General features: G+C 29.9%; 2 protein-coding genes, 1 long non-coding RNA gene and 1 pseudogene across 4 annotated transcripts; 1 reads left to right on the forward strand and 3 right to left on the reverse strand.

The window, feature by feature from the left end:
* The first annotated feature begins 1,975 nt into the window (after window positions 1-1,975).
* LOC119613248 lies at window positions 1,976-4,954 on the forward strand (annotated as a pseudogene).
* Window positions 4,955-5,019: 65 nt separating this feature from the next.
* LOC119613251 lies at window positions 5,020-5,926 on the reverse strand. The gene is made up of 3 exons (XM_037969224.1): window positions 5,816-5,926; window positions 5,435-5,543; window positions 5,020-5,237 (listed from the first exon to the last, which is right to left on the reverse strand). Exons 1-3 carry the CDS (start codon window positions 5,831-5,833, stop codon window positions 5,020-5,022), a joined length of 345 nt encoding a protein of 114 aa, XP_037825152.1. The 5' UTR covers window positions 5,834-5,926.
* A 75-nt stretch (window positions 5,927-6,001) lies between these two features.
* Window positions 6,002-12,525, reverse strand: LOC119613250. The gene is made up of 3 exons (XR_005232220.1): window positions 12,218-12,525; window positions 11,837-11,945; window positions 6,002-6,127 (listed from the first exon to the last, which is right to left on the reverse strand). It is a non-coding gene; the product is annotated as an uncharacterized LOC119613250 (long non-coding RNA).
* Window positions 12,526-65,736: 53,211 nt separating this feature from the next.
* LOC119613249 lies at window positions 65,737-66,973 on the reverse strand. Of its 2 annotated transcripts, XM_037969223.1 has the most exons (4): window positions 66,514-66,973; window positions 66,213-66,448; window positions 65,969-66,128; window positions 65,737-65,913 (listed from the first exon to the last, which is right to left on the reverse strand). In XM_037969223.1, the coding sequence occupies exons 2-4, from the start codon at window positions 66,432-66,434 to the stop codon at window positions 65,759-65,761; spliced, it is 537 nt and encodes a 178-aa protein (XP_037825151.1). In that variant the 5' UTR covers window positions 66,435-66,448; window positions 66,514-66,973; the 3' UTR covers window positions 65,737-65,758. The 2 variants fall into 2 exon arrangements, with proteins under 2 accessions (XP_037825151.1, XP_037825150.1); XM_037969222.1 differs by having other exon boundaries at window positions 66,213-66,973.
* Window positions 66,974-72,089: the final 5,116 nt, after the last annotated feature.

Genomic DNA, 72,089 nt, shown 5'->3' on the forward strand with positions numbered 1-72,089 from the left:
TTTATTGTGCCGTAAAGTTTTTTAATTTCTTCAACGTTTTTTCACATGATTTTTGTGTTTTATCTATTATTTTGAGTCTCTCCTCGTACCTTTTTTCAATAGCTTGCAATAGTTGTTTTATTTCATTTTCATTTTGTTTTAGTGATTCTCAAATTCTCTTTTATATTCTTTTAGATTTTGTTTGTTTATCCTTACTCCGTCTTGTATCTCTCCTAAAACAAGATCAACATTCCTTATGTATTGCATGCAATCCTCGCAAATGAACCTTATAAAATTATTTGCCTCTAGCATTCCCATTGAGTATTGATCCACTCCTGAACATTTTTTTGTACAGTGATATATTTTATCACATACACCACTGCATCTAATGCCTGCTTCACCTCTAATGGCTAACTTGCATGTATTGCAATCAGTCATTGCTGGGCTGTTTTTAAATTAGTTCTTTATCCAAAATTTGATTTATTTTCAATAAACTTGATTATTCACTGTTGGGTATATAAAATAATGTATTTTAATAGTCTTTTTTCTATTTTTTACCCCTTATTATATATATTTTTCTTATTTCAATCAGAGTTCTTCGTTTTTGCTTCTTATCGTTTTTCGCTTCGCTTCTCGTATACCCTTTACATACATATATAGATATAGATGTTCATGTCGAATTTCATCGCTATGGATGCATCTTTTAGACAGTTATCAGCGTTAAAATAATTTTCTGAAGTGAACCTTATATGGGGGGTAGGGTCAGTTATGGACCGATCTTTATAAAATTTTACAAAGATATTAAGGTTCCTATAAACTATGTTTATGTCGAATTTCATCGCTATAGCTGCTTCTTTTAGTCAGTTATGAGCGTTAGTCATTTTCTGAAGGGGACCTTATATAGGGGCTAGGCGAAATCGTGGACCGATATTGCCCATTTTCAATACCAAACGAACTGCATCAATATAAAATGTCTATGCAAAATTTCAGCCCGCTAGCTACTTCCATTTGGACTCTATCGTGTTTCAACAGACGGACGGACGTGGCTAGATCGCATTAGAATTTAATAAGGATCCAGAAGATATATACTTTTGTGGGTGTTAGTTTGACAACATTTTATTGAAATATTATAGTTTTATATAAGGATAATTATATAAAAAAATGTCCTTGAGTCAAGGATATCTTAAAAACGGTATCTTTCATTTTCATTATTCCTTTACTAAAATTTGTTTATAATGTCAACAACAACATATAAAAAAATCAGAGTTGGACCATAGTAAATCTAATTTTAGTTAACTTATACATTTTACTTTCGTACAAATTTTAAAGTTTTAGTTTTATTTTTTTATAAATCAAATAAAATTTGAACATTTCTAGTAGAGTGTGTACTAACAACTATTAAAATAGAAAGGAAATTAAAGCCCACAAAGTATAAATATTAATAAATTTAAATATCTAAGACCTTAAGTAATTGATATTTATATATGACTTATTTCATTGGATTACATACAATAATAATAATAATAATAATAATAATAATAATAATAATAATAATAATAATAATAATAATAATAATAATAATAATAATATAATAATAATCATAATAATAATAATAATAATAATAATAATAATAATAATAATAATAATAATAATAATAATAATAACAAAAAAATAACAAAAAAAGTTCTACGGAAAAACCACCAATGTAATACAAATTATGGTAACAATATCCAACAAAATAACTACACATCTCAAATAATAACGTACACTACAATGTATCTAACTACTAACAAACTACCAACACAAATCAAACTAATAACAACCAAAACATAGAACAAAACACAATTCTAAATAGAAACTATACTTTTAAACAACAATAAAGCAACCTCAACAAATATTACAAAAGATCTATACGTCCTAAGCGTCAAAAACTTATACTTCTCTACAATTGCGAAAGAATTCTTTAATAACACCACATACTTGAAGTCAATAAACCATGTCCACAATACCAGATGCCGTTCCCAGGGAAGATTCAAGGTAGACCGATTTACAAACGAATACGGAAAAAGCACACTGAATGTCATACTGCCAACAATACTAAATAAAATCCCTACAACTATAATTAATGAAACGAATTCAAAAAAACGAAATAAACTTATAAAAATTCATTTAATTAATTTGCAAACATAATATAAAATTAAAATTATTTATAATGAATTTTAAAAACATAAAAACTGTAATATATTTATGTAAATATCTTGCATATTATGAAAAGAAAAATTGTACACATCTAATGTAAGAAATTGAACTCAAACCAAGCCATACCTGCAGACAAGCGAAAGCTTCGCGGGTTTTAATCCTAAGAAACTTATGTAAAATTTTTAATAAATAAATGAATAAAAAATAACAATAATAATAATAATAATAATAATAATAATAATATAATAATAATAATAATAATAATAATAATAATAATAATAATATAATAATAATAATAATAATAATAATAATAATAGATAATAATAATAATAATAATAATAATAATAATAATAATAATAATAATAATAATATAATAATAATAATAATAATAATAATAATAATAATAATAATAATAATAACAATAATAATAATAAGCTGTGGACATACATATTTGAATAATGCTGTACATAATTAGAGGAATAACAGAAATAAAGCAAAACTATATATATTAAGTATACAAAATTATGAATTAACCCTTTTTGACCATATAAAGTTTGGATTAAAAATCGACCAAAAAAGGATTACATAATTATCAGTTTAAAAACAAAATTTTACTTATGAAAATGTTCACCTCAATCCACCTCCATAGTCAAAAAGGGTTAAAGTAAAATTTTGTATACTTAAAATATACATATTTTTGTTTCATTTTTTTGTTATTCCTCTAATTATATAGAGCATTATTCAAATAGATAGTGTTTTTTCGAATTTTTGAACTTTGGTGTTAAATTGCTCCCAAGTTCGTTTAAGTGTTAATTTAGCTTATTTTCGCTGTATTTTAAATACCGGACTTTAGAAGATAAAGTCCAGTAGTTATTGGTCAAAATGACCGACAAATAAAAAATATTTCGGTATGGAACACTGGGAATTCCCAAATATTGCAAAATTTTGCCTTTGAACTCCACAGCTTATCGGTTAAGAATGTCCAATTTTAATAAAACTATCTGGACTGTAAAACTCTGAAAATACTTTATTTAAAATCTTCAACACTAACGGCCCTTTTTACCAAGTTCAGTTATAATTTAACTATTACTTTAACTGTCAGCTAGCATATTTTCTTTTTCACCAAATTCAGTTATAATTTAACTTACAAATTTAACTGAAAAGTTTGAGATAAATTTAACTGAAGAAAAAGTTTCAGTTATAGACTTAACTGACAGAAAATTTAAAATATTTATTTGTAAAAATGGCAGCAAATTATAATCAATATTTGCATTTTTTCAATATATTCAATATTCCCGTGAATAGATCACGGAAGCGGAAATATTTGGAAAGAATTGATCATTATGCCTTATTAGAAAAAGAATTTTATAAAAGATATAAAGTATCCAAAGAAACTGCTAAATATATAACTTCTTTAGTAGGCACAAGCATCCAAGCCAATTCTTCGAGGTATGTAAGTTTATAAACTAAATTTAACTTTTTTCATTTAACCGCGTTTTGAAAATCTTTGTCACGTATGTACATTAGAAGTTTCCGTTATCCGATTGGACTTAAATTTAACACCAGTTAGTTTTAGAAGCTAATGAACAAAATAAGACCTGTCCAAACAAAATCGATATGTTTTGGACTTCTTTTAATGTACGTACATAGATATGTTCCCTCAATTTATAGATGTACATATGTAGTAAATGAGTAAATGATATGTTTATATTTGTACTGTATTGCAATAATTTTATTCAATAAAAAGGAATCATGCATTGCCTCCAAAAGATATGGTTCTTTTAACGTTAAGATTCTATGCCTGTGGAAATTTTCTAATAACAGTGGCTGACTATTGTGGTGTAAGTGTGGCGACTGCTTGTCGAGTTGTTAAAAAGGTTTTAACTGCGATTGCTAAATTATCTGATAAATTTATCTATATGCCATTAAATAAGGAAGATATAATGCAAACAGCTTCAAATTTTTGCAAACAGCTAGCAAAATTTCCCAAAGTTATAGGCGCTATTGATGGGATTCATAGTAAGATTCAATCACCGGGAAGAAATGATGCAGACATTTTTAGAAATTGAAAAGGATATTTTTCATTGAATGTTCAGGTATGAATAAGATATTCTTCAAGACCAATATTTTTATCCTAGTATTCAAGACTATTTGCTATAATCACTTTCTCGGTCGATTTCAAGTGAAACTTGCGCGCGAGTTAGCTATACTTTGTATAATGCTATTTATATTATACTATAGTTCTTAATTATAATATTGTTGTTTCTAGGCTATTTGCAATGCTAAGTTGGAAATTACAGATATAGTGGCCCGCTGGCCGGGTTCTGCTCATGATTCTAATATATATAATAATAGTAGAATTAAAGCAAAATTTGAAAGTAATGAGTTTAATGAGTATATTCTTCTTGGAGACAGTGGCTATGGATGTAAATTCTACTTAGTAACACCACTCACTGACCCAAAAACAGAGGGGGAAATATTGTACAATGACTTCCAAATAAGAACCAGAAATACTGTTGAACGAACATTTGGGGTTTGGAAGAGATTTCCAGTGTTGTCTTTGGGAATGCGGTTACATGTGGAAACTGCTATGAATGTAATAGTTGCATGTGCTGTTTCGCATAATATATGCCGTTTTCGCCACGATAAACTAGAAGACATAGTAGAAGATACATCACCTGAAGAAACTGAATCGTTAGATATAGCAGTTTCCCCAGCGAATGCAAATAATAGCACAAGAAATTCTTTCATATACAATTATTTTTCTAAACTTTAAAAAGTACGAAAAATACATATGTATATGTATTTAAAAATATATTGCAAAAATTTTTCATTAAATTTTTATTTTTTATTCATTAAATTTTGCAATTGGACTTGCTTTATTTCATTTTCAATTTTTAGAATTTCAGTTTTAAGTCCCAATTCCTGTTTCTGTAATAGATGACGCTCTTCTGCCCATTTTTTTAATTTTCGAAAAAATTTTATTTGTTTCTTTTGTAACTCCTCACTATTGTCGATGTTACCTCTTTTCTGCATGTTCAGCAGAGTTCCAAGTAGACCTAAAATATATATATATATATATATATATATATATATATAAATCTATATATATATATATATATATATATATATATATATATATATATATATATATATATATATATATATATATATATATATATATATATAAAAACAAGTACAAAAATATAGACTGTTATGACCAGTAATGTGTATATTTAAAATGTATACTTTTTACTTGTCTTTTCAAGTTTGCTCTCCTTAAGCCCTTCTTCGCAATCATCTTCTACTAATGAAACGAAATCAATTTCTACTTGATCTATAATTTGATTTGATGTTGGCAATTTCTGGAAAAAATAAGAAACAATGTTTAAGCCAAAGATCATTAAATATGTCTTTATAAAAATATTAAAAAATTGTTGGGGTATATGTATATTGCTTCTTGTTCATGTTCTGCCTGTCTTTTCCGTTTGCAATAGTGGTTGTGCTAAACATATTAGCATTTTATTTCTTATAAATTACAACCACCTCTATTGCGCATTTTGATTCGATTTGACAGACGATGGAGTCCGGAATGGAAGAGCTAGAGGATAAGGGCAAACACATTCCTAATACTTACCTTTATCTGAATCGACATTATTACTTAATCCCGTTGCAGATGAGCCTCCTCCAGTCATATAGGTTTTTCTTTTTTCTGCTGCTAAGGCAATTTTGGTTTCTTTTTTTATATTTTCGTACTTATCTTTTAAATTTTTTTCGGTCCTGTGTGTTTGGCACTGTTTTCCAAATTCTTCTGCTATTACATCCCACATTTGATTTTTTTTTCTTTGACCCATGTAATGGCGTTAGTTTCTTTGGATTCCACAACTGAAGAATGCTTTTCAACCAAAGAAACTAACAAATCTTTTCTTGTGGAATAAAATTTAATGATCTATAAATGAAATATATGAGTTTAATCGATATAAATTACCGGTTTCTATTCGGCTTCAGAGAAAAAAAAATTATATATATATATATATATATATATATATATATATATATATATATATATATATATATATATATATATATATTTAATTAACAAAATAAATTTTTCGTTTTCACCATTCTTTTTAACTAAAAAAATATTTATAAAGTGATTAAATAAACTTCAAATCAAACTGAAATAAATATATATACTAGCTAAAACCCGGCGTGCTTTGCTACTCCTGTCGATATAAAATAAAAAATTTTCAAAATATATTCATATACATTTTTTGTTTATGAAAATTTTATTAATATTTGTTTGTCACTATCCAAAACCATAAAGTAATAAGACAAAGAAAGTTTGATATTTAAAGTATTTTATTAATTAATGATATTTATGTACATATATTATTTCTTAATAATTATTTCTTATTCCTATTCATTAGCATAAATTTACAAAATATTATAATTGACTTAATATTTACAATTAAAAATTTTTTCTTAATAATTATTTCCTATTCTAAAGCCTTGGGATATACAATATTTTTCGTTTTCCCCTTACAAATCTGAAGGTTTCTCTACTCGCGAGCATGCAACATAAAGCTGACCATGTGAAAGCATGGATTTTCGAGATTTATTCCACAAACTTGCAGGGATTGACCCTGAAATTTGTTTATTGTCATCGCGAATGCCAAACGTGTAGGAAATTGCAACCGTTTAAATTCGAATGGCATTTCCGATGTTGTCATTGAGATCCGAGGTAGTAAGACATCCATTCCTTTATATTGGCCAGTTGTAATCGTTGCTTCGATTAATTTGTTCATTAATTTTTTAACTGTTAATCGAGTACCATTACAAAGACGTGGTGGATCAATATTTCGCAATAAAATAATTGGAACGCCAATTTTCAACTTCAATTCGTGGGGATACATTGACGACATCATCATTATTTGTAACAGTATCGATGGATTTATATGTTTTTAAATTACCATCGATTCTATTCAAAATAATATTATTGATACAATTAACGTCAATGTTTTTGGGTGCCAGTAAAGCACGCTCACATAACCACTGCCTATTTTTGAAATTACGTTGAAGATTTGGAAAAACACAATATATTAACTCTTTCTTTGATTGTGTGATCCTACAAAAGTTAGAGGGAAACTTTACACAATTTGTGGTTGGCTCAATTGTCATTTTTCCATTTCCTAAATCCAGCAATTGTTTTGTTGTTAATTTTAACGTGTGAACATGTTGCCAGAGATATGATGATTTTAGGCAAGCATTGAGTTCATCAGCCGGTGTTGAACCAGGTATCACAGGAAGTGTCTGGCGAAAATCACCCGCTAAAAGAATTAATGCACCTCCAAATAAATTAGAATTACTTCTCATGTCCTTTAAAGTGCGATCAAGCGCTTCTAAGGATTTTTTGTGGGCCATGGTGCATTTATTCCACACTATTATTTTATATGTTTGCAGGATTTTACCCATTGAAGAATTTTTCTTAACATTACATGTATAATCTTCAGAAAATTGTGTTTTCAACGGTAATTTGAGTGCATAATCTAAAAGTGTTGCTGCAATATCTGATGACGCAATGGCTAAGGCAATATTCTTTTGCGATCGAACTTTAGCTAAAATTAATGAGATGAGAAAGGTTTCTCCGGTTCCTCCTGGCGCATCAATGAAATAAAATCCTCCTTGTAAGAAATAATTATTAAGAAATAATATATGTACATAAATATAATTAATTAATAAAATACTTTAAATATCGAACTTTCTTTGTCTTATTACTTTGTGTTTTGGATAGTGAAAAACAAATATTAATAAAATTTTTATAAACAAAAAATGCATATCAATATATTTGAAAATTTTTTATTTTATATCGACAGGAGTAGCAAAGCACGCCGGGTTTTAGCTAGTTTCAACATAAGAAGTAGCCTATAGTTCCTTCCAGAAATACAGGAAGAAACTGTGAAAATTTCAGGAAAATTGGTCCAGCCGTTTAGCAGTCTATAAAGCACAAACAAACAAACAAACAAACAAACAAACAAACAAACATACATACATACATACATACATACATACATACATACATACATACATACATACATACATACATACATACATACATACATACATACATACATACATACATACATACATACATACATACATACATACATACATACATACATACATACATACATACATACATACATACATACATACATACATACATACATACATACATACATACATACATACATACATACATACATACATACATACATACATACATACATACATACATACATACATACATACATACATACATACATACATACATACATACATACATACATACATAACATACATACATACATACATACATACATACATACATACATACATACATACATACATACCTACATACATACATACATATATACAAACACACTTTCATTTTTATATATATATATATATAGATTCTAGCTCTAATAGTTTCTCAGATATAATAATTTTCCTATTAAATTTATATGGGGGCTCCAAACTCCCCATGACGAAAGTCCGCTCTTTTTTCTAAAATATGTTCAGATGAATATTTAGGTTCTTAGTGCAAAATTTGAAGAATTTAGTTCTATTAGTTTCCCAGATAAACCAATTTTTGTATTTATTAATATGGGAGGTACTGCTCCCCTCATGGGTAGTCCGCCAATTTATTTCCCAAAATGTTTACATGGATATTAAAGTTACTCGTGCAAATTTTTCATATTCTAACTGTAATAGTTTCCAAGATAAACGAATTCTTGTTAATTTATATGGGAGGTGCCACGCCCCCTAATGCTAATCCGCCCACATTTTGTCTTAAATAATTATATTGATACTAAAGTTGCTCCCACAACATTTGAAGACTCTAACTATTATATTATCTCAGATATACTAATTTAATATTTTCTTAATATGGGCGTGGCACGTCGCCCACATGAAATTTCAACATAAAATGTAGCCTATAGTTCCTTCCAGACATACAGGAAGAAACTGTGAAAATTTCAGGAAAATCGGTTCAGCCGTTTAGCAGTCTATAAAGCACAAACAAAAGTTAGATTTTTTCAACAGCCGCACAGTGGGGCAGAATCGAAATTTTTTGGAAATAAATCTGACATTTCTAAACGGCTGATCCGATCGGTATAAAATTTGGCGTGAGCGTAGCCAAGGAGTATTCGAGTTTAAGTTTTGAAGATGAACCCCGCAGATGCCCCAGGGACGGCGCTGTGGCGGCTCAAAGTAGGGTACCTACGACATGTAAAATTTTTAAACTCGTGCCATTTTTTGTTTTTCATCCAAATATATTTTCTGAAAGCGCTCGACGAGATCTTGAAAAAACATGCTTGGACATACTACTTATCTCTTATAATATCCGAGTTATAGGCATTTAAAAATTTAGTGATACAAAATTTACCATACCTTGGTCCGCATTTTTTGGAATACCGGGCGTAATTTTGGAAATGGACTCAATTTTGTTAGTTAGACAACAAAATTTCCAATAATATACAAAAAATTTCAGATCAATATCATTTACAGCTCCAAAAATATACGTTTTTTAATTTAAAAATTCAAAAAATTTTAGATTTTTGCCGTTTTTTTTGCCAAAAATGTGTCTTAACTCTTTTAATCTTTTGGGATTTTCATTCCTATTTTTGGGAATTGCGGGATGCCCTTTGACCTTTTCAATTTTTTTGCATTTTCTTATTTGAAATGACAAATTTAACAAGCGTTGAAAATTTAATTGAATTTTGTTCATAAATAAAGATTTTGTCATATATTACATATTTGTTTAATTTCTAAAACTATGATTTATATCAAAATTTTAATAGGGTCGCAGATAGCTACAACAATTTAGTACATATTTATCCCTTAATATCTTTTTTTAGTTAGATATGGAAATTCTCGATTCTTTACAAAAATTTTCAAGCCAATATCTCAATTACATTCAAAAATATGTTCATTTAAACCTGTATCCTTTAATTTCATATTTTTCATATTTTAGTATTTCGATTCTGCCCCACTGTGCGGCTGTTGAAAAAAATCAAACTTCTTTGACCATAGCCGAGAGCAAGTTTGCGTTATCTTATAAGGACAAAAACTAATATTCGAGTAACTATATATATATATATATATATATATATATATATATATATATATATATATATATATATATATATATATATATATATATCTATATATATATATCTATATATATAAAAATGAAAGTGTGTTTGTATGTATGTATGTATGTTTGTTTGTTTGTTTGTGCTTTATAGACTGCTAAACGGCTGAACCGATTTTCCTGAAATTTTCACAGTTTCTTCCTGTATGTCTGGAAGGAACTATAGGCTACTTTTTATGTTGAAATTTCATGTGGGCGACGTGCCACGCCCATATTAAGAAAATATTAAATTAGTATATCTGAGATAATATAATAGTTAGAGTCTTAAAATTTTGTCGGAGCAACTTTAGTATCAATATAATTATTTAAGACAAAAAGTGGGCGGATTAGCATTAGGGGGCGTGGCACCTCCCCATATAAATTAAATACAAGAATTCGTTATCTTGGAAACTATTACAGTTAGAATATTAAAAATTTGCACGAGTAACTTTAATATCCATATAAACATTTTGGGAAATATATTGGCGGACTACCCATGAGGGGAGCAGTACCTCCCATATTAATAAAATACAAAAATTGGTTTATCTGGGAAACTAATAGAACTAAATTCTTCAAATTTTGCACTAAGGAACTTAAATATTCATGCTATATATATAGAAAATGAAAAGTGTGTTTGTTTGTAGTATTATGTATGTATGTATGTATGGGTATGTATGTATGTATGTATGTATGTATGTATGTATGTATGTATTATGTATGTCTGTAGTATGTATGTATGTCTGTATGTATGTATGTAGTATGTCTGTCTGTCTGTCTGTCTGTATGTATGTATGTCTGTCTGTCCTGTCTGTTCTGTCTTATGTATGTCTGTCTGTCTGTCTGTCTGTCTGTCTGTGTCTGTCTCTGTCTGTCTTCTGTCTGTCTGTATGTCTGTCCTGTCTGTCTGTCTGTCTGTCTGTCTGTCTGTCTGTCTGTTCTGTCTGTCTGTCTGTCTGTCTGTCTGTCTGTCTGTATGTCTGTCTGTCTGTCTGTCTGTCTGTCTGTCTGTCTGTCTGTTGTCTGTCTGTCTGTCTGTCTGTCTGTCTGTCTGTCTGTCTGTTGTCTGTCTGTCTGTCTGTCTGTCTGTCTGTCTGTCTGTCTGTCTGTCTCTCTGATTGTCTGTTTGTTTGTTTGTGCTTTCTCGCCTGCTACACGGCTGGCCCATTTTCCTGCCCTTTTTCTTCCTGTCTTTCTGGACGGAACCTATAGGCTACTTTTTATGTTGAAACTAGCTAAAACCCCGGCGTGCTTTGCTACTCCTGTCGATATAAAATAAAAAGTTTTCAAAACCTAAAATATATATATATATATATATATATATATATAAATCTATATATATATATATATATATATATATATATATATATATATATATATATATATATATATATATATAAAAACAAGTACAAAAAATATAGACTGTTATGACCAGTAATGTGTATATTTAAAATGTATACTTTTTACTTGTCTTTTCAAGTTTGCTCTCCTTAAGCCCTTCTTCGCAATCATCTTCTACTAATGAAACGAAATCAATTTCTACTTGATCTATAATTTGATTTGATGTTGGCAATTTCTGGAAAAATAAGAAACAATGTTTAAGCCAAAGATCATTAAAATATGGCTTTATAAAAATATTAAAAAATTGTTGGGGTATATGTATATTGCTTCTTGTTCATGTTCTGCCTGTCTTTTCCGTTTGCAATAGTGGTTGTGCTAAACATATTAGCATTTTATTTCTTATAAATTACAACCACCTCTATTGCGCATTTTGATTCGATTTGACAGACGATGGAGTCCGGAATGGAAGAGCTAGAGGATAAGGGCAAACACATTCCTAATACTTACCTTTATCTGAATCGACATTATTACTTAATCCCGTTGCAGATGAGCCTCCTCCAGTCATATAGGTTTTTCTTTTTTCTGCTGCTAAGGCAATTTTGGTTTCTTTTTTTTATATTTTCGTACTTATCTTTTAAATTTTTTTTCGGTCCTGTGTGTTTGGCACTGTTTTCCAAATTCTTCTGCTATTACATCCCACATTTGATTTTTTTTCTTTGACCCATGTAATGGCGTTAGTTTCTTTGGATTCCACAACTGAAGAATGCTTTTCAACCAAAGAAACTAACAAATCTTTTTCTTGTGGAATAAAATTTAATGATCTATAAATGAAATATATGAGTTTAATCGATATAAATTACCGGTTTCTATTCGGCTTCAGAGAAAAAAAAATTTATATATAGTAACAAAAAATATTTTGTTACTATATATATATATATATATATATATATATATATATATATATATATATATATATATATATATATATATATATATTTTAATTAACAAAATAAATTTTTCGTTTTCACCATTCTTTTTAACTAAAAAAATATTTATAAAGTGATTAAATAAACTTCAAATCAAACTGAAATAAATATATATACTAGCTAAAACCCGGCGTGCTTTGCTACTCCTGTCGATATAAAATAAAAAATTTTCAAAATATATTCATATAAATTTTTTTGTTTATGAAAATTTTATTAATATTTGTTTGTCACTATACAAAACCATAAAGTAATAAGACAAAGAAAGTTTGATATTTAAAGTATTTTATTAATTAATGATATTTATGTACATATATTATTTCTTAATAATTATTTCTTATTCCTATTCATTAGCATAAATTTACAAAATATTATAATTGACTTAATATTTACAATTAAAAATTTTTTCTTAATAATTATTTCCTATTCTAAAGCCTTGGGATATACAATATTTTTCGTTTTCCCCTTACAAATCTGAAGGTTTCTCTACTCGCGAGCATGCAACATAAAGCTGACCATGTGAAAAGCATGGATTTTCGAGATTTATTCCACAAACTTGCAGGGATTGACCCTGAAATTTGTTTATTGTCATCGCGAATGCCAAACGTGTAGGAAATTGCAACCGTTTAAATTCGAATGGCATTTCCGATGTTGTCATTGAGATCCGAGGTAGTAAGACATCCATTCCTTTATATTGGCCAGTTGTAATCGTTGCTTCGATTAATTTGTTCATTAATTTTTTAACTGTTAATCGAGTACCATTACAAAGACGTGGTGGATCAATATTTCGCAATAAAATAATTGGAACGCCAATTTTCAACTTCAATTCGTGGGGATACATTGATGACATCATCATTATTTGTAACAGTATCGATGGATTTATATGTTTTTAAATTACCATCGATTCTATTCAAAATAATATTATTGATACAATTAACGTCAATGTTTTTGGGTGCCAGTAAAGCACGCTCACATAACCACTGCCTATTTTTGAAATTACGTTGAAGATTTGGAAAAACACAATATATTAACTCTTTCTTTGATTGTGTGATCCTACAAAAGTTAGAGGGAAACTTTACACAATTTGTGGTTGGCTCAATTGTCATTTTTCCATTTCCTACATCCAGCAATTGTTTTGTTGTTAATTTTAACGTGTGAACATGTTGCCAGAGATATGATGATTTTAGGCAAGCATTGAGTTCATCAGCCGGTGTTGAACCAGGTATCACAGGAAGTGTCTGGCGAAAATCACCCGCTAAAAGAATTAATGCACCTCCAAATAAATTAGAATTACTTCTCATGTCCTTTAAAGTGCGATCAAGCGCTTCTAAGGATTTTTTGTGGGCCATGGTGCATTTATTCCACACTATTATTTTATATGTTTGCAGGATTTTACCCATTGAAGAATTTTTCTTAACATTACATGTATAATCTTCAGAAAATTGTGTTTTCAACGGTAATTTGAGTGCATAATCTAAAAGTGTTGCTGCAATATCTGATGACGCAATGGCTAAGGCAATATTCTTTTGCGATCGAACTTTAGCTAAAATTAATGAGATGAGAAAGGTTTCTCCGGTTCCTCCTGGCGCATCAATGAAATAAAATCCTCCTTGTAAGAAATAATTATTAAGAAATAATATATGTACATAAATATAATTAATTAATAAAATACTTTAAATATCGAACTTTCTTTGTCTTATTACTTTGTGTTTTTGGATAGTGAAAAACAAATATTAATAAAATTTTTATAAACAAAAAATGCATATCAATATATTTTGAAAATTTTTTATTTTATATCGACAGGAGTAGCAAAGCACGCCGGGTTTTAGCTAGTTTCAACATAAGAAGTAGCCTATAGTTCCTTCCAGAAATACAGGAAGAAACTGTGAAAATTTCAGGAAAATTGGTCCAGCCGTTTAGCAGTCTATAAAGCACAAACAAACAAACAAACAAACAAACAAACAAACATACATACATACATACATACATACATACATACATACATACATACATACATACATACATACATACATACATACATACATACATACATACATACATACATACATACATACATACATACATACATACATACATACATACATACATACATACATACATACATACATACATACATACATACATACATACATACCTACATACATACATACATATATACAAACACACTTTCATTTTTATATATATATATATATATATAGATTCTAGCTCTAATAGTTTCTCAGATATAATAATTTTCCTATTAAATTTATATGGGGGCTCCAAACTCCCCATGACGAAAGTCCGCTCTTTTTTCTAAAATATGTTCAGATGAATATTTAAGTTCTTAGTGCAAAATTTGAAGAATTTAGTTCTATTAGTTTCCCAGATAAACCAATTTTTGTATTTTATTAATATGGGAGGTACTGCTCCCCTCATGGGTAGTCCGCCAATTTATTTCCCAAAATGTTTACATGGATATTAAAGTTACTCGTGCAAATTTTTCATATTCTAACTGTAATAGTTTCCAAGATAAACGAATTCTTGTTAATTTATATGGGAGGTGCCACGCCCCCTAATGCTAATCCGCCCAAATTTTGTCTTAAATAATTATATTGATACTAAAGTTGCTCCCACAACATTTGAAGACTCTAACTATTATATTATCTCAGATATACTAATTTAATATTTTCTTAATATGGGCGTGGCACGTCGCCCACATGAAATTTCAACATAAAATGTAGCCTATAGTTCCTTCCAGACATACAGGAAGAAACTGTGAAAATTTCAGGAAAATCGGTTCAGCCGTTTAGCAGTCTATAAAGCACAAACAAAAGTTAGATTTTTTCAACAGCCGCACAGTGGGGCAGAATCGAAATTTTTTGGAAATAAATCTGACATTTCTAAACGGCTGATCCGATCGGTATAAAATTTGGCGTGAGCGTAGCCAAGGAGTATTCGAGTTTAAGTTTTGAAGATGAACCCCGCAGATGCCCCAGGGACGGCGCTGTGGCGGCTCAAAGTAGGGTACCTACGACATGTAAAATTTTTAAACTCGTGCCATTTTTTGTTTTTCATCCAAATATATTTTCTGAAAGCGCTCGACGAGATCTTGAAAAAACATGCTTGGACATACTACTTATCTCTTATAATATCCGAGTTATAGGCATTTAAAAATTTAGTGATACAAAATTTACCATACCTTGGTCCGCATTTTTTGGAATACCGGGCGTAATTTTGGAAATGGACTCAATTTTGTTAGTTAGACAACAAAATTTCCAATAATATACAAAAAATTTCAGATCAATATCATTTACAGCTCCAAAAATATACGTTTTTTAATTTAAAAATTCAAAAAATTTTAGATTTTTGCCGTTTTTTTTTGCCAAAAATGTGTCTTAACTCTTTTAATCTTAATCCCATTTTTGGGATTTTCATTCCTATTTTTGGGAATTGCGGGATGCCCTTTGACCTTTTCAATTTTTTTGCATTTTCTTATTTGAAATGACAAATTTAACAAGCGTTGAAAATTTAATTGAATTTTGTTCATAAATAAAGATTTTGTCATATATTACATATTTGTTTAATTTCTAAAACTATGATTTATATCAAAATTTTAATAGGGTCGCAGATAGCTACAACAATTTAGTACATATTTATCCCTTAATATCTTTTTTTAGTTAGATATGGAAATTCTCGATTCTTTACAAAAATTTTCAAGCCAATATCTCAATTACATTCAAAAATATGTTCATTTAAACCTGTATCCTTTAATTTCATATTTTTCATATTTTAGTATTTCGATTCTGCCCCACTGTGCGGCTGTTGAAAAAAATCAAACTTCTTTGACCATAGCCGAGAGCAAGTTTGCGTTATCTTAGAAGGACAAAAACTAATATTCGAGTAACTATATATATATTATATATATATATATATATATATATATATATATATATATATCTATCTCTATCTCTATATCTCTATATATATATCTATCTCTCTCTCTCTCTATCTATATCTCTCTCTCTCTCGCTCTATCTATTCTCTCTATCTCTCTCTCTCTCTCTTCTCTCTCTCTCTCTCTCTCTCTCTCTCTCTATCTCTCTCCTCTATCTCTCTCTCTCTCTCTCTCTCTCTGCTACCAGTGTGTTTCTGTATGTCTGTTTGTTTCTCTCTCTATCTCTCTCTCTCTCTCTCTCTCTCTCTCTCTCTCTCTCTCTCCCCCTGGTGTGTTGTCTGTCTGTCTGTTTGTTTGTTTGTTTGTGCTTTACTCGCTGCTCCCGGCTGAACCGCTTTTCCTGAAATTTCCACAGTTTCTTCCTGTATGTCTGGAAGGAACTATAGGCTACTTTTTATGTTGAAATTTCATGTGGGCGACGTGCCACGCCCATATTAAGAAATATTAAATTAGTATATCTGAGATAATATAATAGTTAGAGTCTTAAAATTTTGTCGGAGCAACTTTAGTATCAATATAATTATTTAAGACAAAAAGTGGGCGGATTAGCATTAGGGGCGTGGCACCTCCCATATAAATTAAATACAAGAATTCGTTTATCTTGGAAACTATTACAGTTAGAATATTAAAAATTTGCACGAGTAACTTTAATATCCATATAAACATTTTGGGAAATATATTGGCGGACTACCCATGAGGGGAGCAGTACCTCCCATTTTAATAAAATACAAAAATTGGTTTATCTGGGAAACTAATAGAACTAAATTCTTCAAATTTTGCACTAAGAACTTAAATATTCATCTATATATATAAAATGAAAGTGTGTTTGTTTGTATGTATGTATGTATGTATGTATGTATGTATGTATGTATGTATGTATGTCTGTATGTATGTATGTATGTATGTATGTATGTATGTATGTATGTATGTATGTATATGTATGTATGTATGTCTGTATGTATGTATGTATGTCTGTATGTATGTATGTATTTCTGTATGTATGTATGTATGTATGTGTCTGTATGTATGTATGTATGTCTGTATGTATGTATGTATGTATGTATGTATGTATGTCTGTATGTCTGTATGTATGTATGTATGTATGTATGTCTGTATGTATGTATGTATGTATGTATGTATGTATGTATGTATGTATGTATGTATGTATGTATGTATATATGTATGTATGTATGTATGTTTGTTTGTTTGTGCTTTATAGACTGCTAAACGGCTGGACCGATTTTCCTGAAATTTTCTTCCTGTATTTCTGGAAGGAACTATAGGCTACTTTTTATGTTGAAACTAGCTAAAACCCGGCGTGCTTTGCTACTCCTGTCGATATAAAATAAAAATTTTCAAAATATTTGATATGCATTTTTTGTTTATAAAAATTTTATTAATATTTGTTTGTCACTATCCAAAACATAAAGTAATAAGACAAAGAAAGTTTGATATTTAAAGTATTTTATTAATTAATAATATTTATGTACATATATTATTCCTTAATAATTATTTCTTACAAGGAGAATTTTATTTCATTGATGCGCCAGGAGGAACCGGAGAAACCTTTCTCATCTCATTAATTTTAGCTAAAGTTCGATCGCAAAAGAATATTTATTGCCTTAGCCATTGCGTCATCAGGTATTGCAGCAACACTTTTAGATTATGCACTCAAATTACCGTTGAAAACACAATTTTCTGAAGATTATACATGTAATGTTAAGAAAAATTCTTCAATGGGTAAAATCCTGTAAACATATAAAATAATAGTGTGGAATAAATGCACCATGGCCCACAAAAAATCCTTAGAAGCGCTTGATCGCACTTTAAAGGACATGAGAAGTAATTCTAATTTATTTTAGCGGGTGATTTTCGCCAGACACTTCCTGTGATACCTGGTTCAACACCGGCTGATGAACTCAATGCTTGCCTAAAATCATCATATCTCTGGCAACATGTTCACACGTTAAAATTAACAACAAAACAATTGCTGGATTTAGGAAATGGAAAAATGACAATTGAGCCAACCACAAATTGTGTAAAGTTTCCCTCTAACTTTTGTAGGATCACACAATCAAAGAGTTAATATATTGTGTTTTTCCAAATCTTCAACGTAATTTCAAAAATAGACAGTGGTTATGTGAGCGTGCTTTACTGGCACCCAAAAACATTGACGTTAATTGTATCAATAATATTATTTTGAATAGAATCGATGGTAATTTAAAAACATATAAATCCATCGATACTGTTACAAATAATGATGATGTCGTCAATGTATCCCCACGAATTGAAGTTGAAAATTGGCGTTCCAATTATTTTATTGCGAAATATTGATCCACCATGTCTTTGTAATGGTACTCGATTAACAGTTAAAAAATTAATGAACAACTTAATCGAAGCAACGATTACAACTGGGCAATATAAAGGAACGGATGTCTTACTACCTCGGATCTCAATGACAACATCGGAAATGCCATTCGACTTTAAACGGTTGCAATTTCCTACACGTTTGGCATTCGCGATGACAATAAACAAATTTCAGGGTCAATCCCTGCAAGTGTGTGGAATAAATCTCGAAAATCCATGCTTCTCACATGGTCAACTTTATGTTGCATGCTCGCGAGTTGAGAAACCTTCAGATTTGTATATCTACGCGCCTGAGGGGAAAACGAAAAATATTGTATATCCCAAGGCTTTAGAATAGGAAATAATTATTAAGAAAAATTTTAATTGTAAATATTAAGTCAATTATATTTTCGTAATTTTGTAATATTTTGTAAATTTATGCTAATGAATAGGAATAAGAAATAATATATGTACATAAATATCATTAATTAATAAAATATTTTTAATATCAAACTTTCTTTGTCTTATTACTTTATGGTTTTGGATAGTGACAAACAAATATTAATAAAATTTTTATAAACAAAAATTGTATATGAATATATTTTGAAAATTTTTTATTTTATATCGACAGGAGTAGCAAAGCACGCCGGGTTTTAGCTAGTATATATATATATATATATTGTATCACTAAATTTTTAAATGCCTATAACTCGGATATTATAAGAGATAAGTAGTAGTTTTCAAGATCTCGTCGAGCGCTTTAAAAATATAAAAATCTTTGTATTTGGGTGAAAAACAACAAAATGACACGAGTTTAAAATTTTACATGTCGTAGGCAGAGATACAAGCCGATGCGAAATGATCGGCGGCGGCGGCGCAACCATTTTGGGTCGGCTGCGGCTAAATTGTCGGCTCAATTTAACTTTTTCTTTAGAAATTGACCTTATAAGGTGTATTATATTGAAAAATCTTTGTATAATAATGTTACATAGAAACTTGTCTCTATATAAGTTTTTTTCTGCAGAAAATGGACATTTATAGTAGTTTTCACTATTTTAATATTAGCACAATATTGTGTGGCAACTTTTTTCAATTTACCATAAGAATTTAAAATAGTGGCAACTCCTTTCAAATTGGTGAAATTAGGTCCTGAAATATATGTGCAATTCTAATCTTTATCAGCGGCTACGTTTAAGCCGGCTTAGCTTTTGATCCGAAAGAAGTCGGCGGCGGCGCGGCTTGCAAAATATTACCGGCGGCCAGCCGCCGCCGATTTAAGCCGACTCGGCTTGTATCTCTGGTTGTAGGTACCCTACTTTGAGCCGCCACAGCGGCGTCCCTGGGGCATCTGCAGGGTTCATCTTCAAAACTTAAACTAGAATACTCATTGGCTACGCTCACGCCAAATTTTTTCCCGATCGGATCAGCCGTTTAGAAATGCCAGATTTATTTCCAAAAAAATTAGATTCTGCCCCACTGTGAGCCCTTTCATTAGATTCCAACCATCTTAAAATTAATGAATTTAAATTATTTGTTGCAAAATGATTCTTATTATGGGTTAATTTAAAAAAAAAAAATTTTAAAACAAAAAATTTTTAAATTTTGGAAATACGATTTTTGGGCTGTACTCGGATGGGTACAGCGGGACAATATGGGTATTAATACAAATAAATAAAAAAATTTTAAAACCAATTTTTATTATTATTTTTTTAATCCATTAATGCCCACGGCGATCTACGTAAGGTAGAAATGTGAAATTTGGATATGACAGTTTACTTGTGTATATAAACCGATTTCAATTAAAAATTTTTTTCTATCTTGCCTTGTTTGGATTTTAGAAGACGTTACGTATACGTAACAGTGGGCATTACCCACGAATTTTTGTCCCTTAAGTATTTTAAGTAAAAGTTACATATTTTTACCAAAAAATCGTAAAAGAACTGGTTAATTATTAAGTTTTAAGCTTGGATTAGCTAATTTGGTGTATCATACAAAATTTTTTCATATAAACTAAAAAGTGCAAAGGGTTTGGCAGTAGTTATCAAAGGTGTAGATAGTTCTGTACCAAATGATGACATTAAAAAGGCGCTAGAGACTGAAGGTTATGAAGTGAAGTCCATTCACAATATATTTAACAAGGACAAAATTCCTCAACCAATGTTTAGAGTTGAAATTACTTTTAACTCTTCACAATTGAAGAAAAAGGGTGATACTCATCCCATATATAGTTTAAGATATCTTCTTAATCGCAAAATAACTGTAGAGGAACCCATTATATATACACATGCAACAATTAAATAAGGCCAGAAGACCTTTATATGCTCAATATAAAGCTTCTAACTTCCCAAGTCTTCCTAATACTTCTAGTGCTCAATATAGAAGTATCACAAATAAAAGCAATCAGAATAAATCGTATGCCCATACGACAAAAGAGGGTTCCGTTACCCAAAGTAATGCAAAACAAACTTCTAGTGCCCAATATAGAAGTCTTACAAATAAAAATAATGAAAATCTGCAAACAAATAATGAAAATAGTACGTTATTTTCATATGCACATGCATTAAAAGAGGGTGTACCCCCACCCGAAACAAATTCTCAAAGCTCTATTGAGAATTTAATTCAAACCATGAACAGTTTCATGGCAAATATGCAAAATATGTTTCAACAATTAATGCAGAATCAAAGCATGCTCATGCAGATCCTGCTAAATAAGAAATAAATTCCCTAAGAATTTGTTTTTGGAATGCTAACGGCCTTAGCCAACACAAGAATGAAGTTGAACAATTCCTGCTACTTCAGGAAATTGACGTACTACTCGTCTCTGAAACACACTTTACCCTAAAGAATTGTTTCAGAATTAACGGATACTACACTTACGATACAAAACATCCAAGTGGCAGAGCCTGTGGTGGAACAGACATATTAGTGAGAAAAAATATTAGACATTTCCCAATGCCAGAATACAAAAAGGACCATATCCAGGCCACCTCTATAAATATACTTGATAGCAGAGTTACAATATCTTCAATATATTGTCCTCCTAGGTATAATATTAATCGAGAGCAGTTTCTCGATTACATTAAAACTCTTGGACCAAGATTCATAGCGGCTGGTGATTATAATGCAAAACATACATTTTGGGGCTCTCGCCTCATTACTCCCAAAGGCAGAAGCAATATCGCATAACAGACTAGATGCCATATCTAGTGGCCAACCTACCTATTGGCCTACAGACCTCAATAAGATTCCCGATCTAATTGACTTTGCTGTAATCAAAAACATAAAACGAGAATTTATTTCAGTGATCCCTTCACTGGACGTTATTAGAAACCCCAAATAAATTGGAAAACTATTGTTCTTGTTTCCCTAACAAGATGACGAACTGGTTAAAGTATAAAATGTATGTCAGCTCACACTTGCCACAAAACATTTCGTTGAAAAATGACCATGAAATACAATCCGCTGTCGATATATTTATGGATATCTTACAAGATGCTGTCAAAGTTTCTACACCCCCAGTCACCTTGGGATACTACAAAAATTCGAAATGTTCTAGGAACATTGAGTCTGTAATTAAAGAAAAGAGAACACTCAGGCGTCAATGGCAACAATCGCGATCTCCAAACATAAAGGTTAAACTTAATCAGTGCCAAAGAAGACTTCACATCGCCTTAAAAAATAATAAGGAATCTAATCTGAGAAATTATCTCAAAAACTTAGACCCTACTAAGAAAACAGAATATAGTCTCTGGAAAGCTGTTAAACATATGCAATGCCCTATTGCATATGAGTCACCCATACGCCTCCAGAATGGTCAATGGGCAAAAAATACGTCAGAAAAACTTGAAGCATTCGCCAATCACTTGGAGAATGTGTTTACTGAAAATGATACAGATTCTTCTATTAGTGCTAACATTATAAATAATGTGGTTCCACGCCCAATAAAATTCCGGTTCTCTACCGTGAAGACGACAATCAAAGGTCTAAAGGCAGGAAAATCACCTGGTATAGATAAAATTACTACCACGATGATAAGTAACCTGCCCAATTCAGCACTGAGAATTATTTTGTTCATCTTTAACTCGATGCTACGTATTGGATATTTCCCTACCTCATGGAAAGTATCCGAAATTGTTATGATACCAAAACCGGGAAAAGATGTCACTCAAGTAACATCATACCGTCCCATTAGCCTGTTGTCTATATTCTCAAAACTTTTTGAAAAGTTATTGCTTGAAAGCCTTATACTACACCTTAACGATAATTGCATTATTCCTGACCATCAGTTTGGTTTCAGAAGAAAGCACACGATGGACTAATACACAAAATTATCACATTACTACCTGCGAATGTTCATAAACTGCTTAAAAATTATATATATGAAAGATCTTTTCAAATCAGATCTAAAGATGTGATCTCTTCACGTCGAAAAATATCTGCAGGAGTACCCCAGGGGAGTATTCTAGGTCCGTTCCTATATATTTTATATACTGCAGATATGCCAACGAGCGCACTGACTCACACATCTACATTTGCGGATGATACCGCTTTTGTAAGCATACATGATAACCCTTCAATAGCTTCTGAACAACTCCAGCTTCACATCGGCGAATTGGAAAAGTGGCTGGACAAATGGAAAATAAAGGTCAATGCAACAAAATGTACTCACGTTACATTTACTTTAAGACGAGAAAATTGTCCTCCCGTACACATAAACAATATAAAAATTTCTGAACAAAGCCATGTGAGATATCTTGGTATCCACCTTGATCGCCGCTTAACATGGACTCACCACATTGAAGCCAAGATTACACAAATAAAATTAAAGTCAGCTCAAATGTACTGGCTAATTGGACCACGGTCAGCTCTAGACTTGGAGTACAAAGTGCTTTTGTACAAAACAGTTATAAAACCGATATGGCTATACGGCATTCAACTGTGGGGAACAGCCTCCTCATCTAATGTTGAAAAATTACAAAGAAAGCAGTCAGCACTGTTAAGGTCAATAACAGGTGCTCCGTGGTACATTCTCAATAGTAATATTCATAGGGATCTCAATGTCCCCATAATACGCGAGGAAATCAAATTCTCTTGTTTAACCTACTTGTCGAAACTAATGGATCACCCAAATCCCCTTGCCAGGGAGTTGCTGTCATTTGAGGGTCATAGACGACTGAGAAGAACGGAAACATTGGATTTTGCCAGATAATCAAATTATCGAGAACTTTGGTTGAAATTGCATTGGCAATAACAACGTTAGTTATAATTTAGGTTAAGATTTTAATACTTATTGTAAATTTCTACATAAGAAAGATTCAATAAAGAATAAATAAAATGAAAAAAAAAAAAATAAAAATTATTTAAAAGTATAAAATTTTAATTTGTGGAATTTTGTAATTTCTGTAATGTCAATTAATGAATTTAAAGAAATTTGTATATTTTCTTGCAGCAACAGATATATTGACTAACGTTACACATTTTGCATACATTTACCAAAGGTCCTTGGCGCTTGTATCCTTGCAATTTCCCTAATAATCCAAAAAAATGGTCATAATTTTCAACCCATGTTTCATTTTTGAAGGATAATTGCAATTATATTCCGTTTTTCTTGTAAAAATATAAATTTAATATTCGCCAACTGTGCCTTGAACAAGTTCTAATGCGGTCAAATGGCATATCCTTTACAGAAATTCTTTAAAAAATTTAAAATATCCACGAAAGGACGATTTAATAGAAACATTTACATTAAAAATATATTGTTTGTCATCAAATATCAATATTTCAAGAAAATATATTGTTTATTATTACGTTAAAAACCCATTCTTCTGATAAAAACTATTTTTGAGGCAGATTTCATAAAAAAGTAAGCAAGCAAGGGACAAAAAGTACTGAGAACTGCCCACTGTTACATATACGTAACACCTTTATTATCCTCTTTATAAGTCTCCGCAAGGACATGGTATATGTTTATAAACAATTAGGTAATAAACATTAATTACTTCTTTATAAGTTTACGTCAGAAACTTTTTTTAAAAACTAACTACATAGAAGTTATTAACATTCTAAGAATTCATTCCTCGAAAAATATGACTTTTTGCAGGTTTACGAAATAGGCACTTTACAAAATAACCCAAAAATACAATTCTATAGGCAAAAATTACTCAAATTCGATTTATAATCGTTAAGAATATGTTAAGTTAACCTATCCATCACAAAAAAGTTAATATTTTGGTATTTTCTTACATAAAAAATCGAATCATTTAGTATTGAGAATTTTTCCATTAGATTAATTATGAAATGTATTGAAATTCTCTGTGAATTACCGTCTTCAGTGCACTTTTTCGACTCTTTATTGATATTTGTGCTAAAATAAATTAATTAAAATTCATGAAATGGGATGTATTCTTTACTGGCTCTGCTGTCATACAATTCCCATTCACCAAAAATGTTGTCTGGCAGATCCTCCAGTAATTACCAGTATTTATCAATTAATTTTTCATGAATTTCTTGGCAATATTTCAAAAAATAATTAAAAAATCTAAATGTAAATTGATTTTTTTATAATAAACCAAAAAGGACATAAACATCCTTAAAAGATAATTAAGTTATATGAAAAAATTGGCATGGATAGTCCCATTGTACCCAAGCGAGTACACCAATATTTAAGCTTATAAAAATAAACTTAAAAACAAATTTTTAATTTTTTTTACATCCTAATGGGCTGATATGTTTACTTTATTTTTCAGTAAAATTCTAATCCATTTAACTCAAAATGAAAGAGTTTAACATCAAATTGTAATGAAAGGTGCGAAAAATCGAAAAATTTAAAAACTCTGTTGACAAAAAAATTATTTAAAATTTACCGTTATGTTTTTACGATTTTGTAATTAGGTACATTTACTCTTTAGATTCTAAAGTAAAAAGTCAAATTTTACAAAAAACTCAGTAATATGGATAACCTAGCATTATAAAATCGGTTGTTTTTTTTTTTGCACCCAAGCGAGTACAGTGGGAACGAATGGGTTAAGGCGTCTTTAGTAAATACTTTATGAGTTGTCAGAGTCACTGAAATTGTCACTAGTTCCCATACAATAAACTTCATGACAACCCCTGACATTTTCATATATTTTGTCAAATTTCCTAAAGACAAAATCAGCAATTGTCAACAATAAGGACAAATCCATGACATATCATAAAGATGTCCAATTGAAAACTCTTGAAGACTTTCTCATGTATTCAGCCGAAGGTCAGCAGTAAATTGTGATGACAACCAAATGATATCTAATGACTCGTTAGGTCATAGTTTTAAAAACAAATATTACAATTGTAATAAAATTTTACAAGTTTATTGTTCTATTACAGGTTTAACAAGCAAATAAAAATATTTAATAAGTATTTTAAATACACGTGTAACTTAAAACTATGTAAATGTGTAAAAGACTTGTTATTCCCAAATTTTGTGCTAAAGTTTTCTGTAGTCACCGTTCTGAAATCATCTGGCCTATGAAATGTAAACAACAAATATTAATACATACAAATAATTTATAATTACCCACCAAAAATGTTCATTACCTAGTAATCTAGAAAGTAATATTGGAATCAAGTGGAAACTAATTACTTTTGGGGTGAATAACTAATTATTTTTGTTCGACGAGGTTCAAATAATATGTACCTACCTTAAACAAATTAATAAATGGTTACTAATTTTTTTTACGTGTTTTACTATCACTTTTGATCTTTACCATTCCCAGTGCATTTTTTGCGATTGAAAGTACAAAATGGCTCGTAATAAATATTCAGTGCATTTAAAAGAAAAAATAATTGAAGATTTTAATAAAGGAGAATCTGTAACAAAAATTGCAAAGAAATTTAATATTCATCATAGCGTAATTTCCCGAATTATAAGCCGTTTTAAGTCAACAGGTTCACTGGTTACCATACATAAGGGTGGTCGACCACGGAAAACCACTAAACGGGAAGACCAGGCTATAATTCGAATTTTAAAAAAAGATCCCTTTACATCTGCAAGGTCCATTGCAAACCAACTGGCATTAAATATTACTCCTAGAACCATTCAAAGAAGAGCGGTAGAAGGTGGCTTAAAATCGTATAGGACTGTAAAAAAACCATTTATTTCCACAAAAAATAGACAGGCTAGAATTAATTTTGCGAAGGAACATTTAAACTGGAGTGTAACAGAATGGAAGACAGTACTGTTCTCCGATGAATCCAAGTTTAACTTGAAGGGTTCTGATGGATATCAGTTAGTACGGAGGCCAGCAGGGCAACGACTTAATCCACTGTATACTAAAGGAACTGTAAAACACGGAGGAGGTAATATAATGGTCTGGGGATGTTTCTCTGGTCAAGGTATTGGACCCATTCACAAAATAAATGGGATAATGGACCGTTTCATGTATAAAGACATACTGGAGAATGTAATGCAGCCATATGCGGTGGAGGAAATGCCACTTAATTGGAGGTTTCTGCAAGACAACGACCCCAAACACACTGCGAAATGTGTGAAAGAGTGGTTTGTTGCAAATGAAATCAATGTCTTGAAGTGGCCAGCGCAATCGCCAGATCTCAACCCGATAGAAAACCTATGGGAAATTGTAGATCGGAAAATATTGCGCGATAATTGCAAGAATTTGGAAGACCTTTTCCGCCAAGTGGAAATAGCCTGGAATACTATTCCTGGGGAGGTTATATCGAATCTAATTGAGTCCATGCCTCGTAGATGTAAAGAAGTCTTAAAAAATAAAGGCTATGCCACAAAATATTAGAAATATTTTTAGTTTTAGTTAATATTTATAAAATGTGCTTTAGTTTTGTCGCGCCCAAAAACGTCTGTTGAAAATGTGATATGAATTTTTTTTGTTATAGTTAATGAAGTTATTTATTTTTTGTTTCTTTTTAATAAACTAAGATGTTATCTTAATAAAAAAGTTGAAAAAATATAAATACTAACTTGAATACTATTTTTATTGAAGTGTTTTGTATTAAGTATTATCCCGTGCTTTAGTTTTGTCCGACACTGTATGTATCCATGAAAATTGTATCAAAAAACAATCAAAAAATAAAAATTTTTTCAAAATGAAAATACAAAAATTATTATTTGGCTATATTTTCCGGTAAGATAAATTTGAAATTTTTGGTAATAGCCAGTAGTTATTTCATATATTACTTGGTAATGAGTGTTCATTATCATCCATATTATTTCATTTAGCTGAATAGGTTATTGCTGGTAAAGAACAAAACAATTTGGATTTATTATGGCTCAATTGTCTAGGTCGTTCATTTAACAAACAGGGGGTACGTGGTTCGAGCCCTGCTGGATACTGTTTATTTTTTTCAAAATGACATTCATTTATATATTTTGGAAAAAAGCCGTACTCAAAATTACAAAAAGCAACATGTTAATGGAGCATCGAGTAAGCGGCTGGAGTGAGTAACGTAGAAAACAACAGAATGCCTGGGTTCAAATCCCGGCCGAGGATTTTTTTTATTTTTATGTTTTCTACATACAAAGTCGGCCCAATATAACTAGCTATCACATAACATATTTGTAGGTTTATTTGTAACTAGTTATTTCGCAAAGTTTTTGTAATCAAATTAGTAACCATTTATTAATTTGTTTAAGGTAGGTACATATTATTTGAACCTCGTCGAACAAAAATAATTAGTTATTCAACCCAAAAGTAATTAGTTTCCACTTGATTCCAATATTACTTTCTAAATAGATTACTAGGTAATGAACATTTTTGCTGGGTAATTATAAATTATTTGTATGTATTAATACTTGTACATTTCATAGACCAGATGATTTCAGAACGGTGACTACAGAAAACTTTAGCACAAAATTTGGGAATAACAAGTCTTTTACACATTTACATAGTTTTAAGTTACACGTGTATTTAAAATACTTATTAAATATTTTTATTTGCTTGTTAAACCTGTAATAGAACAATAAACTTGTAAAATTTTATTACAATTGTAATATTTGTTTTTAAAACTATGACCTAACGAGTCATTAGATATCATTTGGTTGTCATTACAATTTACTGCTGACCTTCGGCTGAATATATGAGAAAGTCTTCAAGGGTTTTCAATTGGACATCTTTATGATATGTCATGGATTTGTCCTTATTGTTGACAATTGCTGATTTTGTCTTTAGGAAATTTGACAAAATATATGAAAATGTCAGGTGTTGTCATGAAGTTTATTGTATGGGAACTAGTGACAATTTCAGTGACTCTGACAACTCATAAAGTATTTACTAAAGACGCCTTAACCCATTCGTTCCCACTGTACTCGCTTGGGTGCAAAAAAAAACAACCGATTTTATAATGCTAGGTTATCCATATTACTGAGTTTTTTGTAAAATTTGACTTTTTACTTTAGAATCTAAAGAGTAAATGTACCTAATTACAAAATCGTAAAAACATAACGGTAAATTTTAAATATTTTTTTTGTCAACAGAGTTTTTAAATTTTTCGATTTTTCGCACCTTTCATTACAATTTGATGTTAAAATCTTTCATTTTGAGTTAAATGGATTAGAATTTTACTGAAAAATAAAGTAAACATATCAGCCCATTAGGATGTAAAAAAAAATTAAAAATTTGTTTTTAAGTTTATTTTTATAAGCTTAAATATTGGTGTACTCGCTTGGGTACAATGGGACTATCCATGCCAATTTTTTCATATAACTTAATTATCTTTTAAGGATGTTTATGTCCTTTTTGGTTTATTATAAAAAAATCAATTTACATTTAGATTTTTTAATTATTTTTTCAAATATTGCCAAGAAATTCATGAAAAATTAATTGCTAAATACCGGTAATTACTGGAGGATCTGCCAGACAACATTTTTGGTGAATGGGAATTGTATGACAGCAGTGCCAGTAAAGAATACATCCCATTTCATGAATTTTAATTAATTTATTTTAGCACAAATATCAATAAAGAGTCGAAAAAGTGCACTGAATACGGTAATTCACAGAGAATTTTAATACATTTCATAATTAATCTAATGAAAAAATTCTCAATACTAAATGATTCGATTTTTTATATAAGAAAATACCAAAATATTAAAAAAAAATAATAAAAATTTGTTTTAGAATTTTTTTATTTATTAGTATTAATACCCATATTGTCCCGCTGTACCCACCCGAGTACAGCCCAAAAATCTTATTTCCAAAATTTGAAAATTTTTTGTTTTTAAATTTTTTTTAAATTAACCCATAATAAGATTCATTTTGTAACAAATAATTTAAATTCATTGATTTTAAGATGGTTGGGATCTAATGAAACGGCTGTTGAAAAAATCAAACTTTTTTGACCATAGCCGAGAACAAGTTTGCGTTATCTTATAAGGACAAAAACTAATATTATATAAATATATATATATATGTATATATATTTTAAGTAACAAAATAATTTTTTTGGAATATACATATCCCAAAAAAGTTAATGGCCTTATTATGTGCAAATTAAGATTTCTTTACAATAAAGTGCAAACTTTCTTACAATAAAGTGCAACTTATATTATCAAAAACTGAAAAAAATATATATTTTGCCCTTGTAAATGCAGTTGGAAACTTCAGAGCCGTTGCGGCTGCCGTTAACGTTATCCTATCAGTAGAGTATTCAAAAAACCGGTTTGTTTTAAAAACCGGTTTTCGAACAATTTGAAAAATTTCATTTTTTTCATTTCATTTTTTTCTGCAAAAATGATATATAAATTTTAGCTGAATAGGTTATTACTGGTAAAAAACAAAACAATTTGGATTTGTTATGGCTCAATTGTCTAGGTCGTTCATTTCACAAACAGAGGGTTCGTGGTTCGAGCCCTGCTGGATACAGTTTATTTTTTTCAAAATGACATTCATTTATATATTTTTGTAAAAAGTCATTCTCAAAATTACAAAAAGCAACATGTTAATGGAGCATCGAGTAAGCGGCTGGAGTGAGAAACATAGAAAACAACTGAATGCCTGGGTTCAAATCCCGGCCGAGGATTTTTTTTATTTTTTGTTTTCTACATACAAAGTCGGCCCAAAATAACTAGCTATCACATAACATATTTGTAGGTTTATTTGTAACTAGTTATTTCGCAAAGTTTTTGTAATCAAATTAGTAACCATTTGTTAATTTGTTTAAGGTAGGTACATATTATTTGAACCTCGTCGGACAAAAATAATTAGTTATTCACCCCAAAAGTAATTAGTTTCCACGTGATTCCAATATTACTTTCTAGATTTTTGCTGGGATCTTATTGAAATAGTTTAACACCTTAAAATTCTCATTTTCATTTCATTTTTATATGAAGAATAAAACATTTGTAAATTTATTTTTTAATCTAATAAATATTGAAATTTTACTGAAATAAAATAGAGTTAATAAATAGATTTAAATAAACGCTCCGAATTGTAGTTGGGCTAGGTGAAATAAATTTCATATAATTTTTTTGAAAATTGCGACCTGTAGCGTGTGCACTAAGCAGAGTATGAAAACAAACGAAACATTTCGTAAACGTTTCCATAATGTACAAAACTTTTCAAAATTTTTAAATCGTTTTGTACATGAGCAAAACTAAAACAAATACTTTTTAAGTGAGAAAGAGCGTAAACAAAACAACTGGCTTTTCGCTCATCTACTTGCTTCTGTTTTCCTTTACAATCGTACATTTGAGAACAAAACAAATGCAGAAACATATTTTATGAAAGAATCATAAAGTGTGTGTGTGGATTTAATTTAATTTGTACGGTTTTTATTTTGTTTTTATTACTACTGTATTCCACATAGGCATCTACTAAAACTTAAACCTACAAGTCTTCTCTTAATTTTACTCAAAATGTTTTTGTAAACCATCAGGAAACGTTTGCGAAAATCTTTCGCTCAAAACTTTTCAGTTTTGCTCCCATTGTTTTCTTTTCTAGACCTGGTCCACACTAGGAAACTTTTGTTGAGAAACTTTTTCTTAATTCTCTTTTGAAGTTTCCTTAATGTCCACACATAGAAACTTTTGTTTGAGAAACTACGTATTAATTGCATTGATTTGTTGTTGTACGAATGAGAAGAATAACAAAACAAAACAAGTTTCCGAGTACGATAAACTCCGTACCACGAGAGAGATGAATGATATTCTTTCTCTTTCTCTTTCTCTCTCACGCAAAATCAAAAGTTTCCCAAAAAAAGTTTTCTAGTGTGGACCGGCAGCTAGCTGCGTACATTTGAGTTAATGAACATGATGTGCTCAAAAGCAAAAACAATACAAAACCAAATGAGAAAATCGATTTTGTTGTTTTGGTTTTGTTTCTGTTTTACTCACTGCAAAGATCAAAACACAACAATTGCAAACGTTTCGTTTAGTTTATTTTCGTACTCACATGGACACACAAATTAACATATAACTCTGATTGGTGTACTTTAAGGTGGGTGTAGGACAAATGTTTGGGTGTTACAATCATCAGCACTGGAACCACTAAACGAGGCCTATGCATGCATGCAAATCCGGGAGTGTTTCTTCAGCTCAATACTGCAAGCTGCATTCCATTCTTTAATTTTATTTTCAGGAAATTTTCTTCTTAATTTTTTAAATTATTTTTCAATTTAGTTTTAATTTATGATGTTTAAATTTTTGATGTTTTATTTAAATTGTACTTTTATTTTTTGTTTGATATTAGTCTTACAATTCAAGGCATATATAATTGAGAACATATTTTGTAGTGATTCTACCTTTTATTGTTTTATTATGAATCAAACTAAATTGTTTTTGTGTTAAAAATTTAATTTATTACGAATAAGTAATTAAAAAGGATTATTCAATTAAACATTAATAAAAGACATGAATAGTTGCATGTAAAAAATGTTCATGAGTTTTTGGAAGATTCTCAAAAGGGAACTGGAAAACACAGACGTCTGAAAAGTCTGCATGTAAATTGCGCCTATGTAATAAATGTTAAATTAAATTGGCCAAAATCGTCTCACGAAAGATGTCAGTGGACGTTGCCAGTTTCGCGGATGAACATATGGATGACTCTATTGGAGTTCACATTGCTCGCAGATGGTTTAATAAAGTGTAATTTGCTTGGAAATTTTTTATTTATTTATTTAAGTCAATGGATTCACTCCTTACAGACTATTATGAACATATAAATATATAATTATAATAAAATTACAGAGTACAAAATTATTAATCATTTAAAAAGTTAATAATATTATGTTTAGTTACATCAGTTTTTAAAGAAAAATCAATGAATTGATAAAAATTATTAGCCCAATTCACCATCTGGTGTATATTTGCAATTGTGAAAATTTGCTATTAATTGTGAACACTTATGTGAACAATTACAACACTAATTGCAAACACACAAAATGCACGGCTTTTGCTGGCTTTTTGCTTTAAATCTATTCTTGCCTCTATCTCCGAAGCTTCTATAAGATAAATTATAATCCTATTTGTCGTCTTTGGTCTATTTTTTGTTTAATTTCACCTTTTTTATTGTTTATTACTCTTTTTGTTTGTTTCTATAAATTGTTTTTTATTTAATTTTTTTATTTTTTGAGCTGTCAGTTTGTATTGCAAAATGTTGAGTAGATAAAAACTACCTTTATAAGTGTAGTATATTTTATAAACTGTAGCAAGAGTATTTCTGTATATTTTGTTAGTGTATTGTAAAAATACATGGTACTAGAGTCCTCAAATTTTTTATGGACAATATTGACATCCATATGATTATTTGGTGGAAAAATTGGAGGCACCCCATCTATTTATATAAAAATTAATGTGTGTATGTATGTTTGTTTTTTGGACTTTATAGACAGCTGAACTGCTGGACCGATTTTTCTCAGTGTCTTCCTATATGTTTGGAAGGAACTATAGGCTAATTTTTACTTCAAGATTTCAAGCGAGCGACGTGGCACTCCCACATTAAAAATTATTATTAAAAGTCGCATATCTCAGAAACTTCAAGAGTTAGGGTCCTCAAATTTTGTATGGCAAAGAATATTTTTGGACAAACTGGGCAGAATGCCTATAGTGGCGTGGCACCTTCCATATGAAGAAAATATTAAATCAGTATATCTGAGAAAATATAACAGACAGAGTCCTCAAATTTTGTCGGAACCACTATATCGCAATTTAATTATTTAAGGAAAAAGGGAGAAATAGCAGTAGGGGCGTGGTACCTCCCATATGAATTAAATACTAAAAATCGCTTATCTGGGAAACTATTAGTGTTAGAATCTTCAAATTTTGCATGAAGAACTTTAACTTTCATATAAACATTTTGGGTAATAAATTGGAGGACTACCAATGGGGGGACGAATAAAAAATTCGTTTATCAGGGAAACTAGTAGAGCATCTTAGCATCTTAAAATTTTGCACGAAGAACTTTAATATTCATATGAATATTTTGGGGAAAAAGGACGAATTTTCATCAGGAGGCTTGGAACGCCCTATATGAATTAAATGGATAAATTCGTATATCTAAGAAACTATTAGAGCTAAAATCCTTAAATTTTGCAAAATCCTTAATTTGGTGTTGTCGTTTGTCTGGGAATCTAGACCTAAAAAATTTTTTTAATTATTTATTTGAACATGTTGAGGAAAATGAGCGGACCTTTATTAGACATCAATGTGAACACTTTGGTAAAAAATTGGCGGACTAGCAAATTGGAACCTCCCATATGAATTAAATACAAAAATTTTACATGAAAAACTTCAATTCATGTGAACATGAAAATGGGCGGACTTTCAATAGGACCTAGGCATCTCCCATCTGGGAAAATATTATACTATTAAAATTTTTCATAGGTTACATTAAAATCTAAATTAACGTTTGAAAAAAATTGGCGAACAATAATTTGCGCGGCTCCCCCAATATGTAAAAAATGTATATCTGGAAATCTATTGTAGTTAGAATCTTCAAAATCGTAAAGTGTTTTTTTATTTACATTGCTTTTAGGGTAGCAAAGCACACTGGGTATAGCTAGTTATGATATATATCAACAACTCCTTCCACATTTGTCATATTTAGTTCTACATGAGAACACTGTGCAATGTTACACAATTTATAAGCCATTTTCAGTGTTCGTGTTGCACGTACAATTGAAATCAAATATTCGTTGATTCGGTTATATATTTTTTTGTTTATAGGCAACACAAATTTACATAATTATTGAACGTTTTGCTTTAAACAAAAATTACTGAATTTCCCGTTAAAAAGTTTGTTTCCGGAAAATATATATTGCATTCAGAAGACCCCAGCAAAAAATAATTGATGTCATACTTTACAAACGACATCTTAATCACGTCTAAAAATGCGATTGATTACATATTTTATATACCAAATACATATGTATATGCTTACAAATGAAAACACAGTAAAAAGTGAGAAAAGAGATGTAGAAAAGAAACTACAAATAACATATTCGATGAACATCAAATGTTGGAGAAAAACCAATGAAATTTACATAAGAGTGTCATTGAATGAATGTGGTTTATTTTTGACATTCATATATCGGATTTTTACTGCTTCTAAAAATATTAATGGATATAGTTCAAAATTGTCAAAAATGAACAACAACCCTCAAATGACACGCAAATGTAAAATTCATAGGTTTTTCTCCCGAATTTGAAGCACTCCGTTACTAGTTGTGATGAAAATACAACATCTTTTAAAATACTAATAATTTTTGCTTGGTTATTAATCATAAACAATAGAAAATTAACAACATATTTGATTCCATAAATTCACAAATATTCGGAACAATACTTCGCACAACTACAGAAACAACAAAATAAAAATGGGTTTTGTAAACAGAACAACACATGTACCTGCCACTTAAAAACTACATATGTATACGGAACATTATCCTTAATAAATATATAGCAAAATATAAAATCGTATATTTTTATTTAGAGTGCTGAAGTTGGAATGAGGAGTATTGTTATGCTGGATGAACAAGGAGGTAAGAAAAGTGTAGATATATGTATACATGTATAATTAAAATTTATTAAGAATTTCAATTCAAATTAACCCATTAATGGCCACAGTTACATAACCGTAACGCAAATTAATTCGAATTTGGACTCGAAATACACAGAAATGGAAAATGCAAGGTTACTTTTTTCTGATGGATAGGTTAACTTAACACGTTTTAAACGATTAGAAATCGAATTTGAGTAATTTTTGCTTATAGGATTGTAATTTTTGGATATTTTGTAAAGTGCTTATTTCGTAAACCTGCAAAAATTCATATAATTCGAGGAATAACTTCTTACCCCCATTTTCTTGTTATTTTTATCGAAACGATATATTGACAGTTTTCAAACAAAAATTATTTTAACCGGCAGAATATTTACCGGTTAAATGATAACCGGAGAATGAGATTGTGGCCCTTAGAATGTTAATAATAACTTCTATACAGTTAGTTTTTAAAAAAATTATTGCGTTAACTTATAAACAAGTAATCAAAGTTTATTATATAGAGGACAATTTATTACGTATATGTAACAGTGGGCAGTTCTCAGTATTTTTTGTCCCCCTCTACATATGATATAAATAATGAACAACTTGTTTACTTATTTATAAAATCTGCTCCAAAAATAGTTTTTTATCAGAGGAATGGGTTTTTAACGTATGATAAAACAATATATTTTGTTGAAATATTGATATGTATTTGATAAGAAACAATATATTTTTAATGTAAATGTTTCTATTAAATCGTAAATGTAAATGTTTCTATTTAAATTTTTAATAATTTAATTTCAATTATTAAAAGTCGCTTATCTTGGAAACTGGTGCAATTAGAGTCCTCAAATTTTGCACGGACAACTTTGACATGCATAAGTATTTTTGGACAAAATGGGCGGAATGGATATAGTGGGCGTGGCGCCTTTTATATTAAGAAAATATTAAATCAGTATATCTCAGAAAATATAACAGTTAGAGTCCTCAAATTTTGTCGGAGCCACTTAAGTTTCAGTATGATTATTTAGGATAAAAAGTGGGCGCACTAGCAGCAGATTTATATATATATATATATATATATCTAGTCTCGTCTATATATATATATATATATATATATATATATATATATATATATATATATATATATATATATATATATATATATATATATATATATATATATATATATATATACAAACAAAAAACAAATTGATAATGCAACTAGTTAAAGACGGTTAAATTGCTTTTAGGGGCAGGACCTAGTATGGGAGATATGACCAATTATAGACCGATCGTAAACAATTCTTTAAGCTAAATTTCTGTACATAAAAGCTATATTTCAGTCAAATTTTGTAATTTAGTAATAAGTAATGTGTGTTCAAGTGATTTTCTGAAGGGACACTTGCATGGGACCGACCGTACCCATGTTATGAACCGATCGTGAAAAAATCATGAAATAGAATTTTTGTATACCAAACTAATATTTGTGCCAAATTTTGTATCAATAGCTTTATTTGGTAATGAGTAATGTCCGTTTAAGAGATTTTCGTAAAAGGACCTTGTATGGGAGCTATGACCAATTATGTATATAAAGATAAAATTTCAAAATTCTGTATCTATATCATTATTTGGCAATGAATATTGTGCATTTAAGTGATTTTCTGGAGGGGATCTAGTATGAGAGCTATGACCAAATAAGGACCGATCGCAAAACAATTTTATAGTGTAATTTATGTATATAAGAGCAATATTATGCCAAATGTATGGATATCAATATTTAGTAATGAGTTATGTGCGTTTAAGTGATTTTCGGAAGGGGACCTTGTATGGGAGCAATTATAGACCGATCGGAAAAAAGCTTTCATAGTAATATTTCTGTATATGTGAGCAATACTTGCACCAAACTTTATATGAATATCTTAATTTAGTAATGAGTTATGTGCGTTTAAGTGATTTTCGGGAGGGGACCTTGTATGGAAGCTATGACCAATTATGGACCGATCGGAAAATAATTTAACAGTAATACTTCTGTGCATATGAGCAAAACTTGTACCAAATTTTATATGGATATCTTAATTTAGTAATGAGTTATGTGCGTTTAAGTGATTTTCGGGAGGGGACCTTGTATGGGAGCTATGACCAATAAAGGACCGATCAGAAAAAAATTTCACAGTAATATTTCTGTGCATATGAGTAATACTTGTATTAAATTTTATATGGATATCTTAATTTAGTAATGAGTTATGAGCGTTTAAGTGATTTTCGGAAGGGGACCTTGTATGGGAGCTATGACCAATTATGGACCGATCGGAAAAAACTTTCACAGTAATATTTCTATACATATGAGCAATACTTGTACCAAATTTTATATGGATATCTTAATTTAGTAATGAGTTATGCGCGTTTAAGTGATTTTCGGGAGGGGACCTTGTATGGGAGCTATGACCAATTATGGACCGATCGGAAAAAAATTTTCACAGTAATATTTCTATGCATATGAGTAATACTTGTACCAAATTTTATATGGATATCTTAATTTAGTAATGAGTTATGCGCATGTAAGTGATTTTTCTGTATATATATATATTCACAGTAATATTTCTATACATATGAGCAATACTTGTACCAAATTTTATATGGATATCTTAATTTAGTAATGAGTTATGCGCGTTTAAGTGATTTTCGGGAGGGGACCTTGTATGGGAGCTATGACCAATTATGGACCGATCGGAAAAAAATTTTCACAGTAATATTTCTATGCATATGAGTAATACTTGTACCAAATTTTATATGGATATCTTAATTTAGTAATGAGTTATGCTCATGTAAGTGATTTTCGGGAGGTAACCTTGTATGGGAGCTATGTCCAATTATGGACCGATCCAGAAATTTTTTTCTCTGAATGAATTCTATTGACATAAGATTTTAATTTGTAAAATTTTGTGAAGATATCAACATTGTGACGGAAGTTATTAACAAAAAACCCATTTTCCGGGAATATGTACTTTTGTATGGGAGGTATATGAAATTGTGGACCGATTCTAGCAATTTTCAGCAGGAATCAAGATCTTGTGTAGAAACGAACGTTTGATGATTTTTATGAAATTATCTTGCATAGTTGTCGAGAAAATTACATCAGAATGTGTAAAAAATGTTTATTATTTTGGAGGTTGTTTTAAATTTTGATTCATAACTTTTCCCGATGTGAACCGATTTTGCTCATTTTCAATACCAAACTGTACCGGCTAATAATGAATATTTTGGGTGAATTTGGTTAAATTATATTGCTTTGTTTTATCGTGAGCGTGTTTTACACAGACAGACAGACGGTCGGACAGACGGACATAGCTAAATCGACTCAAAATTTGATAAGGACCCAGAATATATATATATATATATATATATATATATATATATATATATATATATATATATATATATATATATATATATATATATATATCAACAATATATATATTCTGGGTCCTTATCAAATTTTGAGTCGATTTAGCTATGTCCGTCTGTCCGACCGTCTGTCTGTCTGTGTAAAACACGCTCACGATATATATATATATATATATATTGTTGATGAATATTTCTTGGTGTTACACACGGAATGACAAACTTATATATGCCCTCTATCACCACTGATGGTGGTGGTTGTTGTTGTTTATTTTGTTTGCTATTATAGCAATAGCAAACAAAATAAACAACAACAACGCTAAACGAAATAAAAACACAAAAAACAAAATACAGCAGGCAGTAAAACCAACAGACATCCAAACATACGAAACGAAATACACAAAAAACTAAATACACAACGCCAAAGTATATTAATAAAGTAGCATCACTTGAACAGCTGACTATTTCTTTTTAAACTAGATAAATGAAGCAAGTTATCAAAGTTTGTTTTGAAAATTGTTAACATTGTTTACGTCGCCATTTTTAAATTGTGTTTTGCTATTTGTTAAAATTTGTGAAAAGTTGAAAAAGTGAATTAAAAGTGGTTTTAAAGTAGTTTAAAAGTGTAATAAATTGTATAATATATAATAATATAATTAAATTGTTAATATTTTTAACTTAAAAGTAATATTTTTTATTTATGTTTTGTTCACATTGTTGTTCAAGGAAATTTTATTTTGACACAATCTTAAATTATTCCAAAAACAAAATATATGTGGTTGTTGTAGATGTTGTTGTACAACAAGAGATGTCGCTACTTTATTAATATACTTTGCACAACGCAATGAAACCAACAGACATCCAAACATACGAAACTGCCCAGTAAACAATTTTTTCAGACATATCTGATGTCAGAACATTTCTGAAATAATTATTATACTTTATCAGAATTTTTAACGAATTTCTAAATTTCCTTTAGACATTTTACAGAATAATTGGCAAACTGTTTGTTAGACTTTTCTGAAGTATTAAACGATTAACATCAGACTTGTCTGCACATTGTCGAAAGGGAATTTCAGTGTTACGACAATTATGAGACTAATATGCACATTGGCGGAGGACAATTTGTTTTTTTATTCCAATATTATTTTTAGGACATAAAGGAGAATAGTCTATACATTTTCTGAAGTAAAATATAAAATGGCTTAAGAATTATATCCGATAATCTGAAAAGAATTGTTTTTGTAACTTCGTCAGACAATTAAGCGAATAATATAAATTTCCTTTAGATAGTATAAATAATAATATAAATTTCCTTTAGATAGTCTGCACATTTTCTGATATTTTTTGCTCGGTCATTTTGTTCCCATTTTCAGTACTTTTGTAAGAAAACTTTGCGACAACTCTGCACATTATCTGAAAGAAATTTTGTTTTATTTTATATTTTGAAATTCGTCAACTGTACTTTAAAAGGGAATTTAATTTTTATTTTCTCAATTGGTCTTTGGAAATCAAGTAAACAACATCTGCATATGTGATGATTATTGTTCAAATGTCTTTAAATTTTGTTAATACACAAAAATTAGCAAAAAATTAGATAATTTTGTATGGTTTAATTTTATAATTTTAAATAGATGTATGTATATAATGAACTCTATTTTCGTATATAATATGTATGTAAGTAGTATGGTTTAATTTTATCAATTTTAAAAATAATCTATAAGTTTATATTATTTATTTATTCACCCTTAAGAAGTCATGAATAATGGAAGCTTATAAATTATGAAAATTAATAAAATTAAATCATAATAAATTATATATATGAAAATAGTTTTCATCAGACATTGATCAGAATATTCAGGCCATTTTCTTATACTTGATCAGACTTTTGTACGAACTGTCCGACATTTTATCACACATTTATCAGACTTTCTTATACTTGATCAGACTTTTGAACGAACTGTCGGGCATTTTATCCGACATCTATCAGACTTTCTTATATTTGATCAGACTTTTGAACGTACTGTCGGACATTTTATCAGACATTTATCCGACAACTATCAGAATTTCTTATATTTCATCAAACTTACGTACGAAATGTCGAAAGAATGTCAGACATGATATCAGACATTTGTCCGACTTCAATCAGATTTGTCGAAAATTCCTTCAGAATTTCCCCAGGAATTTACATCAGATTTCGTACCGAATTTTGACCGACAACTCTGCACATTTTTCCGAATTTCTTCAGACAAAGAGTTCCGAATTCCGAACAACCTTTCATACGATTTTCGTAACGAATTCTGACGGAATTCGGATACGAAATCGGCAACTTGTGCAGACTGTCGGTACGAATTCGGCAAAAATTGTTTAGTGGGTGAATACACCAAGAGACAAAAACAATATACACAAGGCAATGAAACACACAGCCATCCAAACATAAGAAACTGCCCACTAAACAATTTTTGCAGAATTCGTAACGAAATTTAAATTATCTAACAGAAAAAGAAAATGGCACAAGACATTGAGTTAAAATTATTATTAAATACACATATTTTTAAACTTAAAACTACAATGTTCCTACTATTACTATTTAATAAAACTTGCATTTTATGAAATGAATCTACATATTAACATTTGAATTTGAGTTTTATTAAAATTATTGGTACTTAAATCAATGGGGTTAAAAAAGTTGTTAGTAACTTCTTAAAAATTAAATAAATGCAAAAATATGAAAGTAAAGTTGTTGCAAAATCTACCAAATTTAGTAAAAAGGGTTCAATCATGAATACTAAACAATTTTGTATTAGTTATAATACAAAAATAACAATATTTTCATTAAAATATACATAAATGTAAACAAAATTTCCCCATATCAAATACAAGTGTTCGTATGATTGTGTTTTGTTTATTTACTACTGTGACGTACATGCGCAGAACAATAAAATTTTGACAACGTGAATGCGCTATCTTGTATTCTTTGTTTCATGGTTGACGAATTTCAAAATATAAACAGGTTTGTGCATGATTTTTATTAAAAAAAAAACGAAATTTCTTTCAGATAATGTGCAGAGTTGTCGCAAAGTTTTCTTACAAAAATACTGAAAATGGGAACAAAATGACCGAGCAAAAAATATCAGAAAATGTGCAGACTATTCTGTTAAATATCTAAAGGAAATTTATATTATTCGCTTATTTGTCTGAAGAAGTTACAAAAACAATTCTCTTCAGATTATTTACAGATTTATCGGATATAATTCTTAAGCCATTTTATATTTTACTTCAGAAAATGTACAGACTATTCTCCTTTATGTCTAAAAAATTATATAGGAATAAAAAGCAAATTGTCCTCCGCCGATGTGCAGATTTGTCTCATAATTGTCGTAAAACTGAAATTCCCTTTCGACAATGTACAGTCAAGTCCAATGTTAATCGTTTAATACTTCAGAAAATGTGCAGAAAAGTCTAACAAACAGTTTGCCGATTATTCTGTAAAATGTCTAAAGGAAATTTAGAAATTCGTTAAAATTTCAGAAAATTTTTGACATTTCAGAAAATTTTTGACATCAGACATGTCTAAAAAAATTGTTTTTGGGTGAATACACCAAGAAACAAAAACAACATACACATGGCAATGAAACACACAGCCATTCAAACATACGAAACGAAATAATCAAAAAAACAAAATACACAACGCAATGAATAAGCAGTGTTGTTGTTGTTGCTTATTTTTTATGAAATTTTCAGAGGTTGTCTCGGTTTTTTGCTTATATCTCCGTTGTTTATGAACGGATTTTGCTGATTTTAAATAGGAAGCATGTCTGAACATTTGGTTTAAGAATAAGTTGACTAGAAATACTGGGCGTGGCTCCTTGCATATGAATTAAATACTAAAAGTCGTATATCTAGGAATATATGTATAACAACTAGAAACAATTTTATATGGGAATATTATTTTTAGTGTAGCAAAACACACTGGGTAAGCTAGTCACATCTAAAGGGTTAATGATAGAATTTTGGTTTTTGCACCATTTGTCTCAGCAAAATGCATACTTTGATTATGCGAAAAGAAAAAAGTTTTTTGAAATATTTGTTGAAAAAAGTGCATCTTTGGATCATAGATGGGCACTTTGCAGTACCAGTAAAATTGCAGTAAGAATTAGTTTTTACTGTTTACTGAAAAAAATTTACTGTAGTCAGTAAAGTTTTACTGATTACTGAAAAAAAATTCAGTATTCAGTAAGCTTTTAGTGGCTACTGAAAAAATTTTCAGTATTCAGTAAATTTCACTGATTACTGCAAAAAATTGCAATAAATTTACTGGTTACTGCAAAAAAAGCAGTATTTTACTGATTACTGAAAATGTGTTTACAGTATTCCGTACAGTCTAATAATTTACTCAAAATTCTATTTTCAACATATTTTGGAATATAATACATATTTATCATCACAAGTAGCTATAGTGCGATAAATTTTACTTTTTGGGATTGTAAATCTTTTCAGAAGACAAGAACTTAGCTATGTACAAATTTATGTAAGAGGCTAAATCTTATATAATTTTGTCGGCCAATAAAAAGTTGTTGGAAGCATTTATTATAATATTAGATTATTAATAGAAAAGAGAGTAAAAGAGATCAATATGATAATAGTAGTTAAATATAATCTTTTTTTTTCTAATAATAATTTTTGCTAATAATGTAATTTTACTGATTACAGAAAAAAAATCAGTATTCAGTAAGATTAGCATTACCAGTATTTTTTACTGTTTACTGAAATTTTTTTCAATATTCAGTAAAATTTTACTGAATACTGTAATTTTTTCAGTAATCAGTAAAAATTTACTGAATACTGAAAATTTTTCAGAAACCAGTGAAAAATTATACTGTAGTGTGCCCATGTATGCTTTGGATAATACTAAATGCACTTTTGGAGCATTATAAAAGTTTGAAATTGAGCTCATTCTTATTGATTTTTCCTATTAAATCAATTATTAAAGTACGATTTCCTATTAATTCTACAGTTTCTGCTGCCATTTTTATATCAGTTCTGTGGTTTATCTGTACTAGATCGGATTAAATAAAGTGTTGAACAAACGTAGTGTAAAACAATTGGGACAAATAAATAATATCTAAAAATATAGTCGTAGACAACATTATAAAATTTAAAAGAAATTAAATATTAAAAAAAAAATTATAAATTATCTTAATGAAAGTGTGGATATATTAATTTCTATTTATTATTATTTACGCCGAACACTTACATATATGGTTACTTGAAGCCATGTGATTACTTGAAACCATAATATGGTTACTTGAAACTACAATATGATTGCTTAAAACGACAATATGATTATTTTAGACAATATAATGACAATGTTATGATCTTATTGGGTCATGATATGATCCTACAACATCACATTTGATTAATATAAGAATATTATGATGAAATATTAGGACAATATTTAATCATAATATGATACTTATTATACAAATCATGATCATAATATGTTATTTTTTGATACTAATAATGATTATAATATGTTTTAACTTTAACTATAATATGTTGCTCTTAGATTATAGTTACCAAAACTATTTTTTTTCTGCGTGTGGTTTGTTTACATATTTATATGTCAACCATATGTTGTAAACATTTTGCTTATGGGTCAAGTTTCCATAAATAAAAACACGGTTTAATTTTGTTTTTATTTAAATTTAATTAATGTTTTAATTTTATTTCAGAGTAAGAGGCTTATGTTTTGTTATTGGTTTATGTTCACAATGTTTGTTGTTGTTTGGATCACTGTTGTTTTGTTCTTGTAGTTATTCACTGATACACTTGTTTATTGTTTAAAGATCAAAGTTACAATGATTTTAGGTAGCGGTTTTACAATTATGATAGGCAAGAATTTACATTTAATTTAGGAAAAAGTAAATAAGAGAGCAAAGGGTAAAAAGAAATGCAAATAACTGCAGTGTGTGGCCAATTTAAAATGAACAACAGTGAACATTCCGGTATGACAATGAGTCCCACAAAAATATGTATCCCAAGGTTGTTTTGAGAAAAAATATGACCGAGTCCAATATTGGTCGAGCCATCTCTATAATTGTTGGAGAGAAGACCTTAGGCTAGTTGAGTCACTTGGGGTAGTTTGGGGCGTTTATGAGTTTTTGGTTGCCATAACTGTAAATATATGATATGTAAACATTAATACATTCAAATAAATTAATTTAGTTTTTGATTAACACGACAATTTTTGTAATGGGTCGTGTACAGGTTCCGTTGGCGGTACGAGTGTCGACAACTCTAACATTTTGATCGGATCTCAGGTGGGTCTTGATATTCAGACCCAATTTCCACTCGTTGGGTGGCAAATTGTCATCTTTGAGTACTACGAAGTCGTTGACTTTAACATTTTGTTGTGGAAACTTCCATTTGTATCTACGATCTAGCTCGGCGAGATATTGAGTATTGCATCTTTGGCTAAAAGAGTCAAAGTGGTGCACCAACAAGAAAGTGTCCTGGGATCAATGGGGTCAAATCATTTGGGTCATCGTTAGCAGGACTTTAGGGTCTACAATTTAGGCAAGATTCCATGCGGATCAAAATTGTAGATAATTCTTCGAATATGAATTTCATATTGGGGATCATCTTCCGTAGGTGGGCTTTAAACGATTTTACACCTGCCTCCCAGAGTCCGCCCATATGTGGGGCACCAGGCGGTATGAATTTCATTCGATGTTCTGATGACTATAATGATGAGTCACTCGATCTTGAAGGGTTTTTATGAATTCTAGGCGGTCTTTTCTGATGAGTTCTGCTGCGCGAACAAAATTTGTCCGAATATATGAGTGCTGGACAGCCAAGTCTTCCTATGAAGCGAGAAAATGCTGCTAAAAATGCTTGGACCGATAGGTCACTTACAGCTTCTAAATGTATGGCTTTAGTAGCGAAGCACACGAATATACAAACATAACCTTTTGTAATGTGGCATGCGCGACCGGTGAAGTTTTTTACGTCGGAGGGTCCTGCCTAATTTACTCCAGTTTTTTGGTTTTTGTAGAGTACACACGTCTTACAATTTTACTGAGGGTTTTAGTCGAAAAATCCAAAATTATGATCTAATTATTCGGGTCATGAGTTGATTTCCTCCATGCAACGTAATTTTATGAGTAAATTCTGTTATTAATTAGGCCAATTTAGAATTGTAGGGTAGCAGGATCGGACAACGTTAATTGTAAGTTAACGCTGGTGATTGTGCCAGGCGACCATTTGCTCGTATGATACCCATTCGATCCATAAATAATGTTAAGGTCAACAGTTTGCTTTTAAGGCGAAGACCATTTTTGTGAAGCAAAACGTTATACTTATCAGGAAATAGATTTTTCTGAGTCCAAATTAGTAAACGAATTTTTGCTTTACCATTTTTAATTCCAAATTTGTGTCTTGAGTGACGATTTGTACATTGTTGTTTTGGCAGTTTTAGCCATGGGGAACCAATACACCATAACTTATGTGACTCTAATTAACTGGGTAAGCAAATTAGTGGTACCGACTTTTCGGACGATTTCTGAAACCAACAAAAGTGTTCCAGGTACATGGTGGTTTCTTTAGCCAAGATAACACAATTGTAGAGTCAGTCCAGAAATGAGTCTTTAAGTTTGCTCTAATCGGGGTAGCGACAAGTTTTTGAGAGAGGCAACTAGAGTCTTCGATGCAAGGAGTGAAGTATATACATTATTTTCATCGTTCTGTATTCTTATGTACAATACGGAATACGCTTTATCCGAGGCATCACAAAATCCGTGGATTTCGACCAGCCTTAAGGGGCTGTAATGGATCCATCGTGCAATTTTCATTGGGTTGTTGATGGGACAATGTTTTATGAACTTTTTCCATTTTTGTTCGGTGATGACCTCTGTCAACAAAATGATGGCCAAAATCATTTTATTTTCATTCTTCATAGTATGTATGTATGTTAAATATAATACTATCACGCAGAGAAAAAACATGGTTAGGACAACTATTCTATGTTTTTTGTAACAATATTTTGTTGTCATAACCAAACAATTGTTATTTTTATAGAATTTCATCAATATTTTAGTTATTGTAAACATTTATATATTTATGACAATTATTAATTTGAGAATGATTCTCTGAAAAATAATTAATTTTACAACAAATATGTAAATAATGATGAACTGCAAAAATCAATTTTTTCTTGATTTAATCATACAATAAAAGTTTTATTCAGTTTTGTTGATTCAAAAAAATTCAATGTTGAATAAAATCAAAACAAAGGAAAAACAAGTAAGAAAGTATAGTCGGGCGTGACCGACCATATGATACCCTACACCAGTTATGAATATTAAATGTGATTTATTTTTCATAATAATGCAGTTATCTTCTATTACCTTGTTCCGATACATTTAAGCAATTTATGGATGAAAAACTAATTTTCTGAAAGAAGCTTTATATGGGGGCTAGGGGCAAATATGGACCAAGCCTGATAAAATTTTGTGAATATATTTATATTTACATAATATGTTATTGTGCTTAATTTCATCGCTATATTTGTGTTTATAAGTTAATTTTGGACATTCAAGTAATTTTCTGAAGGGGACTTTGTATGGGAGCTAGGGTCAAATGAGGCCCGATCTCTATGAAATTTGGCAAGGTCATCAAGGCTTGTATAAAACTTAGTTGTGCCGCTTATTATCAATATACAGGTATATTTAACATAATTATGAGCTCAGAAGCCCTTTTCGGGGGGTTCTGTTGTATGGGGGCTAGGTGAAATAATGGACATTAACCATTATCAATAGGCTTCGTCCTTGTGCCAAATTTCATCCAATTATCTTGAAAATTGCGACCTGTACCTTGCGCACAAGGTTTACATGGACAGCCAGCCAGACGGACGGACAGACGGACATAGCTTAATCGACTCAGAAAACGATTCTAACAAACCCAATATACCCTCCCCACTAAAGTGGTGTATTGTATTTTCAAACACAATTGTTTATTCACACATTTGAATGAAAAAAACATGGTTTTGAAAAAAAAAAAAATAAAACATTTTTAAATGAATGAATGAATGAATGAATGAATGAATATAATCAGAACGTTATGATTGAACTGATTAATGTAAATTTAAGATATGTGGACATGAAAAAAAACTACTTTTAAAACATGTCAAGTGTTAGAGCAAATTTGTAAAGATTTGTATATATTATCGACGCAGCGCAAGAATAGACTTTAATATTACCCAAATTATTGTAAATTTTAAGCAATTAAAGAGTCAAAATGCTTAAAAATTTTTGCAGCAGAATAGAAAGGGCATTATCGTGAATGGGATTACTAAAGATGTCCAACGAATTTCATACCTCTATGGTTTCATAAAGATCTCAAATTTTTTCATAAATATTTGAGCAATAAATCACACACATTGATTGTTGCCTTTTTGAGTTTTATTTCTAATCAAAAAAATAATTTTTGAGTCGATTGAATAATCACTCAAATTGATTATAATGAATTGAGCAATGATTTTATTCATAAAACACAACAATTTGATTAAGTTAAAAACAATTTTTTTTGTTAAAACAATTTTGAACATTTGAATAAAAATACACAAAAATACAATCATTTTTAGGGTATGAATATTTTTTAATCAGCCATTGCAGTTCTCTGATGTTTACCCATATAATGTTTAAGATATAAGCAAAATACGTTTACTATTAAATGGCATCGCCATTTTTATATCAGTTGTATGGTTTATCTGTACAAGATCGGATTAAATAAAATGTTGTGAATGTGAAAAATATATAATATCTAAAAACATAATCGTACACAACATTATAAAATTTAAAAGAAACATAAAATATGGTACATTAAACAAGTTAGAGTGCTATATTCGGCTGAGCCGAATCTTAAATACCCTCCACCAGCTACTTTTATATTAATACTTTTCTAATTGACTTCTAATTGTCTTAAATAGAAAAATACCAAGATTTAAACAACTTAAATCTATTACGATTCCAATATTAATTGAACATTACAAACGCCATTTTCTTTTATATTTTTATAGCGCTTAGCAATATTTAGTAATTTGTATGTATGCATGTGTGTGTGAAAGATTTAAGGATTTTCAAAATACATATATATAATTTTGTTCTACACAAATTGATAATGCAACTAGTTAAACACGGCTAAAGCGCTTTTAGGGGCAGGACCTACTATGTGAGATATGACCAAATATAGACCGATCGTAAAAAATTCTGTAAGCTTTTAAAATTATGTATCTACATCATTATTTGGTAATAAATACTGTGCATTTAAGTGATTTTCTGGAGAGGTCCTTGTATGAGAGCTATGACCAAATATGGACCGATCGTAAAACAATTTTATAGTGTAATTTATGTATATAAGAGCAATGATTTTGCTAAATGTATGGATATCAATATTTGGTAATTAGTTATGTGCGTTTAAGTGATTTTCGGAAGTGAACCTTGTATAGAACTATGACCAAGGATATACCGATCGTTAAAAAATTTAACATTTATGTGTACAAAAATCGTATTTATGTATAAAAATAGTATTTATTTATATCACTATTTGGTAATGAGTTATGTGCCTTTAAGTGTTTTTTCTGTAGCAGCTGTGACAATTTCACAGTAATATTTCCCTGTATATGAGCAATACTTCTGCCAAACTTTATATGGATATCTTAATTTAGTAATGAGTTATGTGCGTTTAAGTGATTTTAGGGAGGGGACTTTGTATGGGAGCTATGAACAGTTATGGTGCGATCGCAAAAAACTTTCGTCGTAATATTTCTGTATATGTGAGCTATACTTGTACCAAATTTTATATGGATATCCTAATTTAGTAATGAGTTATGTGCGTTTAAGTGATTTGGGAAGGGGACCTTGTATGGGAGCTATGACCAATTATGAACCGATCGGAAAAAAATTTCACAGTAATATTTTTGTGCATTTGAGTAATACTTATACCAGATTTGATATGGATATTTTAATTTTGTGATGAGTTATTATGAACCGATCGGAAAAAACTTTCACAGTAATATTTTTATGCATACGGGCAATACTTATACCAAATTTTATATGGATATCTTAATTTAATAATGAGTTATACGCGTTTAAGTGATTTTCGGGAGGGGACCTTGTATGGGAGCTATGACCAATTATGGACCAATCGGAAAAAACTTTCGCAGTAATATTTGTACGCATACGGGCAATACTTATACCAAATTTTATATGGATATCTTAATTTAATAATGAGTTATACGCGTTTAAGTGACTTCGGGAGGGGACCTTGTATGGGAGCTATGACCAATTATGGACCGATCGGAAAAAACTTTCACAGTAATATTTTTATGCATATGAGTAATACTTGTACCAAATTTTATATGGATATCTTAATTTAGTAATGAGTTATGCGCATTTAAGTGATTTTCGGGAGGGTACCTTGTATGGGAGCTATGACCAATTATGGACCGATCGGAAAAAACTTTCACAGTAATATTTCTATGCATATGAGTAATACTTGTACCAAATTTTATATTTATATCTTAATTTAGTAATGAGTTATGCGCGTTTAAGTGATTTTCGGGAGGGGACCTTGTATGGGAGCAATGACCAATTTTGGACCGATCCATAAAATTTTTTCTCTGAATGAATTCTATTGACAAAACATTTTAATCTGTAAAATTTTGTGAAGAAATCTTCATTGTGACGGTAGTTATTAGCAAAAAACCCATTTTCCGGGAATATGTACTTTTGTATGGGGGGTATATGAAATTGTGGACCGATTCTAGCAATTTTCAGCAGGGATCAAGATCTTATGTGGAAACGAATGTATGGTGATTTTCATGGAATTATCTTGCATAGTTTTCAAGAAAATTACATCAGAATGTGTAAAAAATGCTTATTTTTTTTTTGAGGTTGTTTTAAATTTTGATTCATAACTTTTCCCGATGTGAGCCGATTTTGCTCATTTTCAATACCAAACTGTACCGGATAATAATGAATGTTTTGGGTGAATTTGGTTAAATTATATTGCTTCGTTTTAACGTGAGCGTGTTTTACACAGACAGACAGACAGACGGACGGACGGACATAGCTAAATCGACTCAGAATTTCATAAGGACCCAGAATATATATACTTTGTTGGGTCTCAGATGAATATTTCTTGGTGTTACACACGGAATGACAAACTTATATATACCCTCTATCACCACTGATGGTGGTGGAGGGTATAAAAATTAATAATTAAAAAAAAATTTAAATTATCTTAATATTGACATGAAAGTGTGCTTTGAAGTTTTGTGTTTTTTTAAAGGAAAACTAAAAAAATAATTACAATTTATGCCGAATACATTAGATTAACCATATTATGTTTAATATGTAACCATAATATGGTTACTTAAAACAATAATATGATTACTTGAAACCATTATATGATTATATGAAACCATAATATGGTTACTTGATGCTACGGTTACTATGATGCTACAACATCACATTATGATTAATAAAACTATATTATAATGAAATATTCGGACTATATTTGTAATGAACACAAACAAATGAAATGTTGTAGGACTGAATCAAATGAAACCAGTACTTTAAGAAAGTGTCAAGAGAGGACTGCGGGAGCCATTGAAAGAGCTAGCTAACAGTCGGGCGGGGAGGTTCGGTCCTATCTTAAAACAAAATCCTGTTTGTATACAGAGTTATGTTGTTATAGACTCCCTATTTTTAAAAAGATCTACAAAAATTTGAGAAATAAAGTGGACCAGTATGACTATAAGTTTTCAACAGAAGCCCGTTTATAGTCACATAAAAAAAAAAAAAAAACAAAAGACATATTTTATCCATTATACCCAGATTAAAAGCACTATCAGATGTTGTTAATAGGCTAGTCTCAAAACCCACCCAATCTCTATGTCCTAATGACTATATATATTTTTAGGACCCCACATAGATACACATCTAACTTCTTATCAACCTAAGAAAACACTTTTATTTAATTTAGCCAGACATTATGTCTAAATTCTCAATTTATTCATTTTTTTATAATTAGAATTAACATGTTTAATTAAAAATTTAGGATTTTAATTTGTTTACAAAACATACGCTAACCGCGATTAAAATTCAACTAATATAATATGTTTCGATAAACCAAACGTTTTTAGATACTAAAGGGTTAAAATGATAAATGTATATGAAACTGTGGGAGCATTAATATCTATAGACTAACTATTTAATTCAATGAAATGGACTATTATTAAGTATATTTTGTACTAAACAAAATATATACAAACTTTAAAAAGCAAAAAAAAATGTAAAACGTAACCAAAATATAATTGTTCAATTTACAATCGATGTTGTAGCGTTGTATGCGTTGTATGTCAGCAGCTGCTACAATAGTCATAACAACGTTGTTGGTATTTTCTATGCAAAAGCTCTATACAACTCCTACGACAATTTTTCATATGTTTTTCGAATGTTGTAAGAAAGTTTAGTGTTGCCAAATATTTATTTCAACATATAAACAAAAAATTCAAACGATTTTAGCATAAAAAACGATAAAGTGGTAACACTGAAATCAAAAACAAACAGCTGTTTACCAAAACAAAAGAGCTAAAATTTAATCAAAAACTGTTTATTTATTAGTCTAAAATGTGGAATAAAGAAAATAAAAGAATTGAAAATTCAAAGAAATTAATTTGGTTTATTTCTCATCTTTAATTAATTTAATATTTTTTGATTTTTTTATCTTTTGACATTATTATGTATATTTGTTTTGATTGTTTTTTTTTTCATTGAGAACATAAACTTATGACTTGCTGCAAAGATCTGTTCACAATCACTGTTACTACACTTTAGTAGGTACAATATACAACTTGATTGTGAATTGAACAAATATATGTAAAGTTGTATGTAGCAGCAAGAATGAGAATTATATAAAAAACTCTTATTTTAGAAAAATTACAATTGGTTTGATATCAATACTCATTAATATGATTTACAACCAAATTGATACGATCATACTAATGAAGTAATAAGCAAGTTGATGATCATTATTGCTGCTTATACATTAAAAAAATGATATTAGGGATATTTATAGATTTGTGGACTCACCAAACATGTGTGCTATCGTTGTTCTGGAAGGCCTTCAAGATTACGATGTACATGTTGATTAACGATGAAATTAATTGCTGTAAATTTTTGTAAATAGTCCCCAATATTATCTTTGGTTACTTAAAAAAAACAATTTTAACCTATTAATGCTCACACCTAGGATCTTATGTTAAACTTAATATTTAGTTAGATTATTTAAATTAAAGTAGGATTTTAATTAGAAGATTTAAACAAACATTTGAAACATTATTAATCGATCGTTAGTGTTCTCTTTAAATTAATGTTGTAGTAAAACGTAATGATCATTTTGAGATAATAAAAAAAGCTTAATTGCAAAATTCAAAAATATCAATGATCATTTAGTTTTGTACCATAACAAATTATTAAAATATTTTGATTTTGTTTTGATTTTGGTTTCGTACCATTACAAAAATGAAATTAAGAATATAACAATAGGAGCGCTATATTAGATCATTTAAACTTATTATTAAGTTTACAAATTTTTAAATTTCATTATAAGAATTATATTTTAATTTGTGAAATCTTTCTTCCAGAAAATTAAGGGGATATTTGTTGAAATTTTAATTATGTGTTTGTTGAAAATTTATATGTGTTTTTTTTTAAAAATTTATATTTGTGTTGAAAATTTTAACTTGTTTTTAGAAAATTAATTAATTTTAATTTTGACCATGGTTTGATCCTAGGTTTTTGTAATTTGGGTACATCATCGGAAACAATGAGGAATTCTTAAAATCAAAATCGATTGGTGTTTCAAAACGTGGGATTATATAACCCGATATTGGTTTCGCAAATATAGGTTAGGTAACACGTATATGAGCTATAGGTTTTTTGCTATTAAATGGGGACAATTAGGTGTTGTATACTGGTATTGTGGAAAGATTAAATGTTGTGTAAAGTTGGATTTTGCAGGTCTCCAACCTGCTGATTGCGTCTGCCTATTCCCAGACTGACCAGGTCTGAATTCTTCCTCGTATGATTGATAATCGTATATAGATATTTATCGTCAGATTTGGGAAAGTGAGGTCAGTTGCTACCGTCGTGGAAACCTAGTTAAAAAATTGTGGTGTCTTACTAGGAATTTATTTGTCACTGGTTTTATTTAATTACCTTTCCAGGGTGATACTCGGAAACCTTGGACAGACCTCGTGGGTCTTTGCCAACTTTCTCGCAGAACAATGCTGGTTTTAATTATTGAAAGAATTTAGCACTGGTTTATAAAATTGGTATTATTTACCAAATTTGAATATAAAAAATTTTCTAAATTTGCAAAAATTCTATTAACTTTTTTTTTTTTTTTTGTTAAATATTTTTAATTTATTTTATATTTCTGGTTATATGCCAATTATGATGTAAGCTCAGTTAAGATATTGATCAAAATGACCGAGAATTAAAATTTTCCATAAAATCAAAGCTCGTGGAATGAGAGTGTAAAGTAAAACACGTATAACTTTTTAACAAGTTTTTTAAAATTTGCATATGGCAAGGTCGGACGAAAATAAACCATGTCTTACCGAAACAAGACATCATTATCATGACATTAACATCATTACCTAGATTTATTCATTTTTTTATGAAGTATAATTTATAATTTGTTTTTAGCTCATAATCAAAAATCGGCAGATATAAAATGTTTATAAGCCTAAACCATTATGCCTATTTTCATAACGATTGGATCTCATTTGAGCCTAGTTCCATTCAATGTTTAATTTCAGAAAAACACTTAAACGTCCGTAACTCACCTCTATCACTAGTATTATGATATAATATGGCACAAATATGTTTTATATGAATTAAAATCACACCCCCATTTTATGAAGATCGGTCCATATTTGACCCTAGTCGCCATATAACTCCAGTTTTTTATTTTTATCTATAAATTGCTTAAACATGTATATAGGTCGGCCATGTCCGACTGCACTTTCCTACTCCTTTTGATTTGTTTCCAAAATATATATTTTATAACCTAAAAAAAATCAGGGGAAAAATCTGTCACGTACAATATTTAAAAATGTTTATTATAAAATTATATTAATTTTTTTTATTTTTTATTTAAAAATTATGGATTACTAATGAAAAATATGCCCCATAGTGTAAGAAATTAAAACAAAAAAGATACACCTACAGAATTCGCAGATTTTCGTAAATATTTACATGTACTTTAAAAACACGTCCGTTTTTTGTCACGTATGATATCGCCATATTTTAATCCATATTTTGGAAAACAAGGTTCCGAATGGTATGATTCCTTTTGCAAATATAGTATTCTTTAAATGGAACAGAATGACAAAATTGTTTTTCAAGTACTCCTAATTTTACAAAATCTATACCACTCTGAAGGCGTCACATACAATCGTATGGAATTGCTCATATGTGTTCTCTGCGTGATATTAGATATTTATCAATAATTGCAATAATTTATCAAAAATTGCTATAAAAATAAGTAAAAATAAAAAAATGTGCAATAGCGATGTTAATATTGTCGCAAAATTTTCGTTATTCGGATACTTTTAATAATAATTCAAATTTTATATGTACAAATTTAAAAAAATATATATATCTTTTAATGTAAAAAACTTTAATTAATGAAAAAATTGTGAATATTGTTATTATTGAAAATACATAGAGAACTGGAATTGGTTCTCAACAAAATTACTTAGTCGAAAATGTTCAGAAGTTTTCATATGGGAATTAAATACGTAATTTTCTCTTATCTTCATGTCATCTATTTTCATTTCCAAAATCTGGTCGCCTTAGGTAACATGAACTATGTTCTTCTTTGTGGGCGGTTTCAATCGGGTTTTCAATTTGTCCGAAATGAAGGTTGATTGCAAGTCAGGGTCGATGATAGCTCTCGCCTGGTATCTTTGACCTCTAACTTCTATTTGTACTACTGCGGTGAATAACAGGGTTTCTCTATCTATCTCTTGAGTGAGGATTGAGATTGTTATCTCGCAGGGTCAAGGAAGTAACGTTGGGAATACCTGATGAGGGAGTGGACGGTATGATGGATTCTCGAGCTGCTTGTACTAGGGTGTCCGTCAGAATTACGTGTCTACGTTTACACAGCCAACAGCTATATTTACTTTGGCAATCCTTGACTCTGTGGTCTACTGAGAGACAATTGTAACAAGAATTTGTGACTCTTACTATGTGGATTCGATCATTGACATTATTTTGGCACGTAATTGCTTCATTGCGAAAACTTTTATTTGATTTTGTGGCAATTTTATTTCTCTGATTTTCAGATTTTGATAAGTTGGTCTGAAAAGAGTGAACATTTTTTCCTTTTGGGGCATTTTTTACTGGGTCTGATTTACCGTGTGTGTACTTGGGCGTCATGAAATAACTCCCCAAAACAAAAATGAAATAATTCCCTAAAAATTTGTTCAGAAAGCAAAAACAACGAAATTTGTGGATTTAATTCGTTTTTTGAGGCATTATTTCGCATTTAAAATGGGGAGTTATTTCATTATGAAATAATTCCTCAAAATTCAAAAATTAAATAAATCCCTAAAAATATTTTTGGCGAGTTATTTCATTATATTACCTTTGTCACACGAAATAAAAAATATATGTCTGATAGACGGCCTTCGGCCGGTCGCAAGGGTTTTATCCTCTGGGGTACATTGGACACCGGCTTCGCTAAGAATACACTCTCCCTGTATCAAAAGTGTTCGGCCATAGGCCGGCAATTTAGGAAATCTTTACTAAGCGAAGCCTGTTGGTCATATTATAGAGTGGTAAATCCTTGCGTCCGGCCATAGGCCGGCTATTTAAGAAATATTTATTAAATTATGAGCGACCTACTTTTTTTAAGAAATGTCACTAAAACCGACATATTCCCTAATTTGTTATTTTTAAATGGGAACTTATTTCAGTTTAAAATTAGGGATTTGTTTCATATGAAATAAATCCCCAAAAAATGGGGTGTTATTTCATTTTAATTTAGGAAGTTATTTCATTTCGTTAGGGCTTTTTTCATTTTTGAATTGTGGAATTATTTCATAATGAAATAAGTCTCCAAATTTGGGGACTTTTTTAATTTTTGTTTTGGGGAGTTATTTCGTGGGGAGTTATTTCATGACGCCGTGTACTTGTCCTTTGATAGTTTAATATTTCCCACTGACACTATAGTTTTAAATTTATGAGTCAAAAATTAGTCGAATTCGTCCCATTTTGGAACTTCGGCACAATCTTCACGTAAATTTTCAAATTCTTGTACGAGGGTCCGAGGTAGCCTTTGTGAGCAAATATAAATTAAAAACGACTCCCATGTTGTAGTTTCAATGCCTAATACTTCTAAAGTCTGTCTGCAATCGTTTATTGTGCGTTGCAATTTTTTAATTGGGGCTCCTGAGTCTGTTGAGGCATAGGGTAAGTCTAAAATAATTTTAAATTTCTCATTAACCTGGATCCATTTGTTTTCATACCGCTCTACTACATTTTTCCATGGCAGAATAAAACTATCGTTTGTTAAAAAAAAAACTTTTCAACGTTGCTAATTCTAGAATTTCTTATGTATCTGGCTGTGAATAAATCACGAAAGCTGAGCCATAATTTATAATCCCCAAAACATGTGTCGGTGTCACAAGGTGGCAACCTTATGAATGAAGGGTCATTTTCTGTTGGTACAGTTGACTAACGTTCTGTTTTTTCCACGTTGGCTTCAGACAGGGCTATGATTTCCGCTTTTACGACGCTGATAGGGCTTTCTGATATCGTTCCCGGAATTTATTTTTATCAACTGGTTTATCACCCTCTACTTCAAAGTCCCTACACTCCTTATACGACCTCTTTACTTAAGTTCAAAGTGAGTCTAATTCTACGCGAAGAATTTCCAATGCATGAACATTATCTTCCCCACGAGACCCGGCATATTTATTTTCAAATTCAATTAAGTCGTTTGTACAGTTAACAAATTTTTTGAGGACATCTTTTATAAATTGTTTATTTATTTTAGGAAGAGGTGACGAAATTTTAAATTCAATTTGTGCTAAAAAATGCCTTCTAGCGATTAAATGAGTCGTGTCGTAAGAAACTGAGTCTAATATGTTGAATTAATTTTCCCCGAAAAATGTTTAAAATATGTTGGCAACTCTATCTTCAATGGTTTAAATCCCAGATCGACAAAGAGCTTTGTTAAGAACTTTCTTGCACCCTTAATTTCACACACATGTATAAAAACGATAAAAACCAGTAAGAGAACTTATTTTTTACTCTCTGCTGAATAGCAACCATATGTAAAGGGTCTGTTCAGCTCCACCACAATTTGCCAAGATTGTATGAAAGTAAAACAAAATGTTTGCAAATTTAATGAACGTTATTTATTTATATTTTACCTCGTAGAACCCTGTCAGCAACTCAACTAACTTTAAATGCATTAAAAGTCGACTTTTTCATCAACTAGTTATGGTTGATTTTGGATTATTTTTAATGGAGCCAACTGACTATTTTAACATGGAGATGTCCTACGCAGTAGTCAATTGTCCGACTCTGCATGACTTTTCAACTAGCTTAAAGTTAGTTACTAAAAAATTAGCTTAAAGGTAACTCTTTATTAACTAACTTAAAGTTAGTTGCAGAAAAGTGAAGAAAATAAAAGTAAACATGTCGAAACAAAATGCTCTCCAGATAATTTTGGGGTACTCCCGCATTACATGATAGTTAGCTTGTAGCTAGTCTTTAAAAGTCGGTTGTTTAAGTTAATAAATACCAAATTTTGGAACATTTCTGCATTACATTGTTGTTCGTTTATAGTCAGTCTACTAAAGTTAACAAATAAAATCATAATAATAGAGAAACAAGAGAAAACATATTGAAATACAATTAATTCTCTCCAGATAATTTTGAGGCACTTCTCCATTACATTATAGTTAGCTTGTAGTTAGTATTTAAAAGTCGGTTCTTTACGTTGCCAAATACAAAATTTCGGGACAGCTGTGCATTACATTGTAGTTAGCTTATAGTCAGTCTGTCAAGGTAAAGTAGAAGTGATTTTTTCTCGTAGTCGACTACAAAATTGCTGGCAGGGAAGTAATAACCCCAAGAGCACGTAGTACTTATTTTGACGATCAAAAAAGAAGTGTAGTTAATTTACAAAACGTAAATTGGTGGCAAACAATATTAAGGCACCGTTAACGGTTTAGTCGTTAAAATCTTCCAACAAAGTTGCAAATAAAGCGGAGCTTAATAAGATTCTAACGTTGCAAAAAATAGTATTTGCATATGTTATCAAAACAAATGTAAACCATAAATCGAACTTGAACATTGCCGGCCAACTTGCAACACTCATATCATACATGGACACACTGCAGTATAATTTTACTGCATTACACATTTCAGTAATCAGTAAATTTTTACTGGTTACTGAAAAAAATTTCAGTATCCAGTATATCTCTACTGATTACTGAAAAAAATTTCAGTATTCAGTAAATTTTTACTGATTACTGAAAAAAATTACAGTATTCAGTAAAATTTTACTGAATACTGAAAAAAATTTCAGTAAACAGTAAAAAATACTGGTAATATAAATCTTACTGAATACTGATTTTTTTTTTTCAGTAATCAGTAAAATTTTCAACCAAAAAGCATTATTAGTAAAAAAATATTATATTTAACTAAAATTTTCATACAACTATTATCATATTGATCTCTTTTACTCTCTTTTCTATTAATAATCTAATATTATAATAAATACTTGCAACAACTTTTTATTGGCCGACAAAATTATATAAGATTTAGCCTCTTATATAATTTTGTACATAGTTCTTGTCTTCTGAAAAGATTTATGATCCCAAAAAGTAAAATTTATCGTACTATAGCTACTTGTGATGATAAATATGTATTATTATCCAAAATATGTTGAAAATAGAATTTTCAGTAAATTATTAGATTGTACGGAATACTGTAAACACATTTTCAGTAATCAGTAAAATACTGCTTTTTTTAAGCAAATTTTATTTATTTATTCATTGTTTCAAATAATCATGATTTGTACATAATATCTTAAATATAACAATTATGATTTTTTAGTAATTATTAATTATTATAATTCGAGGACCCATTAAGCCATACGGCTTGTCAGCAGGTAAAAGGAAATTACAATAGCTTATTATTTATTATCGCTTTCATTCATTGCGAACTTATAAAATGTTGTTTTAGAAGTTTTTTTCTTTTGAATTTGTTTGTATTGTTGATAATGTGTACAGGTATCTTGTTCCATAAAGTTGGTAAGGTAACTCCAAGTGTGTTTCTACCATATTCGTTTCGGAATCGTTCCACTTTGAACCTTCCTTCAGCTCTTCTTCTTGTATTGTAGTCGTGGTCTATCACCTTCAGGATTCTGTCATCGTTACCGAATTCGTTTATTAAAGTCATATGATACATATTTTTAACGTTCAATACATTCATAATTTTTGCCAAATCATTGTTAGGTAAATATTGAGTTGTGTTGTTAATCTGTTGTGTTGTGAGTTGTTGGGAATTGTGTTGTGTTGTTGGATTATGAGTTCTCGTGTTGAATTGAATCGAGCTTACTGTCACGTTGTTGTAGTTTAAATAACTGCTGCGAGATGTGTTGAAGTACATATTGTTGCTTGTGTTTTCTGTTGTGTTTATGTTTGTTGTTATTGGTGTGCTGTTTGTATTCTGTGGATTAAGTTCGGTTCCATTGTTTGTGTAGTTTTGGATTGTATTATTTGTTGACACATTTATGTGTATTGTGTTGTTAACAGAGCAATTATAGTTTTTTCTGAGAATTTTCAGTATTTGATTTTGGCTATTTCGTATTATTCGGCAATGTGTAGAACTTCCCCAAGCTGCAATACCATGCCTTATATATGATTCTACTAGTGAGAAGTACACATCTTAAAATACTATATGGGGAGCAGTAGCTTAAATGGCATAGCATATATGCTGATTTTCGTAGTTTATTCTGTAGATTATCAATATGATTTTTCCATTTAAACCTGCTGTCTACATATACTCCCAGATATTTATGAGTCTACTACTTCGATTATTGTAGAGCAGCTTTCGTCTGTTCTTCTGGGGTTTAAGGATTTTTCGTGCAAACACTAGTTGTTGTGGTATATTATATTATTTGGTGTTGGTGGGATATGTGGTGGTTTGATATGCATTAGCTTTGTTTTTGCTGCGTTTATTATTAATCCATTATCGTGGCACCATTTGGTAGCAGTGTTCAATTGATTTTGCATTAGTTGTATTGCAGAGTTGATATTTTCATCGGAGACTACTATTGCTGTATCATCCGCATAGGCAAATGTAGTTTTTCATTGTTGGGTACAGATCATTTCATTAGCATATATTATATACAGAATTGGACCCAATTTAGACCCCTGAGGTACTCCACCGTCCATTCCTACTTCCTCGCTATATTGTTTTTCAATCTTGACACGATATGATCTACAATGGAGATAATTTTTGAACCATTTCAGTGTGTTTCCCCTTATTCCTATTCTTTGTAGCATTTGCAAAAGTTTGTTGTGTGACAGCGTGTCAAAGACTTTGCTAAAGTCTATGAATAGAGCCAGACAGTGCATACCTTTACTTTAACAGGCATTTATATAGTTTGCAAAGTTTCCCAGCAGTTTATTAATGTTTTTACCTTTTTGGAAGCCGTATTGATTTTCGTTTATAATTTTATATTTTCCAATGAAACTTTAAAGTCTTTTGACGACAATTTTCTCTAGTATTTTTTCGATTGCAGGAAGAATAGCAATAGGCCTATAGTTGTTGTAATCAGTTTTCCATCCGGTTTTATAAATTGAGTAAGGTTGGTATGGTAGCGTTTTCTAAACAGGAATTTACAAGGTGTGTTAACACCGGTGTGAGAACAGATGCATTTACTTTTAGATCTAATGGTCTAATGTTATCTGCACCAGCGCTTTTTTTGGTGTTGAGAGATTTTAGGATATTATAAATTTCTTCCTCATTTGCATATTCCATATAAAATTAGTTATGGAGTGTTCTTTCAACATTATTTATTGTTTTAATGTAGAATTTTTTAACATTTTCTTTAAAATTTATAGCGAATCCGTTTAAAATATTTTGTAGTTTATCTGTTTAAAAATTCGTTAAAATTGTTTCATTGTTATTACTGCTGCGTATACAAATGGATTTGTTTGTTTTTTTTTTACGAATATGTGATCAATACAAGTGTGAGTGTTTTTGTTTATGTCTTCACGAGTATTCTCAGTTACAATGTTCTTCTTCTTCTTCTTCTTCTTGTTTTATTATGTTTTGAAATATCAATATTGATATCTCCTACTAATATTATCTCTTGTTATACCCTCCACCACCATCAGTGGTGATAGAGGGTATATATAACTTTGTCATTCCGTGTGTAAAACCAAGAAATATTCATCTGAGACCCAACAAAGTATATATATTCTGGGTCCTTATCAAATTCTGAGTCGATTTAGCTATGTCCGTCTGTTTGGGTAAAACACGCTCATGATAAAACGAAGCAATAGAATTTAACCAAATTCACCCAAAATGTTCTCCATTTTCCTAAGTTGTTTGGTGTTGAAAATGAGCAAAATCGGTTCACCCCGGGAAAAGTTATGAATCAAAATTTAAAACAACCTCCAAAAAAATAAGCATTTTTTACACATTCTGATGTAATTTTCTCGAAAACTGTGTAAGATAATTCCATGAAAATCACCATACATTCGTTTCTACAGAAGAGCTTGAGCACTACTGAAAATTGCCGGAATCGGTCCACAATTTCATATACCTCTCATACAAAAGTACATATTCCCGGAAAATGGGTTTTTTGTTAATAACTTCCCCCACAATGTCGATATCTTCACAAAATTTTACAAATTAAAATCTTATGTCAACAGAATTCATTCAGAGGAAAAATTTTATGGATCGGTCCAAAAATCCTTAAATCTTTCACACACATACATACATGCAAATTACTAAATATCGCTAAAGCATATAAAAATATAAAAGAAAATAGCGTTTGTAGTGTTCAATAAATCTTGGAATTGTAATAGATTTATGCTGTTTAAATCTTGGACATGAGAAAACTTATTTCTACAATTATTTAATCAATTAGAAAAGTATTAATATAAAAGTAGCTGGTGGAGGGTATTTAAGATTCGGCTCACCCGAATATAGCACTCTAACTTGTTATACCCTACACCACTTTAGTGTGGAGTGCTGATGTTTGTAACGCACAATAATATTGGTCCTATATCCACCTTAAAGTATACCAATCGGCTCAGAATCATTTTCCGTCCAAGTAAACCTTGTAATCAAACTACAGGTCGCAATTTTGAAGATAATTCAATGAAATTTGGTACATGATCTTCTATTGTCGCAGGGAAGCCTGTTGAAAATGGTTAAGATCGGTCCATTATTTCACCTAGCCCCCGTACAACTGAACCCCCCAATAGGGCTTGTAATCCTTGTAATCAAACTACAGGTCGCAATTTTGGAGATAATTCAATGAAATTTGGCACATGATCTTTTATGGTATCGTAGACGAAAATGTAGTTGAAAATGGTTTACATCAGTCCATTATTTCACGTAGCCCCCATACAACTGAACCCGCCGAATTGGGCTTTTAAATTCATAATTATGTTTAATATACTCATATCTCGACAAAAAGCTGCAAAAACCAAGTTGTATACAAGACTTGATGCCCCTTACAAATTCCATAATAATAGGTTCTCATATGACCCTAGCCCCTATGAAAAACCCCCATCAAAATTTCACTTAAATGTCCACAATTTTATTCAACAATAAACGGCTTAAGTATGTATATCTAAGGCAAGGTACAATTGAACTTAAATGCTTTATTATGGCAACTAAATCACATTATATTTTTGTCAAAGGTGTAGGGTATTATATGGTCGGCCTCGCCCGACTATAATTTCTTACTTGTTCTTTTTTATTTTTTTTATAAGAGCTTCTAGTTCGCGCATTAAATCTGTACCTTGAGATCAGGGGGACGATAAATTGCAAGAAGGGAGTATGTTTTACTGTTTGTTTTGATTTGAAGGTACAAGACATAGATAATACACATAGATTGCCAACTCAAGCTTTACGACGAAAAAAAGAGCTTTCTCTCTTCACACTTACATGTTCTGTGTGAATTCAACACAAAGCTACAACAACAAATATTCAATATTTCAGGTCCAAAATTCGCACAAAAAAACGATTCGGACACAATTTTTATAACACAAACACATATTATTTATTTTTTTTACAATTTTTTTAATGTATTTTCTTTATCGAAATCTTTTTAATTTTCACAAACCAAAAAATTATTTTTTCAATTGTTTGACATTTAATTTTTTGTTTTTCTAATTTCAAATTGAAGGTGAAGAGTAGCATTTCTTAGTAGTAAACAAATTTATGATAATCCAAGAAATTAAAGATTTTTACATTTTAACAAATATAGAATGCATGAAAAATATTATCATGCTTTTATAAATGCTATCTACAATTTAAAATGTATTAATTTAAGAAAATTAATGCAATAAAAACATTGTAATATTACTTCGACCGATTTTATACAACTACCCAGCTAGCATTTTCTTTCAATAAAGGGTCTTCCGCGATTGGAGGTGGCGATTAAATTAATCTTCCACGATATCGTATTCCAATTACGAAAGTTCAACGCAACGGGAGTAACTGTGTCACAGCCGCGACTCTTCTCTATGAATCGTCTACGATGTGTTAAAAAGAGTCTTGACACAATCGTCTTAATGAATCTTCTACGATGCGATAAACAGAATCTTTACACAATCGTCTTAATGAATCTTCTACGATGCGATAAACAGAATCTTTACAAAATCGTCTTAATGAATCTTCTACGATGCGATAAAAAGAATTATAGAAGAGTCTTGGAACGATCGTAAAGAAGATTTTAATTGATCCTAAAATGCCTAAAAATATGCTAAAAATAAAAAGTATTGATATTCGTTTTATACTGTTTATTGCATTGGCATTTTTTGTCAACTTTAAATAAAAAAAAAAAATTAAATATAAATTTGAATTCAATGATGAAAATAAATACATACATATGAATAATAGAAATAATTATGCAATAGAAAAATTATTAAAAAATAAAGTTATTTTTATAAATTTGAATTCAATTATGAAAATAAATACATATGTACATATGAATAATGGAAATAATTATGCAATAGAAAAATTATTAAAAAATAAAGTTATTTTTCAGCCAAATCGTCAATTTTCTTGGCTTCATCAATCTTTTTGGTTCGGTCACTCTTTCTGAGACGGTCACCAGCATGAACAAAATGTTGTTGTAATACCTTATTTATACCTGCATCATCAGCTTTCGGAAATTTTGAATGGCAGACACCTTTAAAAAGAAAATAATTAGAATTCAGTAAAATCATGTTATAAAAAATACTTACTTGTTATAATTTTCGTTATATTGAATTCCTGAATACTGGGCTTACTTTTCGTTCCACGCCAACTCAATTTTGCAGCCACATCATCGCTCAGCATTTTTTTAATTGCATTCCTGACAAACGAGTTGGAGCTGTCGCCACCCACTTTACCAATAACGTATTTCTGTAAAAATTTTGATATGAATATATGTATATATGTATGTTTATATTAAAAAATATGTATATAGACGGATAATTATATACATACCAATTGAGCTACAATATCCACGTTCTCTTCTATTTGTTTATGTAATTCTTCCAACTGTTTTACAGTTTTTATGGGTAAAGGTGGCACTAAATTGGTTTTAATTTCCTCAGAATAAATTAATTTTAACTGACGCACTTCATTTCTTACGGTTATCACTTCCTCTGTTAGTCTGCCGATTTGCTGTTTTAGCGTGCGCACTTCTCCTAAAATCTCCGTCAACATATTTTGTTTACTATCTGAAAGAATTAATGTAATATAAAGTATAATGAATGAAATTATGACATTTATAATGTTCTTATACCTGTCTGATTATCTGGCGGTTTGTTTTGTATTTGTTGCAATTCACTTCTTCTATATATTCAACTGGAAAATTATCGCAAACGGATGATGTTTCAGTGAAATCCGATTCAACCAATTTTTCGAAAGAACTGACTTTCATTGGGACATCATCGCAATCAGATGTTTCCCTGCCTTTAACTTGTTTTTTGGATGATCCCACTTCATTATAAGCAGACTCCATCATATTTTTTGCTTCTCGTTTGCTTTTTAATCTTATTGCTTTATTTGATAGCATTATAAATTATTTTATATTATAAATTTAATTTTTGATTTCTAATAAAACACTTTTTAGTTAATACACTTAGTATTTATAAGAAACTTTATTAAAAATTAAATTTTTAATTTAATAAACTTCAAAAACCACTTTTTATTCTTACTTGTCTCGACACTGATTATAAACTGAGTTGAAAAGAAGACAAAATAATTTGTTTTTGCTAAACGTTTATACGTATAACGGTAAAATTCGCCCAACTATCTCCAGAATCCGTAATCGGCGATTGTTGCGTAATATAAATAAACCGGTTTGACAATAATATATGCATCATTTGGAAGAGTAAAATATGATCGTTGACTAACAACAATCCTCCGATGATCGCTAAAATACATAAGCGACGATTAATTCGTTCAACAATCGCCAAAATTACTCGCAAAAGCATCTTTTGGTTCATTAAAATATATATTTTTTTAAATAATCGTCAGGACGATTATAAAACGAGTCACAAAATGAAACAATCGTCTGGAAGATTGAAAAAAGATTCACAAAATGAGGACAATCGTGTGGACGATTAAAAAAATAGTCGCAAAATCATCGCGCTCGCCAATGAATCATGTAAATGCTAGCTGGGTATACGTGGGCATTGTATGTGTGGTAAAAAGATTTTATACACTAACACTTCTAAAGAAAATTTTACTAACCCTACAAACATTTTCTATTGCGGAAGTTACCCGTGTGAAACTTCCAAACGTGCTAAAAGCTCGCCAGCGATGTTGCGGTGTCGCCAGTCGGGAAGAACTGATGCCGAGCTGGGGAACGTCCAAGAGTAACGTGTAAGATACTTCTGGAAGACCCGCAGAAGAAACTTTTAGATGACTCTTGGAAGTAAGATATTGCCAAAGACTCTTCTAGAAGTGACTAGGAAGTCACTTCTTGAAGTGACTACTTAGTATCATCTAGAAGTGTTCCTATCTTATCTTCTAGAAGATGAGTTTTCTCTTCTTCTAGAAGATGAGTGTTCTCTTCTTCTATTTGAATACTCACCAAGATAAAATCTATAAAAATAAATCTAAATAAAATGAAATTTTATAGTTTTTATTGAAATAATTGAAATTAAAATAAAAATAATTGATTTAAGAACTAATCTAAAAAAAGTAATATATGTACATTAGACCGACTCACAAAAAATGGTGCTTGAGTTACCCCCTCAAAATATTCGCTGTTATGTATGTATGTATGTATGATGTTACCCAAGATATTTTCGGTTAAGTGTTGTCCATTCGTGAGCTGGACAGTTTTAAAGAAAATATCCGTATGGGAACACGATTCTTCATGTTAAATTCAATATTTTACCCAGTTTCAAAAAATCTTTGTTATGTTTTATAATGGTTCCCAAAATATTTCTAGTCTATCGATGGACGTTCGTGAGCTGAACCGGTTACAAAAAAGTCCCTTCTTAGTTTTTTTTTTAAATTATACAGCATTTCTTAAACAATACTTATATGTATACAGTATGTGGTACCCTGCAAAATCTTTGCTTACAATGATTACCATTAAGTACTTTATTAATGACTTACTTTGTATGTAAAGTCTAAAAAAAATCAAAATAAAGAAACAAACAAACATAAAACAGTTACTTTTTCTTTTTTTTCCTTTTTTTGTGCACACGATATCAAATATCTATTTTTGTACAAACAGAAAATAAAATAGTATTTGTGTGTGAAAACTATTATTTGACGCACAATAAAACAGCTAAGCAGTGGTGTAGTGAGTGGAGCATCCAACTGGCAGACGGAAGGTATTGAGTTCAACCCCAGTCTGTGTCGACTTTTTATTTTTATTTTTTCATAAATATTCTATAAATAACTCTACTAAAAAAATAACTTATTTCCAACCAAATAATATTGACTTACTTTTGGAACATCTCAAACAAAAATAAGTACTTTTTCTAGTAGAATTGTAAGCACTTTACTCGATGAATTCTGGTGATTTTTCTAGTGAATTTGTAAGCAAATATTTTGCTGGGTATCATTTGAAAGGTTTGAAGCCAAGTCTAGTGGTGCGCAAAATTTGCTAAATTGTGCATACATTTTATTTTTCTTAGTGAAAAACTTAACAATTTTAAATATTTTGGAATATGCAATTATAAGCAGGCGGTTATTTATGATTAATACATCATTGGACGCGGCTTTAAAATATCTTTAACGATACCCCGTATTGGATATTTTGTTTCAAAACAAACAAAAATTAAAAAAAAGTAATTCCAAAATACCTTTTTTTAATTTGACCCAGCTCACGAACGGTCATCGCTAGACTTAAAATATTTTGGGAATCATCATAAAACAAAGCAAGGTAAATTTTGAGAGGGATAACAAAAACACGTTTTTGCTTTCCATACAGAGTGAGTCGGTCTAATGTACATATGTTCAAAGTTTGAACATATGTACATTAATTAATTTAAATCAATTTTTATTTAAAGAAAATATCTAAATTTATAAGTATAGTAATTTATAATTTTATAAATTTTAAATTAATTAACAATTTCTATTAGCAATAATTATCAATTACTTTATTTACTTTTGTCAAATTTAAACACAAAAACATACAATATTTTAAAACAAATTGCATACAATAACAAAGTCTTACTGAACAAACAACCCATCAAGTTTTATTGTTCAGTCAGCTTGATTTGTACCAGGGATGGCAAATTTGGTACGATGGTACTTTTTTTGATACTATTTGATGTTCAAAAGTACCGTGATACCCCCGAGTCTTATTTGATACTCTCAGGCCAATATCTCAACGTCCGGTTATCGTTTAACAGGTGGATATACTGCCGGTTAAAATAATTTTTGTATGTAAAATGTCAATTTATCGTTATGATAAAACATAATCAGACAATGAGAAAATGGGGTCAAAGTATCTTTAAAAGTTCAAATTTGAAATTCTAAGAATGTTTTGAAATCTAGTTTTAAAAGCCACTTTTTAGAAGTATGTTTTGCAAATAACCAATGCAGCTCATTTCGAATTTTTATCTTGATTGACATTATAGGAATATTAATCTAATTAAATTCCATTGTTAATATTATATGAAAAAAATTACCAAAAATTTCAATTTTGAAAAAATATTTGACTTTAAAACTAATTATTTCCAAATGATAGAAGATCGAAGGACTCAATTTCTATCTAATATAAAACGATATGTTTTGAAATTAAGAATTTAACCATAGATAATAAGAGAAATTTTTTGGTGAAAATTATTTGGACTTTAAAGCAAATTACTGTTTCATGTCATGGATGGTCTTATGTATGGTTTCATGTGTAGAATTTGATATGACTATTGATTTTTTAAAAAATGAACACCTATGTACATCGAATTTTAATTTAATAACACATATGTATATTAGGGTGGCCCCAAAATGGAAATTGCTGATGTTCCCACCAAAAATGAAAATTTAGTTCATTCTAAGATACCATTTCTCAAAATTTTTGTCCTGACGTCAATATTTGGTCAGCTGGATCAAAGGATAAAAAGGCCCTTTTAGGGTTTTTATGTTATTTTTTTCGCATTTTTGCAAATTTAGTATCATATGAAAGGTCCTTGGGAGACGATTTCAATGACATACACAAATTTGTATACAACACCAAAATGATTACAAATGTCGTAATTTTTCGGGAAAATTTTAAGTTTTTCATATTTTTACATAGAAATATATAATGTAATTAATTGAAATTATTATATTATAAACCTCACCTCACCTAAATTTCACCGAAATGGTTTTTTCTGTTTTTCGAAATTCTTTATATTTTGTATTTTATCTTAATATTTTAAACTCTATTTTGTCCCAGGTATTCTGTTAGCTATATTTATCTAACATACTTAATATGCATACGCGTAATTTCATTAGCTTTACAATGGTATATAACACTTTATTCTATTATCAATAAAATTTTTCAGTTTAACTATTTACCAATGTCGGTTTTTTCTAAATGTTGATTTTTTCGAATATCGAATAATCCGGTTTTTTAACTTTTTAAAAGCCGGTTTCGAATACTTTTATTTGCTTTGTATTCAAAGATTACTTCAATTAAATTTTGAAATAAATAATAATACAGCCTGTCTAAATTTTAAAATATTCGAGTCAAGAAACTAGAGTATATTTTTCTAAAGCACCTTTGGTTAAACTTTTTTGATTTTCCTAATTAATTAAAAAAAATTATTTGTAAAATTGATTGGAATAATTGTTGGATAAAATTTTATCAATCTTAAGATTATATTCCAATTACAATAATTAATTTGGCGCTGAAATATTATAGCAGTGTTGGAATGCCAATGAAAATTTACTAAACAGGGACTTTAGAATAAACTAGGATTATGATTCTTCCCAATTTTTTACATTAAAGAAATAATGTTTATTTTAAAAAATCAGTTCGGGTCATAATTTTTTTTCAAATTAAACTAGATGTTTTAATGTATAATAAAAATCCGTCTTCTCTGAATTTGAAAAATATCAACCGGTTTTTTTCAAATGTCAACTATTCGAACTACTCAAAAACCGGTTTTTGAAAAATGTCGAATAATAGATCACCCTACGGTATATATAATACCTTTTCTACTTCTGTTGTTAATTATTTAAAAATGTCTAAATTGTGAATGTGTATTTAAAAAATTAACAACTTTCAGCAAAAAAAAATATTTTAGTACTCTAAGATCCAAAAAAGTACCCTCTGAAATAATTTTTGATACTGAAACAAAATCTCATTTTCCATCCCTGATTTGTACTAACCAATCAAACTATCAGTTTTTTTTACGTCCCTTAGTAAGAAAACGAAACCAAGAACTAAGCAATACGTAAGCAGCACACGCAAATCTGTCTTTACTGTTCAGTCGTTGTGTTCAGTTCGGATGAGTTGAAAAACTTAACATGGCCGCTGCTTGTGTGTGTGGCTGCTGAAGGAAAACAAAACCACTTGCAAGTTATTGCAGCAGTGCGTTGACACAGTTGACTGACTTCAGTTAGCTTGTGAGGGAAAAATAAATACTTGAACTTTCTTCAGTTCAGTCGACATTTAAAAAAATAAAACTAAAAACTAAATATTAAACCCTGGTTCAAACATTTAGAATTATTCCTTTATAATAACATAATTTTCAGGAAATCTGTATTAATATTCCAACTGTTGACTGGCATACTTCCAAAAATTGTAAAACGTTGGACTCTAAAATATTTTTGTAGTTCTTCATAAATTTTATGATCAATCCATCAAATTGTAAGAGTTATATTTTGGAACGCATTAATCCTTCAACGAAATAAACAGAAATAATG

The sequence above is a fragment of the Lucilia sericata genome, unplaced genomic scaffold (assembly GCF_015586225.1).
Source record: "Lucilia sericata isolate MDLA Ls3-8-SP2 unplaced genomic scaffold, ASM1558622v1 Contig002027F_arrow, whole genome shotgun sequence".
Lineage (NCBI taxonomy): Eukaryota > Metazoa > Arthropoda > Insecta > Diptera > Calliphoridae > Lucilia > Lucilia sericata.

Coding starts and splice junctions, on each gene's coding strand:
- LOC119613251 (XM_037969224.1), bottom strand. Junction 5,238..5,434: donor GAGCAAACTTGAAAAGACAA/GTAAAAAGTATA, acceptor TATATATTTTAG/GTCTACTTGGAACTCTGCTG.
- LOC119613249 (XM_037969223.1), bottom strand. CDS start 66,434: ATGTTGACGGAGATTTTAGGAGAAGTGCGCACGCTAAAACAGCAAATC. Junction 66,129..66,212: donor TGGATATTGTAGCTCAATTG/GTATGTATATAA, acceptor AAATTTTTACAG/AAATACGTTATTGGTAAAGT. Junction 65,914..65,968: donor TATAACGAAAATTATAACAA/GTAAGTATTTTT, acceptor TTCTTTTTAAAG/GTGTCTGCCATTCAAAATTT.